Source organism: Gossypium arboreum, chromosome 2 (genome assembly GCF_025698485.1).
Source record: "Gossypium arboreum isolate Shixiya-1 chromosome 2, ASM2569848v2, whole genome shotgun sequence".
Classification (NCBI taxonomy): Eukaryota; Viridiplantae; Streptophyta; class Magnoliopsida; order Malvales; family Malvaceae; genus Gossypium; species Gossypium arboreum.
The window spans coordinates 109689134-109761222 of record NC_069071.1 but is presented as its reverse complement, the minus strand read 5'-3'; the positions used below and the strand labels follow the sequence as shown (position 1 = coordinate 109761222).

At 35.0% G+C, this 72089-nt stretch overlaps 2 protein-coding genes and 1 non-coding gene across 3 annotated transcripts; 1 reads left to right on the top strand and 2 right to left on the bottom strand.

The window, feature by feature from the left end:
• Positions 1 to 4012: 4012 nt before the first annotated feature.
• LOC128290047 (small nucleolar RNA R71) lies at positions 4013 to 4119 on the bottom strand. The gene has a single exon (XR_008279688.1). It is a non-coding gene; the product is annotated as a small nucleolar RNA R71 (small nucleolar RNA).
• Positions 4120 to 53644: 49525 nt separating this feature from the next.
• On the bottom strand, positions 53645 to 55388 carry LOC108466061 (uncharacterized). The gene is made up of 4 exons (XM_017766433.1): positions 54743 to 55388; positions 54517 to 54684; positions 54173 to 54204; positions 53645 to 54067 (listed from the first exon to the last, which is right to left on the bottom strand). Exons 1-4 carry the CDS (start codon positions 55386 to 55388, stop codon positions 53645 to 53647), a joined length of 1269 nt encoding a protein of 422 aa, XP_017621922.1.
• Positions 55389 to 56195: 807 nt separating this feature from the next.
• LOC108466052 (G-type lectin S-receptor-like serine/threonine-protein kinase RKS1) lies at positions 56196 to 57233 on the top strand. Its single transcript, XM_017766425.1, has 4 exons — positions 56196 to 56328; positions 56419 to 56609; positions 56691 to 56901; positions 56995 to 57233. Exons 1-4 carry the CDS (start codon positions 56196 to 56198, stop codon positions 57231 to 57233), a joined length of 774 nt encoding a protein of 257 aa, XP_017621914.1.
• Positions 57234 to 72089: the final 14856 nt, after the last annotated feature.

Genomic DNA, 72089 nt, shown 5'->3' with positions numbered 1-72089 from the left:
TCATCAAATCATAAGACAGACAGTGGATGTGCTGTCAATCCATCGGATTTTCCTGTTTTTATTTCTAACTTTTTCTTCTTTCTTTTCTCTTTAATATGCAAAAACAGACAACAGCTTCTCTGTTTTTTTTTTTTTTTCTTTTTAACTTCATTTACTAGGAATATTTACTACCGCCCTAATAGTCTAATTCATAAAATTAAAACTGTTCATTTATGGCTGTTGTTTTCTAGTTGAATGTTGTAACCTTTCTCTGTGTGTATGTGCTAAGTCTGGTTTCACCAGCAGGGTTGGTCTCCTTACCCCCAAGCATTAATTGAGTACCCCGTTTACATATTCGTTCATGGCTGACACACTTCCCCATTTGCACCTAGGATTGCGAATGACTTGAATTTTTTATATACACGAATGACTCAAATTTGAATCAACAAATTTATGTTACATTTGTTTGTTTTATTGATGGCTTAAATTTTAGTATAAATTTTAAAATAATACATGCATTTTACTTTAATATGTGTAACACTTTAATTTTGATTGTGTTATTGTACACATTAAAATTTTATTTGATCCAATTTTTACAAGTTGTTAAATTGTTACTTATGTAATTTTATTATTACATATTGCATACATAAACAATTTGTCTATCTCAAGAGAAGAAAGCTCGTAACTTAATAAAAGAAATTGTCTTAGAGGGATTGAAGGCGGTGAGAACACCTATGAAAGTTAATGAGAAACTGAACTCATATGTAAGGTGGGTTTCAATTGACCATAGCAACTATTGATGCATGATTGATCTATTTTACCTCGCAACAAGTAGGCCAGAATTATGCTACAGTGTAGGTGTTTATACCAGTTACCAGTCTAATCTTGTCGAATTTCATTTAAAAGCTATTAAATATATTATTAGGTATATTAATGACAATTTTGATCTTGGAATTTGGCTATTGAGGGACACGAACATGAGCTTGGCAGGCTTTAGTGATGCGAATTAAGCATGAAATGTGAATGAAAAGAAGATCACCTTAATGGATGTTTCTATCTCAAGACAAATTTGGGTTCATGGTATAACAAGAAGAAATCTTCAATCTCTTCGTTAATAGTTGAGGGAGAGTGTATGACTATTGAAAGTTGTTGTATGCAACTTTTGTTGATGAGACAGATGCTAAAAGACTTTGGGGTTGCATCTCTAATTGCAATTGTTTATTTTGACAACTCCGGTGTCACCAACATCTCTAAGAATCTTATGTTTCATTCTTGAATGAAGCATATTGACATAAGGCATTATTTCATAAGGGATTTTGTAAAAGCTGGAACAATTGAATTGAAGCATGTTCCAATAGAGAATCAATTGAATAATCTTTTCACAAAGAGCTTGGACACATAACTATTTAACAAATTTAGGAATAATGTAGGTACTTTCCAAGTTTTACTTGGGTTGTAAGGCACAACATCAAAACCCTTTATTCAAGTAAATGCCCTTTGTGCCGCAAGATTTTAAGAACTTCCAAGAAACACCTCTCAAAACCTTCCTACTAAAGATGATGAATGGCTCATGTTAAATTGTCCTAAACGCCTAGCCTTTCTTCTTCGGGGAGTTTGAGATTAAGATCACATTCTCTATAACCTCTATAAAGAAGATAGAAAGGGAAAGGTGAAGGAACATTAACTAGCAATCCTTCAAAAGCTTCTCGAGTCAATCCTATTTTGCCTAAAATTGAAGAAGACCTTCAACTTCCTCAACCAAGGTAAATGAGACAAATAAGTTGTTTGAAAGTATAATTTTACAATCTTAAGAACCTAGGGTAGATAATTTTGTAGTCTTCAAGTTTTATCCTGCCTTTGAGCATAATATTGTTGATGAAATTGATAAGGCTAAAGATCAAGAGGTTGTTTTTTATGCTTTAGAAGCATTAAGAGAAAAGATTAAGAAAGAAATCGAAAAGGTTAGTGAGAAACCATAATTTATACATATTTTTACCCCATGTTTAACGCATTTTATGGATGATTTCCCATTAGAATTGGTGAATTTGATGCTCTTAATGCTTTAATTTCATGTTTTATACTTAGGAGAGCATAGGAGAGCGAAAGGAACAAGAAACGGGTCAAAAACGGAGAAAATGGGCCAAAGTACGATATCAACAGGCCTGAACTTCCTCACACGGGCAGCCCACACTGCCGTGTCAATCTGGCAGAATTGAAGCACGACTCACACGGGTGGAACACATGCCAGTGCCACTCTAACAGGCTCGAACACGGCCTAAAGTAATCGCACACGGGCGTGTCCCTGCCGAGCCCAAGTTGAGTCCAACTCGGAAAAGGCCACTTTTTAGGATTCATAGACATTCTAAAGCCTATAAATACACCCTGGAAGAGGAGAAAAAGGACACACAGAATAGGGAGTAAGGAATTAGTCCAAGGAAGCCGATTGATTCATCTCAGAAACCGGATTCATCATCAAGACTGAAGATCTCTCTTCAATTCCCCTTCAGGAGTTTTGGGTTTTTCTTTATGTTTTGTATTCTTTATTATTCTAAGATGTTTTCTTATTTAGTTATGAACTAAAATCCTTAAATACCTAAGGGGAATGAAACCTAAGACGAATCTTGTTATTATTTTCTGAATTGTATGATAAATATTTAACTTGTTCTTAATTATGTGTTCTTAATTCTTGTTTTGATTATCCTAGGATACTGATTCAAGATAAGCTATTATTTAGAGGAGGAATAGACCTTGTCTAAGAGTGCAGTTGTCATAATTAAGCGGAGTTAATTGCGCACCTAGACATAGGGTGACAAGATTTTCCAGATTAAGGTGAAACCTAATAAGGGGATCCATAGATCGAGTTAATGCAACCTTAGGGTGTTAATTAGAGAAAGGTCTCAATTATTCAATCTAGGGATTAGACTTTAATAGTCTTGAATAGGGATAATAACATAACTTAGGGATCTCTACGGAACAAGTTAAATGAATAAATTGTCCGATTCGGAGTCAGAATAACAAGTGCAGTCTAGGTGGATTTTTCCTTAGGTATTGTCTTAATTCAATCGATTTTCCCCAAAAGCAATTCCCCAATTCTATTCTCTGTGAGTTTTTAGTTTAGATAATTAGTTAGTTAAAATAAAACCCCATTATTCTTAGGCTAGATAATAAAAAGACAGTCATTACTAGTACTTTTAGTTCCTTTGGGTTCAACAATCCGGTCTTGCTAAAACTATACTATTGTTCGATAGGTACACTTGCCTACATCGCGATAATAGTTCGATTAATTATAAATATTTAAAACCTATCACGAAATCACGCGATCAAGTTTTTGGCGCCGTTGCTGGGGAACTAAGATAGTAGGAACACTCAATTTTTTATTACTTTAGCCATTTATTTTTCTTGCAAGTTAATTTTATTTTATTAATTTACTTTTTCTTTCTCTTGGTAGGTTTTTATGTTTATAACTAGAAAAAACTCGTTAGGGCCACTACTTTTTGACAAAGAAATCGATCGCACATTTCTCAAAAACCAAAGAAAAATAAGGCGAAGCTTAAAATACACGGAGAACGAGCAAGAGGATGATACTCAACCCCTAACCGAAGAGATGGCTGAAAACCAAGGCAATCAACTACCCCCTGCAATTGCAGTTAATCAAAATCCTGCTCCACGCACTATGTATGATTATGCTAAACCTTCTTTAACAGGAACTGAGTCGAGCATAATTAGACCTGCTGTAGCTGCAAATACTTTTAAACTGAAACCTAACACTATTCAAATGATACAGCAATTTGTTTAGTTTGATGGTTTGCAGGATGAAGATCCCAACGCTCACTTAGCAAGCTTTTTGGAACTATGCGATACATTTAAAATCAATGGCGTTTCTGATGATGCCATACATCTTCGGTTGTTTCCCTTTTTATTGAGAAACAAAGTTAAACAATGGTTGAACTCATTACCATGAGGGTCAATTACTACTTGGGAATAAATGACCGAAAAATTTTTACTAAAATATTTTCGGCCGGCTAAAACGGCTAAATTACGTAACGATATCTCTTCTTTTGTATAGATGGATTTAGAAACACTTTACGATGCATGAGAGAGATACAAAGACTTACTGAGAAGGTGCCCTCACCATGGGTTACTGCTTTGGCTTCAAGTACAAACATTCCACAATGGCCTGAATCCCTCGACTCGGCAAATGGTTGACGCAGCTGCTGGTGGAACTATCAATAATAAAACACCTGAAGATGCTTATGAGTTCATAGAGGAGATGTCTCTGAATAACTATCAGTGACAAGTCATGAGGACAAAGCCAACGAAAATAGCCGTGTTTATAACATCGATTTGGTTACCATGCTCTCTAATTAGGTAGAACTCTTGAATAAGAAAATTGATGGTTTTCTTAGTTCTTCACAGGTTCACCTAGTAATGCAGTGTGAAGCAAGTGGAGATGGAACAAGCCATTCGGAATACCAACCTTATGGCCACAACATGGATAACGAATAATGAAATTACACGGGTAGTAATCCTCGACCTCAAAACAACCCATATAGTAACACTTATAATGCAGGATGGAGGAACCACCCAAATTTCTCATGGGAGAGGCCAAGGAAATCAGCGATCACCTCCGGGCTACCAACAGCCACCCTATCAACATGAAAAGAAATCGAACCTTGAAGAGATGCTCACAAAGTTTATCTCGGTATCAGAAGCCTATTTTCAGAACACCTAAATGGCACTTAAAAATCAACAAGTGTTAATCCAAGGGCTCAAAACTCAGATAGGCGAGCTTTCTAAACTAATCGCTGAACGACCACAAGGTAGCTTGCCAAGTAATACTGAACCTAACCCAAGGGAAAAGCTCAACTCGAATAATGTTCAAAATGAAGAAGGATTTGTTGAGCCTGAGCCAGAACCGAGGCAAGAAACGGTGGTAAGCAAAGGTAAAGGTGAGGTAGATTATAATAAAAACAAACCAGTGACTGTCGAATATAAACCTCGTGTACTATGCCCCAACGCAACAAGCAAAGACCGCTTAGATGGACAATTTGGTAAATTCCTTAAACTCCTAAAAAAATTACATATTAACTTACCGTTTATTGAAGCTCTATCGCAGATGCCAAACGTAATGAATTTTTTAAAGGAGCTTTTAGCAAATAAGCAGAAGTTGGACGAGGCGTCGCATGTGGAGCTAAATACAGTTTGCTCATCTATTCTCCAGAATAAACTATCCAACAAACTAAAAGATCCAGGGAGTTTTACAATTCCTTGCTTAATTGGTAGTTTAGATGTTAATAATGCATTAGCTGATTTAGGGGCTAGTATCAATGTCATGCCTTACAAAATGTTTAAGCAACTAGGTCTCGGGAAACCCAAATAGACTAGGATGAGCATTCAATTAACAGATAAAACTATAAGATTCCCTAGGGGTATTATTGAAGATTTCCTAGCTAAAATCGATAAATTTATATTTCCTGTTGACTTCATTGTTCTAGACATAGAAGAGGATAGCAACACTCCTTTAATTCTAGGAATGACTTTTTTAGCAACTGCTAAAATGATCATTGATATTGGCACAGGTGAACTCACACTCCGGGTGGGAGACGAAACAATCACCCTTCAAGCTCGCAATTCTAGCAACACATCAAAAATTGAAGGTGATCGATTAACCCATTCTACTAAAACTAACAATATGGTGCAACCTACTTTGCAGGAAATGAGTCTGAAGGAAGCACATGAGTCATTCTCAAGCAATAGTAAAGGACCTACTCATGAAGAACGAAGACTGCAAATAGAGGAGCTAGATGAATGACGTACACATAAACCAAGAACACTTGATAAACCAAAACTGCTCCAGAACGAACTCGATACCTTTCCAAATCAACTTAAGGTTGGTGATAAAGTCTTATTAGATACCGCAGATCCTCACATTGTCACTGCCAGACCGGATGAAGAAATCCCTCTTACGGTACTTAGTTGGTACAGTTGAGATAAGTCACCCCAAGTTCGGCACTTTTAAGGTAAACAACACCCGTTTAAAATCTTATTTTGATGATATTGATAGCAGGAATGAGGAGTATAAACTCCTCAAACCACCATGACCATTCAATGGAGAGGTAAGTCGAGCTTAAACTATAAATAAGTGCTTCTCGGGAGGCAATCTGAGCACTAACAATATTAAGTTTTTTAAATTTTAGTTTTTAACACCTAACTTACTAATAGAAAACTTGAACACAGGTTTTTCCACAAAGACACGGCCAAGCACACGGGCGTGCTTAGGGCCGTGTAAAAACAGGGCAAAAGATTTCCCCAACATGAGCTACGATAAAATGCCACGGCCTTGCGACATGGCCGTGGTCGAACCTGCCAAAACAACACGAGCATGTGACACGCCCGTGTGGAAGAATCGTGGGTGAACCTGTTAAAATAGCACGGGCTTGCAACACCTATGTTTGCATGATTAAATACTCAACTTGGAGTGTTTGAAAATTTTATGTTCTTTTAGTTGAATTCTCAATGTATAATTACCTATGGATTATTTTGAGATATTATCGATAAAAATTATAAGTTGAGAAGAATTTATTTTGATTACGAGTTGAGAATTTTGCTTGAGGACAAGCAAATGCTTAAGTGTGGGGGTATTTGATAAACCGTAATTTATACATATTTTTACCCCATGTTTAACGCATTTTATGGATGATTTCTCATTAGAATTGGTGAATTCGATGCTCCTAATGCTTTAATTTCATGTTTTATACTTAGGAGAGCATAGGAGAGCGAAAGGAACAAGAAACAGGCCAAAAATGAAAAAAATAGGCCAAAGTACGAAATCAAGATGGCCTGGACTTCCTCACACAGATAGCCCATATGGCCGTGTCAATCTAGCAGAATCGAAGCATGACTCACATAGGTAGAACACACGCCCGTGCCATTATTGAAGTAATCACACACGGGCATGTCCCTACCGAGCACAAGTTGAGTCCAACTCGGAAAAGGCCACTTTTAAGGGTTCATAGGCATTCCAAAGCTTATAAATACAACCTAGAAGAGGAGAAAAAGGACACACAGAATAGGGAGTAAGGAACTAGTCCAAGAAAGCCGATTGATTCATCATCAAGACTGAAGATCTCTCCTCAATTCCCCTTCAGGGGTTTTGGGTTTTTCTTTATGTTTTGTATTCTTTATTATTCTGAGATGTTTTCTTATTTAGTTATGAACTAAAATCCTTAAATACCTAAGGGGAATGAAACCTAAGACGAATCTTGTTATTATTTTCTGAATTGTATAATAAATATTTAACTTGTTCTTAATTATGTGTTCTTAATTCTTGTTTTGATTATCCCAGGATACTGATTCAAGATAAGCTCTTATTTAGAGGAGGAATAGACCCTGTCTAAAAGTACAGTTGTCATAATTAAGTGGATTTGATTGCGCACCTAGACATAGGGTGACAAGATTTTGCCGGATTAGGGTGAAACCTAATAAGGGCATCATAGATCGAGTTAATGCAACCTTAGGGTGTTAATTAGAGAAAGGTCTCAATTATTTAATCTAGGGATTAGACGTTATTAGTCTTGAATAGGGATAATAACATAACTTAGGGATCTCTACGGAACAAGTTAAATGAATAAATTGTCCGATTCGAAGCCAGAATAACAAGTGCAGTCTAGGTGGATTTTTCCTTAGGTATTGTCTTAATTCAATTGATTTTCCCAAAAAGCAATTCCCCAGTTCTATTCTCTGTGAGTTCTTAGTTTAGATAATTAGTTAGTTAAAACAAAACCCCATTATTCTTAGGCTAGATAATAAAAAGACAGTCATTACTAGTACTTTTAGTTCCTTTGGGTTCGACAATCCGGTCTTGCTAAAACTATACTACTGTTCGATAGGTACACTTGCCTACATCACGATAATAGTTAGTTTCAAGAATGATTAATTATAATTATTTAAAACCTATCACGAAATCACGCGATCAGTTAGTAGGCTATTAAAGGAAGGACATCAAATAGTTCAAGACCAAGAAATAAATCAAATCATGAAGGGCCTATAGCAACGAAAAGATTATTTTGAGGTTAAAGCAAATGTATAAGAGTTTGTAGAAGAAGTGTCTTCAGCTGGCATTGAATAAGAACTAGACATTGATGTTTAACTAGAAAAAGAAGAAAAAAGTGGTTTAGGTAGTTGTAACCTCAATTGCTAATCAAGTTACAACACCAAGAGTAACTTGAGTTGCTACTAGAAAGGCAATAGAAGGGGTATATGTTTAGAAGAAAGATGCAAACATAGGTAAAGTACCATTGATTCTTGATACTCCAAAAAAGATGAGGAATAAGTGAAGGACACTTGTTGCTGCTGATGTACCATTGATGAACTTGATGCCTCAACCAACCAAAAAAATGATAAAAAGGCCTAGTGCCACATCCAAAAATTTGGCCTAGTAGTTTTGGATTAGTGAATTGGGTTTTCAATTTGGGCCTCGAGATTAGTTCTAGAAAATTAGAGCTCAAAATTAGGTTTGGGAATTCAGAATTATGTAACTGGAAAATATTTTCCTTAAAATGGATTTAAAAAAAAAGGTGAAAGTGTAACACCTCACACCTAGCCTAGACGTTGTGGCCAAATCTTGACGAATTACTTAAATCATTTTTAAACCTAGATTTTAAACTAGAAAACGTGTGTTTCGAAAATATTAATTTCTGCAAACATCTTTCCAGATTTTAGAAAGTTTGTGTTTGAAATTGTCCATTTTACAGAAAACCATTTGATTGATTACTTAGTTTTTCAGCAGAAATTTCAGAGTATTAAATTTTAAAAATCGTGACTCTAGTTTGTAAAAATATATAACTTCGCAGTTTTAAAATAATATTTAATAAATCCAACAAAAGCAAACCAAAACCTAAAAGAAAAGTCCCAAACAATTACACAGTCCAAAAAGTTCATAATCATTTAAAAACGTGAACTAACACATTTAACTAACTAAGAAACCAATCTGAGCTCCCGTAGGCCGCTCGGTCCTACGTTTGTTGATTACTTGAAACGATAAAAATATAGAGTGAACTAACAAGCTCAGTGTGTAACCCAACCCATAAAAACAGATCAGATAACAAATTTACACAAAAATAAAAAATTGGACAGATACGAAAGCATGACATATCTCGCGATGCAGTATGACAGACAAATCAGTTACATATACAAATGCATATACATATACAGATACAAATACAAATACAAATACAAATACAAATACAAATACAAATCCTACCCCCATCTGCTACACACCATCTCCGTTTATCCCTACACACCAGTTAGGGTAATAAATACCCATCCAACCCCACACACTAAGATAGTGAACGTATGTCACTTTTCAGAATAGTTTAGTCAAGCTGTTAGAAATAATGCGGTAATCTGCCAGAACCAGATAAGTAGGGCCAAACCACCAAAAAAGATATTTGGTTAGAACCACCAATTAAGGCATATCATTAAACTACCAACACTTCCTCCATCACATGATAATCTCACCCAATTCATATGCAATAACTATCCATATATCTAGATGCACACAAATCATACATGCTTTACACATAAAAACAAGCAAACATGCTTCCGGAAGTTACACATGGAGAAGCAGAATATCAGATTTCATATATATAAACTATACATGCACATAGAAAACCCTACGGGTTCGTTAACCTTGAATCGCAAATCATACATGGCCCTAACTAAATTTTATTGAAAATGGGCCCACACGCCCATGTGACCCACACGACTTATCTAGCCAACATGGCTTAGAACACGTCTGTGTGGCCCACACGGTCTACATAACCTAATTCTGTGTGGCCCACATGACCATGTGGCTTACATAGTTCGGTAGACGACCCTATGAAGTTGACAATATACTTTTCAACTGTAACAACTCATTTCTTTGTAGTGTTGAAACAGTGGTTTTGGGGCCACAAATCCAACTTATGAGTTCGTAAATATTATTATTTTAATATTTACGAGTAATTTGTTGTAATGGTAAAAATTTGATTTAATGATTTTTATGGAATTGAAGAACAATTAAATTCAAGTGGTATGACCCTCAAGTCAAGTGGTTTTAGAAAATGAGGTATCGAGACCTCGTTTTTATAAACCGAGTTGGAAATATTTTATTATATATTTATGGAGTGTTATTAAGGTTGTATTAAAGGTTTGTTAAGAAATTTTAATGTTTAAATGGATAATTAGTGAAAAGGACTAAATCGTAATAGTTGATAAAGTCAATTACTATTAGTTTGAAGGTGTTAATTTATTAAAGAAATATAATTGGATGGACTTAATGGATAAATTAACCATCATTAAGATAGTGAGACGGTTTGAGCTTTAATTTCTTTTAATTTTATAAGTTTTATATGTTATTTTCATTATTAAAATAAATTTATAATGTTAAAATAGGAAACATGAAAGCTATATTTTTATTTTCTCCTTTCTTCAACCGAACTATATTGTTAAAGATCTTGAAGTTTCGGTCTTGATTTGGGTTAATGTATGTAAGTCCATTCTTCATTTATTTCTTGTAATCTTTTATGTTTTTGAGATCGTTGCAACTAGGTCTAGCTAACCCATACCTCTTTTTTTGAAATTATCGAGTATTTTAGAATTTTTCCTCGATGAATTTGAGGTGTTTGTGAAATTTTATAATAAATTGTTAAGCTTTGTCATTAAATAGACATGTTTTATAAAGTAATTTTTGATAATTTTAATGTTTCAGGACTAAATGCGAAATTAGAAAAAGTACAAATACTTGCTGTGAAGTAATAACAAATATGGGTTGTAAAGGAGTTCCAAACCATTCAGCTAAGCTTAGAATTGAAAAAAAATGGTTAATTTGCATGTTTTAGGCTTAGGGACTAAATTGAATTAAGTAAAATATTGGAGGTAATTTTGTGAAATATCCAAAAAGGACTTAATTGCATAAAATGAATTTATTTTTGTCGTATGAAATAGTGAATTGAATGAATTTATTATTTTAGATCAAGAACGAGAGGAAAATCGAGGAGAAAAAAATACCAAATAGCCCCTGTAATTAGTCATTACTATAATTTAGCCAAGTAAGTTCGTAGGTATAGAATTGTGCATATATATTGTTACTATAGATTTATGAATGTATATATATATGTGAGTTGGAAATTGAAGTATTATAACTGAATATAAGGTGAGAAAGGATTTATTTGAAAACTATTAAATATTTATGAAATATGATATATATATATATATATATATATATGATAATGGAGTGATTATGATTTGTTACAGCATGTGTATTGAGAAATATGGAAGTGCCTCTGGTTCATGAAAATTATAGGTTAGTTAAAATGCTCGTTTAGACATAGTAAACGATTAGGATACTATTGGAATGCTAATAGGGTTAGTACGCGCGCTTGTACGGGATTTGCACTTTGGTGTCTCTGTTTGCACTTTGGTGCCCCTGTATACACTTCAGGATCCTTGTTTGCACATTTGTGCCCCTTTCTGCACTTCAGTTCCCCTGTCATGCATCTATGATGCCCTTGGTGTGGTGTAGTTGCCAGAGTATCCGAGTTAAGTTACTAGTTCATCGGGCTAAAGGTTAATGGAATTTACAAAATTATTTATGTGCTTAAAGGCTTACGTATAGTCAAGATAGTAGTAAATGTTAAATGTTCAATGATCTATTTGATCATATGTGAGTACAATTATATCGATGATTATATGGTTAAAGTTAGATATTTATATACATATATGAATGGGTTTGAATTGAATTATTATAGTACATGAAGCATACTATGTAACAACCCGTTTTTAGGTCAAATTAGAACAGTGGTTTCAAGACAATAAATCCGAAGTTAAAATATTTATTTTATTATTTTAATAAGTTTTACTACATGATAGATTAATTATGTGAAAGTTTCGTTAAGAAATTTTACTGTTTAAATGCTTAATTCGGTAAAAAAGGACTAAATCACGTAACGCTTAAAAGTTGCATTCTATTGTTTAAAACCATTAAATTGCTATGATTTAGTAAATCAAGGGTCCTTATAATGTTATTATACCATGATTAAGGTTAGTGGACAATTATGTCCATGGATTATATGATATTTGATAGTTTATAATAAGGTTATTAAAGTAATTTTGTATTAAACGTTTAATTAAATAAAAAAAAACCTATTTTCTATTGTCCATCTTCTTCACCACCGGTTTTAAGGATAGGAAAACACCATTTAAGAGTTTAAAGCATTCGGTTGAGTAATCCCTAGCATGTAAGTTCATTTTTACTCGGTTTTTGATGATTTTTACGTTTTTTGAGATCGTTGCTTTGCATTCTAGCTAGCCTGTGCTTTAATTTTTGAGTTTGTTCATGATTTGAAAAATTTCCATTATTGAATATTTGAGTTCTTTGATGTTTAATGATATTATGGAAGTTTGATGATAGTTTTACAAGTGTTGTTAAGTGATTTTTGACAAAAAAATGTCAAATGTGGATTAAATTGTGAAAATGTAAAATTATGTGGTTAAAAGTGCAAAATAATGAAAGAAATGGCTGCTAGAAGTCCCTATGAAATTTGGCTATTATGATTTATGGCCTAATTGTGCAATTTTACATTTTTATGTGTTAAGGACTAAACTGCAAGCAGTCAAAAGTTTAGGGGTAAAATTGTAAATTAGCCAAAATAAATGTTTTAGGCTAAATTGAATTGAATGGAAGTTTGAATGAGTTAATTTGATATTATATAGATCAAGATAAAAAAATACCAGAACTAGATAGGGGAAAAAGAAATGTTGTCGAATAGACGATAATTTTCATATGAGCAACTCAAGGTAAGTTCATATATTTAGAATCGAACTTTTATATATTTGTAATTATTGAAATGAATGTGTATAATGGAAATATTTGAAGTATAAATTCCTTATTGATGTAATGTATTTGTCACTGAGCCCTATTTGAACCATATGAATTCATTGGATATGAGTGACATGTTATTGGGATTACCGTTTTGGTCGAGCTCCTGCATTTGTTGCGGACTCACCACAGCTCGTAAGAGCTTACTATTTTCAGCTCATTGGAGCTTACTGTTTCAGCTCATTAGAGCTTACTGTTCATCAGCTGAGGAGGAGCTTATCGATCATGGCTTGAAAGAGCATATATGATAATGAATTGACGGATTACTGACATTTTTCACTCGAGTATCATTTGAAGTTCTAATAGGTTCAATGGGCTTAAATATTGCTATTACAGATAAGTTACTGATTACAAGTGTTATTGATGTTATATGTATGATATATGAATTTAGAGTGATACAAAGTATTGTATTAATGGATGGTTTCATGTATTATTACAATGACTAACATGTAATGAATACTTGTGATTAGGTGTTGGTTAATTGAATTGGTTACATTGTTAGCATTTTTTTGATTATGTATAAATTTTAAGTTTAATTCTTAATTATACGAGCTTACTAAGCTATAAAGCTTACTCAGTTTCTTTTTCTATGTTTTATAGAGGCTCGTTAGCTCGCGCGTTCTGGACAAGTCAGAGTTGCACATCACATTATCCAAATTTCGATTGGTACTTTTGATCTTGTGGATATTTGTAAATATGGCATGTATAGGCTAGTTTAAGATATGATAGTTTTGTCGCTTAATATCATGAATTTGGTACATTTTGTGTATAAGTTAAGCCATGTGATTTGGCTTATTTTGGTACTTTGATTTGGATGAATTATGTGTTCAATTATGGTATGCTTTGATAAAGAAATGATGAAATGAAATTATGAAAGTGAGTCTTGATACTTATATGTTAAATAAATGAATTATGCATGTTATTAAATAGGTATTTGGAAAAGTAATTGGTAAGTTTTGATATAGCTTATAATATGTTTTGAAATGGTTCTTTTAGCTGCCTATTGAGCTATGAAAATGTGGTTTATTATACTTGTGAATGCTTGTGTTTTTATAGTGGCAAAATGGTTTTACAAATAGCCTTTTTTTGTCCACACGGGCAGAGACACGGGCATTTGTCTCAGTCGTGTGCGACACGCGGTCATGCTACACGGCTGTGTGTCCCCTGGGGTACCCTTTCAAATTAAGTTAGTATACCCTACAGGTTTGACACGGCATGGACACATGGGCATGTCTACTGGCCGTGTGTGTCACACGGGCTCACACACAGGCGTGTGACTGACCGTGTGACATAAGTCAGTATACCCCCCTAAATGGCACATGGCCTAATACACAGGTGTGTGTAGTCATTTCGAAGGGCACACGGGCTAGACACATGGGCGTGTGGTTGGCCGTGTGACCCAAGTTAGTATACTCTCCAGTTTTCACACGGCCTGGCACACGGGAGTGTCCTTGGTCATGTGACACAAGTCAGTATGTATGCCCTGTTTCCACACAGTCTAAAACACGGGCATGTCTATCAGCCGTGTGAGGCACACGGCTTGTTCACATAGTTGTGTGATACTTGAAATGTTTAAATTTTTCTAAGTTTCTAAAATTTATATATGTTATCAATTTAGTCTCGATTGCATGATTAAAGCCTTGTATATTTGATTTAAGTACATATTGAATATATTTGAATGATAGTTACTGAAATGAAAGGACAGTTGATAAATGATTGCTTTAAATTGAGTTACAAGTATGGTAATGCCTCTTAACCTATTCCAGCGACGGTTAGGGGTTAGGGGTGTTACATACTATGAACCATTTTCAGTACTAATCCTATAAGTGCTTCGTGAATGAATAGCATGTATTATTAATCTATTTATTTAGTTTTCACATTGTTTAGTGAAAGTAATTGATTCCGGGATGATATGTTTATATGAAACTTTGAAACAGAAGATGAATTACAGAATGATTATATGTTAAATGTATAAGTATTATGGTAAGGAGAAACGTTTAAGTGAAATGATTATAGGAAATGCTTATAAGGAAAAATATATATACATGTATATGCAAGGCTACATCAAGTATCCATGAGAGGTGTATTGAATAGAAAATTAAAGTTAGCTTATGATATAATGAAAATTCATGCCTAGTTGTTTATTCTAATATGTTCAGTAGTTATGTTCCCTTTATACGAACTTACTAAGCATTATTGCTTACGTTAGTTGTTTTCTTTTGCTGTAGATCATCGGAAAGCTAGATTTGGTTGGAAGCTCGTTAGAAATCTATCACACTATCCAACAGTCAATTTGGTAGTTTTGAGCACTTTTGGTCAAGTTTTATAATGGCATGTACAAGATGTTTTGTTATGGTATAGGATGATTTGTTAATATTTTGGTATATATAAATTATCTTGGTTAATGTCACTTGATGCTTTGATGGTTTGTGTTATTATGATATATCATGTTGCATGTTTTGGAAATGACTTATGTGATATGTTTTGTGGTAATTTGAATATGGTAAAGTTATGGCATGTATTGAAAGGCATTGATCTAGCAATTGATGATGGAAAGGTGACAAAATATGCAAGTTTAGGTAAGTTTGGATGTTTGAAATTGAGGTGCCTTGCATGTCATATTGGTTGATTGTTTTTGGATTATTTAATTGGTCGTTATATGTTGATACGTGATATTCATGACAGGTTTTAAAGATTTATAATTAATCACTCTTGAAACTAACTATTATCACGATGAAGGCAAGTGTACCTATCGAACAGTAGTATAGCTTTAGCAAGACCAGATTGTCGAACCCAAAGGAACCAAGAGTAATAGTAATTACTTTCTTTTTATTATCTAACCTAAAAAATTAAGGGATTTGTTTATCTAGACTAATTAACTAAACTAAGGGTGCATAGAGAGAAAATTGGGAAAAAGCTTTTGGGAAAACTCGATTGACTAAGACAATAACCAAGAAAAAATCCACCTAGACTTCACTTGTTATTTGACTCTGAATTAGACGATTTATTCATTTGACTTGATCCGTAAAAATCCCTAAGTTATATTATTATCTCTCTCGAGACTAATGACGTCTAACCCTAGGTTGATGAATTGAACTATCTTTCTAATTAATGGATTAGGTTTCACCCTAATCCGGCAAAATCTTATCACCCTATCTTTAGGTGTGTAATCGACTCCGCTTAATTATGACAAATTTACTCTTAGACAGGGTCTATTCCTCCTCTGAATAAGAGCATTAACTTGAATCAATATCCTGAAATATTAAAACAAAAATTAAGAACAAGTCAAATATTTATCATACAATTCAGATAATAATAAAAAAGATCCATTCTTAGGTTTCATTTCCCTTAGGTATTTAGGGAGTTTAGTTCATGATTATAAAAGAAAATATCTCAGAAGAATAATAAATACAAACATAAAGAAAACCCAAAACCCCTGAATGGAAATTGAAGGGAGATATCTAATCTTGACGATGAAGCTGGCTTCTGAAATGGATCAATCGGCTTCCCTTAAGTAATTCCTTGCCTCCTACTCCGTGTGTCTGTTCTAAGTGCCTTCTCCAGTGTTTAAATAGGCTTTAGAATGCCTAAGAGCCCTCAAAAGTGGCCTTTTCTGAATAGGACTATACTTAGGCTCAGCAGGGACACACCCGTGTGCGATTACTCCAGCCCGTGGTCAAGGCTGTGGAATAGGCACGGATGTGTAGTCTACTCGTGTAAGTCGTGCTTCGATCCTACCAAATGGAAACGGCCGTGTGACACGCCCTATAAGGAAGTCCAGGCCGTGTTGATTTCCCATGTGGGTTCATTTTCTTTGATTTCGGCCAATTTCTCGCTCATTTTACTCTCCTATGCTCATGTAAGTATAAAACATGAAATTAAAGAATTAGGAGCATCGAATTCACCAAATCTAAGGATAATTCATCCATAAATGTGCTAAGTATGGGATAAAAATATGTATAAATTACGGTTTATCATATGTAAGTTTTGGTCATGATGTGATGTCTTGATTATGTGTACAAAAGGGCTTTAGGTGTGTGTATGACTTGATTTTGGGCAAATTCATATCCACACAGCTTGTGACACGAGTGTGTGACTCAGTCGTGTGTGACACAGGGTCTGGGACATGGTTGGCCGTTTGTCCCTAATTTGATTGTTACACAGCCTGAGACACGAGCTTGTGTCTCAGCCGTGTGAAGCACATGGCTGTGTGACCTCTATTTTGTAAAATTTGCATGTATTCCCTAAGCTTTCCAAATTGTTTCAAATTGGTCCCGACTTGTTTCTAATATATTTTTTAAGCCATCAAGGGCTTGATTTAGGGACGACATGTATACGTATGATTATTATATGATATGTTATATGTTCATAAATGCTATGTTTGTTTAAATGTTCTCTTTGTTCAGTAATGCTCCGTAACCATAATTTGACGACGGATACGAGTTAGGCGGTGGTACATCTGCTTCGTGCCGTTCACTATCATTTGGGACACCTAGTCATTTTCTGATGCTGACACAATAGTTGGAATTCTAGTGTAACACCCCTAACCTGAATTCGAACGCCGGATTAAGGCTAAGAGGTATTACCGAACTAAACATTTAATTATCTCATTCACAGTGTCAATAAACATAAACAGAGATCAAGTGAAATACATCTCGATATTTAAGTTATCGCCATTTTCGTATGGCCAAAATATTTATAATTTGAAACATAGTTATCATCACCTAACTTTGTACATGCCATATCGAGTCCAAAATATAACTATACCAAAAAGATTGATAGTGTGATGAATCACGACGATCCCCAGAGTCGGTGGCCAAAATCAACAATCTATACAACAGAGAAATAAAGAACAGAGTAAGCTTTCAAAGCTTAGTAAGTTTTAAGCATCACAAACAATTAAAGACTTATCGAAAATTGAAACATTCATTCACACTTAAGTATCATTCTTTAATACTAATAATTCACAAAAATCATTGGTGAATGTACATGAGTACATAAAGAAATTTTTAACATATAATTCATATACAAATATACCATGACCGATTAAATCATTCTCATATTCACAAATATAACCATGAATCATATTTATATATATATATTCTTCTTTGATGCTAATGATTCACTTCGAAATCAATTCACCGATGAGTAAGTAATACGTACCTGAACATTTTAGATGTATAGTACTTACTCGACGATGGTTTACTGCGAACATTCAATATCGTAATCTTACTTAACTTACTGCCATTAAGCCTGTTAGGTCTTAGGACTTGAAACCAATTATCAGCACAAGCCTACGGGAATTTACACCCGGTATAATACTAGCTCGAAGCCTGCGGGACTTTAGCCCGGAGATATTTCCAGCACGTAGCCTGTGGACCTTAAGTCCGGATATAATTCCGGCACATAGCCTGCGGACCCTAAGTCCGGATATACATCACTGAATGTCATGCATACTTATTCGCAAGAAAATTCAATTCACATAACATCTCACAATCATATTTCATTTATTCCATTCGAATAATAGCATAACATGGGCACCATTCATATAACTTTCGGCTCAATAACATACATAAGAATATATGTCCATTTACTTTCCAAGCTTAACTTCAAATGTTTATTCAAAATAGAATCAATCGATCGCAGTACAGTTATCATACACATATCAAGACATTATCAATTACGTACTAAATGTGACTATTCAAAACTTACTTTGGATATACTTGAACGGTTGCGAAAAGGCTACTCAATTACTTTCTCTTTTCCCCTATCCAACTTCGACCCTCTTTGCTCTTGAGCTTAAATTGAAAAATTTTAAACTAGTCATTATTCGACTATTCAAGCATTTCTTCAGAAATATAAAATATATATTCGACTTTCACACACATAGATCATAGTAAGTTTATAAGAAAACACTAAGCAACTCCTTAACAAATTTTTATCAATGATTACCTCATAATCACAAATTCACAATAAGCTATCTTCCTGAGCCACAGTCACTAAATTATTTATAACTGGAGCTACGAAACTCCAAATCAATTGCCGTAAAATTTCCCTGAAAATAGACTCATATATATTTTATCCATAAAATTTTCAGAATTTTTAGTTTGGCCAATCAATACCAGATTTTTCTTAAAGTTTCCCCTGTTTCACTGCTTGACTAGTCTGACCACCCTTTACTACGAATCAAATTTCTAATTGTACAGAAGTCAAAATATGTTCTCGTTGATTTGATTAGAAACTAGACTCATTAAGCTTTAATTTCATAATTTAGTCATCTTCTAACTCCACTCCCACAATTTATGGTGATTTTCTAAATTCACATTACAGCTGCTGTCCCAAGCAGATTTACTACAATTTACTCTTTCACAACTCTTTGCATTCATATTATTAAAACATGTATATCACCAATCAATTTCATCACAATTCTATAATTTCACTTAAGCATAATCTCAATACAATACATCGTGTTCAAATCATTATTCAAGTTCAAATTGCTAGCACACATATACATACTAGCAACTAAGTATTAACATTGCATTTCATACTATAACCGAATGTATAGCTCATCAAAATATATTTATTCATGTTCCCTTAACACATATTGGTCAACTAGATCATGCATTATTCTTTGGCACATTTGGTCATTAAAGCAATCACCTATTTAGCTTTCAAGTATTTTTATACTAACATTTCTCCCAAGGTCAAATTCATATACAACTTTTAATACTCATACAATGTTTATATTTCAAATAATTTATGCACACACCATTAACCTACTAATTAACTAAACAATTTAAAAATTTTCTTTAACTAAACATATATTCCGCAATGACCACAACAATTTAACAAACCTTAAAAACAATCTATAACAATTAAATTCATCTTAAATCCCCCATGACCGAATGTGCATATATATAAAAACTCAAATAACAACAAAATTTTCTTTCCAAAATGCATATATATACATATGGCAATTTCAATTCATACCTCTCAACAATGAATTCAACTTATTCAACCATCATTTAAGCTACTTTAACATCTAAATAACACCTTCCAAAAACTTATCAAAATAACACAAATTTAGCAACTTGCCAAATGCATATATATTCAATGATTCATGAATTTAAACCATGGGTTAACTATACTAAGCACTTACCAATTTAATTTCATAAACAATTACATAAAAATCACATTAACATACCTTATTTCAAGCTCAAAGTGACCGAATGCTATTTCCTCCCTTTTCTTTCTCTAATATTCGGCTACTAAGGAAGAAGATGATACAAGCCTTTTGTTTTTCTAATATCTTTTAATTTACTAATTTTTTATTCCATAAATTAAGCCATTACCATTTTATAATATTATTACATAACACATATTGCTTATCATCATTATCATGGCCGGCCACTACTATTAAAGTGGGGAATTTGACATGCAAGTCCACCTTTTTGATTACATGCCTTAATAGACCATTTTAAAATTAACCTATCACATTTCAAAATTTTCTCACATAAGTCCTATTTAATAATTTCACATACAATTGACCAAATTAAAACATGAAATTTTCACATGTGCATGTACACATACAGTAAGCATAGATTATAACGGTTAATTATTTTTATGACTCGGTTTTGTGGTCCTGAAACCACTTTCCGACTAGGGCCAAATTAGGGCTGTCACATCTAGCACCTAAAAATGACATTCAGAATGAACTAAATAGAAAATCTCGTACTAAATTTGACCACTAAATCGAACGCAAACAATTGATTATTATGAACTAAACCAAACTAGCCCTTAAATGGAACTTCCATCCACTTACCCTTGCAAATAATAGTAGTCGTAAATCGCACTTAGATCGTTGGAAGAGTTGATGTTTCACAATCTTCACCTAAAAAACCCCAAAATGATTAATGACGAGGATTTATTTAGAACACCTATGTAACACCCCAAACCTAGCCTGGACATTATGGCTGAATTAGACGATCTCACATTGAAGTATTTTTTGTAAAACGTGAAAACGTTTGAAAAGCCCAATGTTTAATTAGCCTCTTTGGGTGAACTGGAAAATGATTTTAAAATATGAGTCACTATAAAAAATTATTCACTTTAAAACTTATTAATTCAAAAATCTCGTTTATAGTGGAAGCTTCTGAAACGATTTTGCGTATTCGTGGTATTTTGGTAAATCATGCATATCTTTTGAAAACCCGCATCCTACTACTAGCAGATATAAATAAAAAATAAATCAACCCCAAAACTTAAAAATTATAGAGGCCTTATTACATAATGAAACCTAAAATAAAATCTTAATTATAATATTAAAAGGATCTTTGTCGAATGGCCACTTCTGAGTCCTCCGTTGCCTCGATCCGTCTAACCTTGGGGATTTCCTGCACAATTAATAGATGGGTGAGTTTACGAAAACTCAGTGTGTGAAATCCCATAAAAGCATACAATCAGAGTAAACACAATTTGGGCCTAAGCCCTCAATTTCAGTTAAAGGCCTTAGCCCCTTTTTCAATAGCAAGAATGATGCGGGCTGAGCCCATTTCAAGATGTCGATGGCGCCTGGGCCTTAGCCCATTTCAGTACAGTATGCAAACACAGAATCCTACCTAATCCATCCGCTATACACCATCTCCGTACTAGCCTTACAGGTCATGTGGGGATAAAATCGACCCACCCAACCCTACACACCAAGTCGTACCGGTTATGACACTAAAACAGTAAACAGTAGTCGACTTATAGCCTTTCAGTACACTTCCTCCAAAATCATATATCCCACCACATGCAATGCAACATGATATAAATGTACATATAGTAAAAATGGCATGCTTAAATAGTCATACATCACATGGGGGTAAGATAGTCATCTTACTAAAAATAAGGGTCCAAGAACACTTACCGGCCCAACAGTAGTTCTACAGTCGTCTTGGGCGACCCGTACAACCTTAACAGTCAATCGATGATAATGGGCTCACAACCCATATTGCGGGCCCATGTGGACTAACATGCTCGTATGACCCACATAGCCCAAATTGGCCTTAGTCGTGTGGTTTACATAGCCTAGCCCAATAGTAACCACACTTTTATGTGATTGATTTCGTGTGGGACCCACAGGCCCATTAGGCCTACATGGCCCAGTTCGGCCCAAAATGGCCCAGTATCGTTTCAGCCTTTCAACTTTTCGGCTTTTCAGCCTTTGCAATTTCACATCCAATGGCAGTGTTGCATACACCTATTATGAAGTTGTAACCGAAATGCTTCCGGGATCAACGCACCAAACTAACAATCTCAGATCCTTACTGACTTAACACCCACGTACCACTCCAAAACTTCGACCCCAAAAGTGAATAGACTGCTTGTAATGAGAAGAATAATCGGCTGAACTTCCATATTAGAATCCACACTCCTTTATGAATAACTTAAATGAGTTTCGGCAATAGTCAATCAAGGAGATTCGGCCAAAGCAAGAAGAACAAAATGATTTGAGAGAGAGAAGAAAAAATGTATTCGACCAAAAAGGTGATCAATTAAGTCAGAAAGAAGAATGAGATATTCAATCAAGACTAAGGCTAAAAACTGAAAGGGTCAGACAGAGAAAAGAAAGGAGGTTATTCGACTACAAAAGGTATCAAAGAGAAGAACAACAACTGAGATAGTCCCAAAATAAAAGTACCCGAAAGCACAAGCCAGAAACAAATGATACCGAAAGACTTCCTAACACAAATTGGCTTCAAAAAATAAAGAGTGAGCAAAACCACAATTTGGTGAAATCTCGAAATGAAATGACCAATTACCAATACATAACCGAATTTTACCCCAAACGAACTCCTCAATTTTGTTCAGCCTTTCACACACTAAACACCTCGCCCAACATCCCTACACAACCGAAACACTAAGTGCCAGAGTTCAAACCTGGCAAAACTCTTCTCAAAATTCGAACTTGCTTGATTTTATCCTAAATTTCCTCCCATCTATCTCTTCAAATTCGTCTAACAACAACCCATTCAAATCTGTTCAAACTCTTGGCATTTCGGTCAAACACAACTTCCTTCCAAGGCCACCAGAAAAAATAATCTCTATTTGCACAAGTAGGGATTCAAACCTCAGACCATTAGCACACTCCACATGCCACTATCCACTAGACTAGCAGGCCCATTCTGTCATGTTTTTACCAAAATAAACTTATAACCTTACTGGCCAAAGATAGGGGTTTTATCCTTAAAAAGCAAAATTTTGTGGAAGCCAAGGCTTGAACTCAGGACTTCTCGGACATTTCCCAAAGCACTTAACCACTGAAACAAACATGTATTTATGTCACTTTCATGCACAACTAAATATTTATATGCAGTCTCCTAATTGCACCCACACTCAAGACCTAAGACTTCTAGGCCCAAACTTTGGGGCGTTACAACCTACCTTTTCTCGAAACTAAAAGATAAATACACACTATGGAAAAAGGGAAGCACAATGACACTTACACAATGGCGAACCTGCTAAATTCTTGTCCAAAACGCACAACACATGGAATAGAAAAAATGATTGATGTCACGGCAGAGGTAGAATCGACAAAAGAAAGGAGTAGTGGAAAATGTTTTAAAGTTATGAACACAACAAAAAGAAGATAGGAAAAATCGAGAAGATGAATGACAAAAAGAGAGTTCCAATAGCTAAATGGGAAAATAGAAAAATAGAAAGAGTGGCACGATAGATTGAAGGAGAAATTTTATGGGATTATTCTCTTAGTTTTTTTTAAAAAATCTGCCCACTAAATTTGTTTGTTATTTATATCAAATTTCCCAAAATTTGAGTTTAACTCAAATTCTAGCCATATGGACGACACAGTATAAGGGAATAAAAATATTTCCCGCTTTGCACACACAGGATTTAAACACAAGACTTTACAAAAGGAATCGAGAAAATCTTTTAAGTAGAAAAAATAAGTGGGGCAAGGTTTGGAGTTGCCCACAAGCAATTTGACCAAAAATTAAAAGATTTGAGATTTGACAAAACTCTTAATCGTAAACCAATTTCATTTTCTTTTCTTCCAAACACCAGTGTAACACCCCTAACTTGGCCTAAACATTATGGCTGAATCTAGGTGTGTTACGAAGAGGGTTTTAAAATATATCTTTTAAGTTAAAACATATCGTTTATTAGCTTACCAATCGAAGTCTTAATATCCGAAAAAACTTGAGTTTATAATCTTATTTGAGACCCTTTTAACAAGAATTTACAACGAAAATTTGAAAAATCGTTTTATTGAAGCCAAGTTCGTGTTTCCAAAAACCAATTGTTAAAAACTGTTTGTTTGCATAAAGTGTTTTTGTCAACATTGCGGAAAAGAAAGCAAAACAAAATCCAAATCCAAATGTTAAAACCATACAGTCCTGAGAGTCTAAACAATTACAAGCTTTCAGAAAAACCAGATTTTAAAATAAAAACAATATTACTAAATAAAAATAGTTCTCTGTCGAGTGGTCACCGTTGAGCCTCTGTCGTATCGACCTGCCTAAGTCTGAGTCTGTAGATTACATGAACAGAACAGACAAACAGATGAGAGTTTTTGTAAACTCAACGTGTAACCCAACAGAAATGGTCATGCAACATACATAGAATTTCACATACAATCAGATACAGATTAGGACCTAAGTCCATACAGATACATATATCAGAATTAGATAAACAGTACAAATATACAGAATCCTACCCCCATCCTCTACACACTATCTCTGAATATCCCATCACACCATGTTAGGTTGAAAACACTCACCTATCTCAACACACCATATAGTGTCAATGCGACCCATAACAGAATAATAAGCAGTCAAGCTATAAGAATATAGGCGAAAGGTCATCGTACAGATCACTTCTTCTACATATGCAAATCCCACCCCAACACAGATACAGAATACAAAATTAATAGAATTAACATGCTTAACATGCTCGTATACAGATCACATATATGCTCAAATAGAACAGTCAGACATACACATCAGTGTTCTACTCAGATTAAACTATCAGAATATTAGATCACATGAATTAGGGTTTGATTAGCACTTACCGACCCTACGGCAAGCCTACAGTAAATTGAAACGACCTGTGCGGCCCTAGGGAAAATTTTAGAATCTTGAGCGCAGGTGCCAAGATTGGCCTTGCCCGTGTGGCCCACATGACCACACTTACACCAGCACAAGGCAGTGTCAAACACAAGGCCATAGCTTCGTCAGTCACATGGTCGTGTCTCACACATGGTTGGCCACACGGCCGCTCACACGTTCATGTAGCGTCGACAGACCTAATTTTTTACTTTCACTGAACCCCATTTTCTCGCATTAGAGGTACACACCTAGTTCATTTTTGACCCGTAAGCATTTCCGAGCCCTTCAAACCTAAAAAAACACCATTCAGTCGATTAATTCCAAGTACCGAAACACCAATCTATCATAACCCCAATCAATATACTTGAAAATTTTACTCAATTGAAAGGCTCGATAACTTACCAAAACAGTTACGATAGCCCAAACACACTACACAATAGAAGATGAATGTTGATCCCCTTGATTAACACCTACACAAGAATTCACCACATTTACACACCCAAAAATGATTCCCAATTGCACAAAACTTCAAGAATACTTACCTGCCACTGTCCGAGCAGAGATTATGAAACCCAAAAGACAGTGATTGAATGACATATAGTGAACAAAAATCAAAGAAAGAAGAAATCAAAAGGAAAATGTTTGGAAAAGAAATTTGGAGAAGAAACATCAAAACGTATTTGGGAAGAGAGAAAAAATAAAAATAAGAAAAAAATAAAATTTAATAATTTGAACACAATCCCACTACACCCACTAACAATCCCAACCAACTTAGAATTTCAAGTCCATCCAAACTCTCTCAGCCAACCAAAACAAAAATTATCACCCTTGCTCACGCAGGGATTCGATCATAGGACCTCCAGCATACTAACTCCTTAGCACTTGAACTAGTGAGATCGTTCTGACATGAGTTTACAAACAATGTTATGTAAGCCCACCTAACAGGGATAAGGCTTGAATCTAAAATAATAAAATTTCTTAATGTAGGACTTGAACCCAAGATCTTATACACACACCCAGAACAATTAGCCACTGAAGCAAATGCACATTTGTGTTAAGATTTACAAAAGTAGAAATAAATTATTTAGGGTGCTACAACTCTACCCTCTAAAAGAAATTTCAACGTTGAAATTTACGTAACTCGAACATTTGAGGATACTGCTGACGTATCGAGTCCTCAAGATCCCATGTGCCTTCCTTAGTGCCATGGTTCCTCCATAGAACCTTAACCAACGGTATAGACTACCTCCTCAAAACCTTAATATCTCGATCCAAAAATCTAAATTGACTCCTCCTCAAATGTTACGTTCGGTCTAAACTTGATCTCCACAACAGAGACAACGTGAGATGGATCAGACTGATACCGGCTCAACATCGAGACTTGAAACACATCATGGATACTGTCCAACTCTAGATGTAGCTCTAACTGATAAGCAGTCAGTCCTACACGCTTCAGAATCTGATACAGCCCAATAAACTTGGGGCTTAACTTGCCCTTATGACGGAACCGTAAAACTTTTTTCTACGGAGATACTTTAAGGAATACGAAGTCACCCATAGCGTACTCGATATCCCTCATTTTTAGATCCGCATAAGACTTCTGTCTGTCATAAGCCGCCTTTAGATGATTCTAAATCAGTTTAACCTTATCTTCAGTCTCGAAAACCAATGTAGGACCCAAGACTTGACACTCACCCATTTTAATCCAACATAGTGGAGTACGACACTTATGACCATACAGTGCCTCGTAAGGTGCCATCTGGATGCTAGACTGGAAATTGAATTTATAGGTGAACTCAGGTAACGACAGAAAATTCTCTCAAATACCTCGAAAGTTAACTGCACAGCTCCGAAGCATATCTTCTAGTATTTGAATCACCTTCTCAGATTGACCATCGGTCTGAGAATGGAACGTAGTACTAAAGTCCAATCTCGAACCCAGAGCTTCATGAAGTTTCTTTCAGAACCAAGAAGTGAAGAGAGAATCCCTATCAGAGATTATCAAAACTGGAACCCCAAGCAGTCTTACAATCTTAGAAATGTAGAGCTTCGCTAACGTTTGCAGAGAGTAGTCTGTCCGAACTAGAATAAAATGGGCAGACTTGGTCAATCGATCTATGATGACCTAAATAGAATTTTTCTTAGTAGGTGTCAAGGGCAACCCACTAACGAACTCTATCGTCACTTGTTCCCATTTGCATAAGGGAATCTTAACAGATTGAAGCAAACCCGAAGGCAATTGGTGCTCAAGCTTAACTTGCTGGCACGTTAGATAATGAACAACAAAATACTTTACCTGTCATTTCAAACCCGACCACCAGTACAGCTCACGATGATTCCGATACATTTTATTACCATCAACATACATAGCATAAGGGCTACTATACGCTTCCATCAGAATCGAATATCTTAGATTAGAATCGTTCTGTACACAAACCCATCATCAGAAACACATAACTCCATATTTATTCAGTTCAAAATCAGAAGTACTGTCACTCTCAACCTGACGAAATCACAGACTTAGAGACTCATCCCCTAACTGCTTTTCTCGAATTTACCCAATCCAAGTCAGCTTAACTTGCAACTCAACTAACAAACCCTTATCATCAAACAAACTGAGATGAGCGAACATCGCCTTCAAATCAGTCATCGCTCTACGACTGAGAGCATCGGCCACCAAATTGGCCTTACCAGGATAATCTTTGAGCAGCTCAATCCATCGACGCTGTCTAAGATTCAACTCCTTTTGACTAAGGTAGTACTTGAGACTGTTTTGATCAGTGTAGATGATACACCTCTCACTATACAGATAGTGCCTCCAAATCTTTAACGCAAACACCATAGTGGCTAACTCGAGGCTGTGCAGTAGATAATTTCCCTCGTGTAACTTAAGTTATCGAGATGTATAAGCCACAACCTTGCCGTCTTACATTAGAACACGTTTTAAATCGACGTGCGATGCATTACTATACACCACAAACTCCTTACCGGGTTCAGACTGTATCAGAACAGGAGCCTGAGTTAGTACAGACTTGAGCTTCTTGAAGATCAACTATTGCACATCAGTCCATACGAAAGGAACATTTTTGCGTAGAAGCTTAGTTAGAGGAGCTGCAATCAGTGAGAACCCCTCAACAAACCTTCAATAATAACCCACAAGACCTAGAAAACTACGGATCTCAGATACATTCCTAGGCTTTTTCCAATCAAGCTCATCCTCAATCTTTTTAAGATCAACTCGGATCCCCTTAGCAGAAACCACATGCCCTAGAAATGTTACCTCTCGCAACCAGAACTCATATTTAATCAACTTAGCGTAGATCTATTTCTCACGGAGCATCTGAAGCACTACTTTAAGATGTTCATCATGCTCATCTTTTGTCTTAGAGTATACAAAAATATCGTCGATGAAGACTACAACGAACTGATCCAGATACGACTGAAAAACTCGGTTAATAAGATCTATGAATACAACTAGAGTATTTGTCAAACCAAAAGGCATAATTAAGAACTTGTAGTGCCCATAATGAGTCCTAAACACCATTTTATAAATATCATCTTCCTTAACTCTAAGTTGATGATACCTGAAACAGAGATCTATTTTCGAGAATACCGTAGCCCTACAAAACTATTCAAACAGATCGTCGATCCTCGAAATTGGGTACTTATTCTTCACAGTCAATTTATTCAACTGCTGGTAATCGATGCACATCCTTATGGTACTTATTCTTCATAAATAAAACTAAGGCCCCTTACAGAGACCCACTAGGACGGATGAAACCACGATCCAAAAGCTCTTAAAGTTGAGCTTTAAGCTCTGTAAGCTCCTATAGTGCCATACGGTATAGAGCGACAGACACCGGAGCTGTACCAACTAGAACCTCAATGTCAAACTTAACTTCCCGATTTAGAGGTAAACTCGATAGCTTCTCAGGAAAGACGTCTAAGAATTCCTTCACCGTTCTGATATCGTCGATAGAAGAGTTACCAGATACTGAAACACTGCCGTATGCCAAATACACCTCTCACCCTTTCTGAACCAATTTCTCAGCCACTAAGGCAGAGATTACATTAAATAGGTAATCTCAACGCTCACCAATCACAACCACCTCCTTATCATCCTCGTTCCTCAGAAAAACCCTCTTAGTCGCACAGTCCAAACTAACTTGGTGTTCAACTAGCCATTCCATACCTGTAATTAAGTTAAACTCCCCAAACGGTAGCTCCATCAGATTTTCTGAAAACACAGCTTCTTGTACTTCTAACGGAACATTCCTATAAAGTCTATTTACCTGAACAGATTGTTCCAACAGACTCAGTACAGTAATCTCACTAGAAGTACATTCAACAGAAATTTTCAAGTTCTCTTAAACAGAACAAGCTACATAGGAGTATGTAGAAATTATGCCTATCAAAGCAATATATGGAGCATAAAAAAAGTATATACCCGTGATCATATCAGGGGCATCTTTGTCCTATCGGTGTCAAGCAGCATAAACCAGTATAGGCGGCCTCACCTAAATTTGATTAGTACATCTTCTTGGTGCTCTGTGTCCTCGACCCATACCTAGTTGGTCTACGGCCTCTAGGTGGCTACTATACTGCCCTCTAAGGCTAAACAAAACCCTGTCCCAAAGCTTGCATCTGATCATCACGATGTGCGTACTCTCTAACCCAGTAGTTTAATGACCCACACCACAGACAAGCCTCTAATCTTATCCAACACTTGCCCGAATGACGCCTACCATGATCACCACAAGACTGAATTCTAATAAGAGCGACAAGAATACCCACTGTAACAGGCTCATCAGGACTGGCCTGTTTCTTCGGCCTCTGAATAGAACTAGAGGGCTTTGAATCCCTCTTATTCTTGCCCCTCTCAAGGTCTTTATTATGGCGTTCCACACGCTTAACCTCTTCAGCAATCTTCGCCTTATCCACCAGAATAGCAAACTCACGCTCTTTTTGTGAAGCAATCAGAACTCTAAGACTATCTCTCAAACTGTCTTCAAAATGGATACATTTTTTATACTCGGTTGCCACCATTCCTTGAGCGTAATGGCTCAGTCTAAGAAACTTGGCCACAAATTTATCACCTTACATGAAATTCATGAACTCACACCTACGAGCATCTACATAGTTCGCCCTCACGTACTTCTCCTAGAAGGGTAGTCTTAAAGTAATCTCAGTTTAGACGATCCAGTTGAGTACCCTCTTCAACCAATATTAGTTTATAATCCTTTTGGTGACCTCCAACCAATACTCGACCACAGTAGGGGCAACTCTAGTGACATCCCTAAACAACATAGCTCCATTGGACCTGAGTCGTTCAGTTTTTGACCCACGACCTCCAGATCCAGCATGAGGTCCAGTGACCACCTTCTCCAAAACCCTCAACATAGCTTGGGACAGTGCGTCGTCCCCAGCCAATTAGCTTTGATACCCAATCTCAATAGCAGGTGAAACCGGTATCTCCTCGTATCTAAATTTGACATACTGTCTAGAGAGAAAGACTCAGCTTGAGCCCCCTACGACGCCCATGAATACCACGATCATGAGTTCCACGAGCGCTCATCGTATTTTCAGTTTTATCTACATTATAAAATTTTATGCATTAGTTCTAGTATTTATTAGTAGATATTTTATGCTCAAGTTATCAAAAGTTCAGAAGTATTTTAGAGGTTTTTATCTCTAACCAACTCAATATAGTTTCAAAAAGTACTAACTACAGTGTTTTCTAAATTCTGAGATACTTGCAGGATCGGTACTGGAGACTTAGTGTACGACATACTTACTCAAAATAATCCAAATTATTTGAAAACCAATTATTTTTTGAAACACAATTTTGGAACCCAAAATCCACAACCCTAGTTTTATAATCTGACATTGATACCACTAAATTTAACACTCCTAACCTGACCTAGACATTATGGCCGAATATGAGTGTGTTACGAAGAAGGGTTTTAAAATATATCTTTTAAGTTAAAACGTAACGTTTTATTAGCTTACCAATTGGATATTAATACCCATAAAAACTTGAACTTATAATCTTATTTGATACCATTTTATCAAGAATTTACAACGAAAGTTTAAAAAATCATTTTATTTGATGCCAAGCTCGTGTTTCCAAAAACCAATTGTTAAATACCATTTGTTTGCGTAAAGTGTTTTTGTCAATGTTGCGGAAAAGAAAGCAAAACAAAATCCAAATCCAAAAGTTAAAACTATATAGTCTAGAGAGTCTTATAAATTACAAACTCTCAAGAAAAACCAAATTTTAAAATAAAATCAATATTACTAAATAAAAACAGTCCTCTGTCGAGTGGTTACCACTGAGTCTTCGTCGCACTGACCCACCTAAGTTTGTGGATTACCTGAATAAAACAGACAAATAGATGTGAGTTTTCGCAAACTCAGCGTATAACCCAACATAAATAGTCATGCAACATGCACAGAATTTCATATATAGTCAGATATAGATTCGAACCTAAGTCCATATAGATACAGATATCAGAATCAAATAAATGGATTAGATATATGGAATCCTACCTCCATCCTCTACACACCATCTTGGACTATCCCATTACACCATATGGGGTTAAAAATACCCACCCATCTCAACACATTATTTAGTGTCGATGCCACACACAATAAAAGAATAAATGGTCAAGCTGTCAAAATATAAGCAAAAGGTCGCTGTACAGATCACTTCCTCCACATATGCAAATCTCGTCCTAACACAGATTCAGAATACAAAATTAACAGAATTAACATGCATAACATGCTCGTATACAGATCACATATATACTCAAACAAAATAGTCAGACATACATATTAGTGTCCTACCCAGACCAGACTATTAGAATATCAGATCACATGAATTAGGGTTTGGTTAGCCCTTATCGACCATACAGTAGGCCCACAGGCGATCGGAATGACCCGTGCGACCGTAAGGAAAATTTTAGAATCTTGGGCCCACATGCCCTTGTGGGCCCACACGGCCTGGCCCAAAATCCATACGCTCAACTTGGCCTAGCCCGTGTGGTCCACACGGCCGTGTCAAATGCACGACCGCATTTTCATCAGTCATACGGCAGTGTCTTGCACACGGCCAGTCACCAGCCTGTGTGGCATTGACAGACCCAATTTTTGACTTTCGTTGAACCTCATTTTCTCTCGTTAAGGGTACACACCTAGTTCATTTTTTACGCGTAAATAATCCCAAGCCTTTCAAACCTAAAAAAACACCATTCAATCAATTTATTCCAAGTACCGAAACACCAATCTATCAAAACCCCAATCGACATACTTGAAAATTTTACTCAATCGAAAGGCTCGACCACTTACCAAAACAGTTACGATAGCCCAAGAGTTCACCATATTAACACACCTGAAAACGATTCCCAATTGCACAAAACTTCAAGAATACTTACCTACCAGAGTTAGAGTAGGGATTACAAAACCCAAAGCATAGTGATTGAATGATAGTATAGCGAACATAAATCAAAGAACGAAGAAATAAAATAGAAAACGTTTGGAAGAGGAATTTAGAGAAGAAATGTCAAAAGCTATTTGGGAAGAAAGAAAAAATAAAAATAAGAAAATAATAAGACTGGTTAATTTGAACACAATCCCACTACATCTACTAACAACCCAACCAACTCAGAATTTCAAGTCTATGCAAACTCTCTCAGCCAACCGAAACAAAGATTATCACCCCTACTCACGCAAAGATTCAAACACAGGACCTCCAGCACACTAACTCCTTACTATCTGAACCACTAGGCTCATTCTAATATGAGTTTACAAACAATGTTATATAAGCCCACCCAACAGGGATAAGACTTGGATCTAAAATAATAAAATTTCCAAATGTAGGACTTGAACCGAAGACCTCGTACACACACCCAGAACACTTAACCACTAAAGCAGATACACATTTGTATCAGGATTTATAGAAACAAAAATAAATTATTCAGGGTGTTACAACCAATATCTCTCTCAATTTTGAAGAAAACCATCAAGAACATCACCAATTTCTTCATTCTTTTTCTATTGGATTTTCACGAAATTCAATCTCGAAGGTAAAATTCTATTTTTTGACTATGTGCTTATGTATCTTGTTTTTACAAATCAAGGTTTGATTCTCTAGAATGAGTTTTTATGAGTTTAATGTATTATGTCGAAGATTGAGATCAATAATGGTGAAATTTGGATTTCCAAACTAAACTTTGATTTCTAAGTGATTTTCAACTTATTTTGATTAGACTAAAAGGTTCCTAATATTACTTAAACAAATTGTTAAGAGATTTTAAAGATTTGATGATTTTTCCACAATGCGTTCTAAGATGATTTTTCAAAAAATTTAATTCTGACTTCCTAGGTGTTCTAAGTGGTTTAGATATAACCTAAAGTGATTAATTAGATATTTATAATTAATTTCAAGAAACGAAAATGAGATCTAATCAAGAATTTTTTTACTTAACTATTCGAATTATTCAGTTTAAGTGGAGCTAGATTGGATCTACTTTTTTGTTTGATTTTTTTTATAGTTTTTAATGATCTATATATGTTGTTTGTTTTATGTATGAGACATCTCGGATTTTTCGGAGCCTTCTACGAGCAAGGTGAAAGGTAAGACGATGCTTGTTTAAGCTTTCAGCTAGCAAGTGAAAACAAGAACAGTTTGTGTTCTAGAGTTACTACTGGTATGCATGATTCATTGTGTTAATCAGGAGCTTAGGTTAGCTTAAACACCTATCCTAAGTTTTGAGAGTAAGTCTTCCTACTCCATTTGCTTTGTTTTTGCAAAAACAATATCGAATAAGGTTAAATGTGATGTCGATGTGTCAAAATAGAATGTGATATGAGTTAAATTGAAGATATGGTATATAATTGATTGGTTGAATACATATACATGAGATCTAATGTGTTTGAGGCTCTTTGAGCATTGTGCTATCACTTGTGAGTGCCTTAATTATGAATATGGTAAGCATGCTATACGAATGTGTTATGAATGTGAATATGTTGGTTATGAATATACTAAATGTGCATAAATCAATAAAGAAACATGTGTATGTATGGATGTATTGGCCTTGCAACTTTTGAAACCATTGGATATAGTTGGCATGCCATAAGATTGTGAGTACGCACCTTTGTGTTTTGTGATTTGGGTGTTGAGGCCCCGGGATAGGCTGGAGAGTGTTTAGCTTAATGCTACACTTTTGGTACGTGTTAAGACTCTTTGAGTCATTATTATGATAGGGATCCGTTTATCCAATGCGTGAATGTGTGTGTATGTGTTTATATACATGTATGATTTATAGTCTCAAGATGCCAACATATCATTGATTGAAATATATGAGTTTGTTGGGTGAGTTTATATGTGGGAATAAGTACTATGTTTGTGAGATATTTGTAGCAAGAATATATCGACTTAGCTTGATGAAAATGAATTGTAAACGTGCCTATAGTATGCTTTTGATTAACTTTCGTAATTATGTATGCTTAGTAGTAATTTTGAGCATTCACTGACCTTGCATAAGCTCACACTCTTTACCAAAACATTGCATACTAGTAACACATCCAATGAGTGAAGAGTGGGCAAGTGTGGTGATCCATGCAAGGCATAACTCTTGAGTAGGTGATATTTGTTTCAAACTATGAACAAAGGCAATGTGGGGTTTCATTTGGGACTAGACCTTTTGAACTAGCATTTAGGATTTGGAACTTCCTTTTTTATTTACTTTTGTTATGGATGATGCATATTATGCTTGCTTGATACACTTATGTTAAAAGACTTTGTAAAGTGATTTAATTGAAAAAAAAGGTATACTACAGGTTTTAGCATGTTTCAGTTGACCAAATAGTTCATTTTGTGCATATAGGTTTTTTAGAAAGGCTTGATATGTTGCTTTGGTAAGTTGAGTACTTGCTTTTGAGCCTAATGATACATACGAAAGTGTATTTTTTACATAGAGAGTCAAAATATGCCATGATGTGTTATAGAGGTTGTGAGCATTTTTTAAATGTTGAAAGGGAGTAATATGACTTGTGTGGATTGAGTTTAGACCTTAAATACATGAAGAGGTAAGTGCCTAAATTTTGAATTGTTGAATTGCAGGTCTGTTTGCTACAAAAATGCAGGGGACGTCGAGATGACGTTCGAACGTTGTCGAGACGTGAAACTGGCGTCGAGACGTGAAACTGGCGTCAAGACGACGTTTGAATATTGTCAGGACATGAAACTGGCATCGAGATGCCCTATTCGTGGAGTCAAGGTGATGACCTATCATCTGGGCATGTTGCGATGTGCTTCTTTGTGTCATCCCGACGTGGAGCTATGTGCTTTTGAGGGTAGTTCACTCAACTTTGTAATTTAGTCCTAGGTTTTAAATAATGCAATAAGAGCTCTAAATGGTTACAAAACTCCTTGAAAACGCATACATAGGCAATCTGGATGTTTAATTTCATAACTTCATAGATAAATTTTGTAATACGTTTAATTTGATAATTTGTCATCCTTACCATTTAGTTCTTAAAACTCTAGTTTCTAAATTGGCTAAAAATTACAATTCGGATTAAGTCAAATTGTTCAATAATATGGTTAGTAACATATTAGAGCTACAATGTATTCTATAATTATTGTTAACTAAATGTTTTATTTTATGTTGCATGTATTGTGCCTGTGTTAAAATGGGATGTGTTTTTGGTCATTTCGATGACTAATGTGGCATTCCAGGTTTGGTTCAGATCGTCTTGGCCTGATTTGAGGTGCCACACCTAGTGTTTATTAAATAAAGAAAAAAATAAAAGGTTTAAAAGTTATTGGACCTACTTATACTTATGCTAACTATATAAAAGAATTTAGGTTTAAGTATGTCAGGGGTCCCTGTACTCTTTTGAAAATTAAAATTTAGTCCCTATACTTTAATTTTGAGACATTAGTCCTATACTTTTGTTGATTTTAAAATCTTGGTCATTAAGCTAACTTTCACCCAACTTTGCCAATAATTTAACTATAGAAAAAGGTTGAGTGACTTTTATAGCTCTTAATGTTTATATTTTTCGTCAATTTAGTCCTTACTCTTAAAAATACATAAAAAAATTTTAAAAAACTTAAAAAATTTCAATTTTCAATTAAAAGTAATGAAAGACATGATATTATAGTAGATGGACAATAGTAGAAATTACCTAACATTTTAACACAAGGATTTGTACAAAATTTACCTTGGTAAGTGGAGTATGTCTTCATTTTAATTGGATTCAGGGGAACTAAACCTTTAATTGCTAGAGAGAAAAGAAAATTAAAAAGATGAAAAATTGAAAGGGTGGAATAATAGTAAGAATGAAAATATAATTTTTCTTTCCATAGGTGTGCTTGGTAGGAAATGTGGAAAACTAAAATAAAAAATAAATTTATTTTCATCCATTGCTTAGTAGAGTTGAAAAATGAAATGAAAGAAAATAAAACATTTAAAAAATACATAATTTTGAACTAACATACACACCTCTCTTATTTTATCTTCTCTTATCATTCTAATTTGGAAGATTTTTTTATGCATTAGGATGGAAAATAATAGTCTCTCCTACTTTCTTTCCTTTTATTTTTCTTCATACCAAGCACAATCAAAATTTATTTTCTTTCGATTTTTTCACTCGTTCCTTCTATCATTCTATTTTTCCATTCAACCAAGTACACCCTCAAGGTGAAATTGTATTAATCGAAAAAGGGGCTTGTTTTTGAATGGATGATCCCATCGAACTTGATATGCATGAATACGAGTAGAAAAATTAAGCTATGACAATAATTAAATTAAAAGCCTTTAGGGTGCACTTGGTTGGGTGGAAAAGTGGAGGGATGATAGGAGGGAGCGGAAAAGTGGAAAGAAAATAAAATTTTGAGTGTGTTTGGTTGGGAAGCAAAGTGAGAGGAAAGAAAATAAGAGGGATGATAATTTTTCATCCTAATGCATCAAAATCAATCCTTTCAAATTGAAATGATGATATGAGAGAAAAATTATAGAAATGTGTATGGAGCAGTGGGTCTATAGAACGTAAAGGATTAGTCACTGTACTCGCTCCAGTGGATACCTTGAGAAACCAAAAAAAAAAAAAAATATACATTCTTCAAATGTTTTATTTTCTTTCATTTCCTTTATCAACTCTATCAAGCAACAAACGGCAAGAACAAGTATTTTCTTTTTATTTTTTTCATCTTTTCTACCAAGCACTCCTATAGAAAGAAAAATTATGTTTTTCATCCTTTTAGTTTTCTATTTATTCAATTTTCCATCCTTACAATTTTCTTTCCACTCTACCAAGCAAAGCCTTAATAAGTGTCACCAAGGATGTTTTTGGCAATTAAACCATTGTCACATGTCGTTAGCATATGGTTAAAAAGGAATGATTAACAAGCTTAGTTAATAGAATTATAAGACACTTTTGTCAGATGACAAGTTGGCATTAGAAGGTGGAAATCTAAGAAGCTATGTGGCATTGTGGAAACATGTCAAAGCATTCCATTATGCATGGGATGAGTGTGGTATATTGAGAAGGCGGGTGCACCGAATTTGCTTTCTGCTAGGATAGAAGGGTGCACATAGTTGTGGCGTATTGGATATAAGTCACTCGAATATGCTACTAGGGAGAAGAGAAAAATGTGAAGAAGAATACGAGAGTTTTGGTTTAAATGAGGACTTAACTTACTGCTGAAGATGCTTATAAATCCTCTACTAATATTCGGTTATTCAAGATGGATTGTTGCTGTTGCTCAATTTTTCTTGCTATCACTCACTGCCTATAACGACAGCTTCCATTTCTCTAAAGCTTCTGCTCAATTCAAGGAGTTTCAAACTATGTTGCGGTCTAAAATGATGCTACCCATGTCTTCAAGATGTTGCAAACTACTGCTGATCTAAATTTTCTATTGATGTTAAAATATCTAAGGCTATAGCAAGCTGATATAAATTGTCCCGGTAACCTATCGCTACGTGCTGTGCATGCAGATATCATTAACTTTAATTTATGTGGATAATTGCTTCAATTATTTACTGCCTAAAGGTCCTAATTTATGCTAATATACATCTGTGTTGTTATTTTTTTCTGATTGGTACTCCTTTGCTTGGCAGAACTACTGCCCCTTGGACAGGTTGACTTTTATTTCAAGTTAGGGGCTAAATATACTGCATATAGCAGTTGGTAGTTGCTGCATTTACCGACCACAGCAGCTGCCGCTGCCGCTGCTCTGTGTTTGTGTTTCTTTTGCAGCCATGAAGAGAGAAGGAGCTTGCGCCATCGTCATTAAGTTGCTGTCCACCGTCCATACCAATCACTCACTCTTGAATTATCTTTTAGTTCATCAATTCTTCATGTGATTTTTCTTCTTTCACATCGAATGCACCATTAGCAGCATCATGTACATGATTTGGCTGTGATTTTCTCACCATTGTTCTATTAATTGCATTATTTGGCTGTTGCCATGTACCGCCTGTCTTAATTGATATTCAACCAAGTGAGCCGTCATATATCCTCAATAAAGGAGCTGCTAATCATCACTTGGAAACGGTTGCAAGTAGCCTTGATATCGGCTGACAAATGTTCCACAAATTTCATTGTTTACCATAAATGTTAGTTGATATTGATTCTGTTAGAATTAAGTGACCCAAATTCTTATTTAAATAAAATACGATGGAAAATAAAATAAAAGTAAAATCCATATAGAACTAGACTTCTTTTATTTTATTTTAGAATAAGTTTTAAACCTTATTAAACTCCATCTATTTTATATTGATTAGATAAGGTGTTTCAATCCTACTAGAATATGGCTTTGCAAGCCTATAAATAGACATAGTCTATTCCTCTTGTATTTGAGTAAAAATTTTTCGACATAGTGAATTTTCTTCTCCTCTGCCCGTGGTTTTTTTCCCGAAAGGGTTTCCACGTAAAATTTATGTGTTCTTTATTTTTATTTATTTTATTCTATTTTATTTTTCACAAATTGGTATCAGAGCTTCCGGGTTATTCATCTCGATCACGGTAATGGCGTCTTTGAAGTATGAAATTCCGCTGTTGGATCGCAACACCAGATTTGCGTTGTGGCAAATTAAGATGCAAGCGTTCTTGCAGATGGATCTAGAGGATGCCCGCTAGGATAGATAAGATGCCTTCGACATTAACAGATGAAGAGAAGAAGCGTAAGGATCGAAGGCATTAACACAATTACATCGCATTTGTCCAACGAAATTTTGCAGGATGTGATGAAAGAGAAAAATGCATTGCATTATGGAAGAGGCTAGAACAAATATGTATGTCGAAAACTCTAACAAGCAAGTTGCATATGAAGCGGCGTCTTTATGCTCATCGTTTGGAGGAAGGTGCGTCATACCGAACACTTAACAAAGTGTTTAAAGAAATTCTCTCAAACTTGGAGGCCATAGAGGTTCGAGATGATAAGGAAGATCTAGGGTTGATTCTACTTTGTTCGTTGCCCCGTCTTATTCAACCTTTAGAGACACGATTTTATATAGCATGAGTCTCTCACGGTTGATGAGGTTTATGATTCTTTAACCTCGTATGATAAGATGAAGCATCTTGTGGTTAAACCCAACTCTCGGGAGAGGGTCTCATTGTTCGTGGGAGACAAGACCGGAATGTTGATGATGATCGTGGTAGAACACGAGAACGGAATCCTCGTGGTAAATCTAAGGGTAGATCGAATTCTTCAAACAGAGGTAAAACTTGCAACTTCGCAAGAAGAAAGGGCACATTAAATCTGAGTGCTATAAGCTACAAAATAAGATTAAAAGGAGGCTGCGAATCAAAAGGAAAACAGCCGGAAAATTCGGTGAAGTCGATGTTGTAGAAGACTACAGCGATGGTGAACTTCTAGTTGCTTCATCAATGATTCTAAAGTAAGCGAGAGTGGATACTTGATTCAGCTGCACCTTCCACATGAGTCCCAATCGGGATTGGTTTACAACTTATGAAACAAGATTCGAAGGTGTTGTTTTGATGGGAAATAATGCTTCATGTAAAATCGCGGTGTTGGAACAATTAAAGTTAAGATGTTTGATGAAGTTGTCGAACACTTAGTGACGTGCGGCATGTTCCGAATTGAAAAGAAATTTAATTTCGTTGAGTACTCTTGATTCAAAAGGGCATGATACAATTTGAAAGTGGGGTTTTAAAGATTTCAAAGGGTCCTTGTTGTGATGAAAGGGCAAAGAAAGATTGCCAAGTTATATGTTTCTGAGGTTCTATCATTATTGGTGATGCAATTGTCGCTTCCTCTTCCTTGTCGATGATGATATTACTAAACTTTGGCATATCGCCTAGGGCATATGAGTGAGAATGGCATGGCGAATTAAGCAAAAGAGGACTTCTTAATGGGCAAGGAATTTGCAAACCGAATTTCGTGAGCACCTTGTGTTTTGGGAAGCAAAGAGAGTTCGATTCACTAGAGGAATCCATAACACGAAGGAAACGTTGGAGTATATCCATTACGATCCGTGGGGGCCGTCGAGTGCCTTCGAGAGGTGGAGCTAATTATATGCTAACCTTTATTGATGATTTTTCCGAGAAAAGTTTGGGCGTTCTTCACGAAGCGTAAAAGCGATGTGTTTTCCACATTTAAGTCTTGGAAAATTATGATTGAAAAGCAGACGGAAAAGCAGATAAAATACCTCCGCATGCACAATGGCTTAGAGTTACGTTACGATGAGTTTAATAGATTGTGCAAGTCGAAGGGATCATGAGACACTTGATTCGTCATCATACTCACAAACAAAACGGCGTTGCGAAGCGAATGAACGAACGATCATGGAGAAGGTTCGATGTATGTTGTCAAATGCCAACTTACCAAGTCATTTTGGGCGAAGCGACCTCTACGGCATGTTTTTGATCAACCGATCTCCATCCGTTGCCATTGAGAAAAAGACTCCACAAGAGGTATGGTCCGTAATCCCGCTAATTATTACGATTTAAAGATTTTTGGGTGTCCTACGATGCTCATGTTGATAATGGAAAATTGGAACCGAGATCCATTAAATGCGTTTTCTTGGTTATAAAGTGGTGTAAAAGGCTATAAGTTATGGTGTCTGAAAATAGAAAAGTTGTGATTAGCGAGAGATGTTGTTTTTGATGAAACCGCTATGCTACCTAACTTATCTCTTAAAGACTCTTCCAATAAAGAAAACCAAAAGCGGTGGAGCATCGATTAATACGAATCAACTCCTCAAGCCGTACAAAAATTGAGAATAGAGTTGCTTCTTCACCGCAATACTCTATCGCCAAAAACAGGACAAGAAGGAAATTAAACCTCCAAAGAAGTATGCCGAGGTTGATCTAGTTGCTTATGCTTTAAATGTGGTGAAGATATAGATGCGAATCAAGAGCCATTTAATTATTCGAGGCGATTAGTGTGAAGACTCGAGAAAAGTGGATGTTTGCTATGCAAGAGGAGATGGAATCACTCCACAAAAAGCGAACATGGGATCTTGTAAAACTTCCTAAAGGTAAAAAGGTCATTCGTTGTAAATGGGTGTTTAAAAAGAAAGAAGGGACTCCAGGAGTTGAAGAACCCAGATATAAAGCAAGGCTTGTTGCAAAAGGTTACAGTCAAATTCCAAGAGTGGACTTCACAGATGTGTTCTCTCCAGTTGTTAAGCATAGTTCGATTCGAGCTTTGCTTGGTATTGTGGCCATGCATGATTTGGAGCTTGAGCAGTTAGATGTAAAAACTGCATTTTTGCATGGAGAACTTGAGGAAGATATTTACATGCAACAACCAGAGGGTTTTATAGTCTCAGAAAAAGAGGACTATGTTTGCTTGCTTTGAAAAAGTCCCTTTACGGTTTGAAACAATCACCAAGACAAGTGGTACAAGAGGTTTGATTCCTTTATGACTTCTCATGATTTCAAAAGAAGTAGTTTTGACAGTTGTGTCTACTTTAAGAAAAAAAGTGATGGTTCTTTTGTGTATCTACTTCTTTATGTTGATGACATGTTGATAGCGACAAAAGATAAAGAGAGATAAGAAAGGTTAAAGCCCAACTAAGTGAAGAATTTGAGATGAAAGATTTAGGACCAAACAAAGAAGATACTTGGTATGGAGATTCTCGAGATAGAAAAACAAGTAAATTGTACCTAAGTCGGAAGGGGTACATTGAGAAAGTTCTTTGCGGGTTCAATATGCAGAGTGCTAAGCTCGTTAGTACTCCTTTAGCGACCATTTCAGACTTTCATCGGCCTTATCTCCTCAATCGATAATGAGATTGAGTACATGTCACATGTTCCATACTCTAGTGCAGAGGATTTCTCATGTATGCTATGGTTTGTTCACGCCCGATTTATCATATGCGATCGGTCAAGGCAGTTAGCGAGATACATGGCGAATCTCGGTAAAGAACACCGGAAAGCGATTCAATGGATTTTAAGATACTTACGAGGCACTACTAATGTTTGCTTACGTTTGGAAGAACTAAAGATGGAGTTATAGGGTATGTTGATGCTGATTTTCTTTGGAGACCTTGATAGAAGAAGATCTCTCACGAGTTACGTCTTTACAATCGGAGGTTGTGCAATTAGTTGGAAAGCCACTTTGCAAACTACGATCGCTTTGTCTACCAATGAAGTGAGTACATGGCGATTCATCGAGGCTTGTAAAGAAGCTATTTGGTTGAAGGGACTATTTAGTGAACTCAATGAAGACCTTCAAATCAGCCACAAGATTTTGTGACGATCGAGTGCCATCTTTCTTACAAAAGATCAAATGTTTCATGAGAGAACAAAACACATTGATATTCGGTATCATTTTGTTCGTGATATTATTGCTCGTGGTGATATTGTTGTGAGCAAAATTAGCACTCTGAAAATCCTGCAGATATGATGACTAAGTCACTTCCTATAACCAAGTTTGAGCATTGCTTAGACTTGGTTGGTGTTCATTGTTGAAGTTAAACCCTTAAGGGGTTTTTGGAAGAGGTGAAGAACTTGTTTATTGAAAGTTCGCGATGAAGAACTTGTTCATTGAGAATTTGTGTCAAGGTGGAGATTGTTAGAATTAAGTGACCCAAATTCTTATTTAAATAAAATACGATGGAAAATAAAATAAAAGTAAAATCCATATAGAACTAGACTTCTTTTATTTTATTTTAGAATAAGGTTTTAAACCTTATTAAACTCCATCTATTTTATATTGATTAGGATAAGGTGTTTCAATCCTACTAGAATATGGCTTTGCAAGCCTATAAATAGACATAGTCTATTCCTCTTGTATTTGAGTAAAAATTTTTCGACATAGTGAATTTTCTTCTCCTCTGCCCGTGGCTTTTTTCCCGAAAGGGTTTCCACGTAAAATTTATGTGTTCTTTATTTTTATTTATTTTATTCTATTTTATTTTTCACAGATTCTATTTAATTGATGTTAATTGAACTGAACTTGTGCCGCTCCTAATTTGTGTTGTTTTCTTCTTAGATTGAAGCTAAATCAGGCATTAGAGATTGGTCTCTCCCGCTGGTCACAAAAGTGTCAAAAGAAATTTCGAATGAGCTGAAGTTTATTTTGCTGCTTCCAAAGAAATCAAAACGAAAGCAAAGTTTGTAAGTTGTCCATCACAGTCCTCGTTACTTTGAGAAATAATCTATTTAGCCAAATCATGCATAATTAAACCATGGAAAAGAGTGATGAATTTGAGATTAAAAATAAAATAGTAATTGGTTGCATAAGATAAGTAGTGCAAGCTTCTTTAAAAGCTTAAAGTATTAAACCAGATGAGGAAGTTGAAATATGGTACACTATGTTTAGGTAAAAATAAGTTAATATTTATAGTCAACAATTAAGGCAAATAATACTAGCACTGCAACAAAATAACCCTACAGCGACACTTTTTTGACCTAAAACGACGCAAAAAAGATTGGCATAGGTTTCGCGACGCTTCTTCCGACGCTTCCAAAAAGGTTGTAATATTGCAGATAGTAACGGTCGGCGACGCTTTTGAAAAAGTGTCAGTATAAGTCAACATAAGCCGACCTTTATTTAGGAGTTGTGAAAGGCTTAATCAATAACGACGCTTGAAAAGCGTTGGGATAGACCTAGTCAAGACCAACCTTTTCAAATGTTGTGAGACCCCTTGCTAAGGCAACATTAAAAAGGTTGCTATAGTTCTTATCTAAGGCAACTTTTAAAAACTGTTGGGATAGATCCGTCTAAGGCAACCTTAAAAAGGTTGGTATAGACCTTGTCTAAGACAACTTATAAAAAAAGGTTGGGATAGAGCCGTCTAAGGCAACCTTAAAAAGGTTGGTATAGACCTTGTCTAAGACAACTTATAAAAAAAGGTTGGGATAGACCTATCTAAGGCAACCTTAAATAGGTTGGGATAGACCATGTCTAAGGCAACCTTTAAAAAATGTTGGGATAGACCCATCTAAGGCAACATTAAAATGGTTGGGATGGACCTTGTCTAAGGCAACTTTTAAAAAAGGTTGGCATAGGTCCATTTAAAGCAACCTTGGAAAGGTTGGGATAAATATTGTGTAATGAAACCTTTAAAAAAGGTTGTGATAAACCCATCTAAGGTAACCTTAAAAAGGTTGAGATAATCTCATCTAAGGTAACTTTTAGAAAAGGTTGGTATTGACCTATCTAAGACAACGTTAAAAATGTTGGGATAGACCTATTTACAGCAACACTAAAAAAGGTTAGGATAGACCTTTTCTAATGTAACTTAAAAAAAGTTGGGATAAACCCGTCTAAAGCAACTTTTTTTTACAACGTTTTCCCTGATTTTTAAGAGCCTATTTTGGTGAAATATGAGCAAACTTGTATGCATTGGGTTTGGAAAAGTTTGAATCAATATTAATTGAACAATTAATTAACATAAAAGATCATATAAATAAAAATTATCATTGAATAATGTAATTTTATACAAAATCTAATAGTCAACAAGTTGAGAACATGTTGCCAACATATTTCACATGATATCAAAAAATTATACAACATCCTAATAGAAACAGTCAACACGTTGCAAACATGTTGTCAACTTGATTCCCATGATATCAAAAAATTATAAAAACATTTTGTCGACTTGATTCCCATGACACCAAAAAATTATGAGACAACTGCATTCATCAACCACTATAACATATATATGTAATGCATAATATGCAGCAAGCCTCATTCATCATCATCCGAACTGAAGGCTTTATCATCAAGTCGGCTACTTTGAAATTCAACTGCAAAAATAGCAATGTACATTTTGTATTTATACGAGTAAGATGAGAAACAACATGAAGACATAGGAAGAATATTTTAATATTAACCAAAGAACCATTAATTGAAGCTAAATAAAGAATATTCATCAATACATCTACTAATTATTAGTTGAGCAAGCAATGAAGACATCAAATAAAAACCCAGCATTCAATTACAACAATCAATGCCTATTAAACCATTAACAAACTTATTGACAATTTAGTTATAAAATAGTCACCTTACTATGCTTACTATGAAAAACCTTGTAACTTACTTGACATTCCCTTTGCCATAGACTCATTGATGAGAGCCTCATAATTTTTCTCACGAGCATCCAACATATCCATGAACTTTGCCTCTCGAATTTCAGTTAATTTCATAAATCTTTCTTCTGCCTCAGCTATCAAATGAGCTTCTCGCTCCGCAACCTCCGTACGAAATCGAGATTCTGCTTCCTCGAGTAGAGTTTTCTCTCGAACTGCTTGTTCGGCTTGAATTGTTTGTATTTGCTCGACATGCTTAGCATTCATCTCTTCTATTAATGTATTGATGGCCGATACAGATTGGCTTCCTCGAGTGACTAACCCATAGCCAAACAACCTGGATTTGGTCATCCCACGTCCATGTCCCAACATTTTTCCATTCTTGTCAGGGCCGAACACTTGTGTATAGACCTCGTTTTCTATTGCAACATTATCTTGAGGTGTGGAAGAACTCTCAGGTATTGGCATAGAGTCTTTAACCATCTTGCATGCTTCATCCTACAGTTCTCTTTAATTAGAAAAATGTATTTTGAGAAATAAAATTTTGACGTCAAAATTAATATAAATAAATAAATAATACACATTTGTTTCTTACATAAACTTGTTCTGCTGCATCACTACTGAAATTGCCACTCCCATCTTTGCGCAAATGTTGAAATCTAAACTTCTCCAAACGCGACGGTTCACGGCCTTCCTTCTCAGCCTATTATAGAACAAAACAATAGTTGTTAACAATATTCACCAATGAGTGCAGAATAATTAATATAAGTTACATATTGATTAATATGTAATACTTGCAAACTATGCATTGAGGGTCGCATATATTGTACGACCAGCAGTGTGTGCATAATGCACCTTTGTTCGGGATTCTTTCTCATTTTCTGATTGTGCCTATTGTTTAAATTAATGAGAAAAAATATAAGAGTAATAGGAAAGCTAAGTTTATTATGAATCATTCAACATATGCAGATTTATGCACCCCTACTTTTATCATATAGTAATTGGAAGCAAGCAAAATGGGACATTTAGTGTAATAAAAGTGCATACCGCAGCTTGTGGTGTTCCCCATCGGTTCACTAACCACTTCCATTGATCATCATGCACACCAAGAGGATTGTTTTCATATATTTCTTCAATCGATCGGCCTTCTTGGACCATCTCTTTGTAGTATCTAGTTTTCAAAGTTGATTTAAACTCCTTCCGGAGTTTTCCAACATGTGAGAGGATGTCAGAGTCCTCCATCTTACCTTGGAGATCAAACTTTTCCTACACATATAACAAAATAATGTAACAAGTACTCATTACATACAATTTCAAATAATGTAAAATTATTGCAATAAATTAAATTAGAAAATGATTATGTGCTACATACATGAACGATTCTCAATATGTTTTCCAACACATATTTAGAAAGATGTTTCCAATGTTTTGTATTCAAAGCACAGATAGAACCAGTCCTTGCAATTGTACCGAGAAATTCAGCCAATTTGGACGCTTCCATCCCAATAGGCTGGCCATATTGGTTCGCATCTACTACTATACAAGTTCCAGGTTGAAGATTCCATATATCTTTCATGTTTGTAGGCCCTCGCTTTCTCTTAGTACCCTTAGTAGTTTCTATCAAAAGTAACAATTATATTTTAGATATGAAAATCAAAAAAAAATTTATGTATCAATGTGAAAAAATAAATATAATGCAGGAGCAAATTATGAATATGGTAAAAAAAGAAAAAAAAATGCCAATATTATGTGATAAACCTTCTCTAGAATTAGATGAGAAGAAACAAGGGAGAATGTTATACTAAAATCATATCCAATTTGGAATCAAAGAATAGATTCTTGCCATTTTTGTTGCTGAAAATTAAGATGACAAGAAAATGATATTGTGGTGTGATTTTTACAAAAAGAATAATACTCGCACACCTAAAAGACTTGCTAAAAGATCCATACAAAACTGCCCAACTAGAAGACAGCTAGGCCTTTCAAATGACCAATGAGGAATGTGGGCAACAAGCTTCTCTGGAAACACTGCCACTCACTAAGGAGCAATTAGAGCTACTGCATAAGCTTCTCCAATCTCAACTCCAAACCAGTAAACCCAATCCATGTAATCCTACTAATTTTTTTGGAACATATTTAACAACCCATCATGTTGAAAAAGTATAGTACAGCAGAAGACAAACATGAATCTATGAAGGAAAGAAAACAAAATAAAAAATCCGTATAATAATGAAGTGCAAAAGAATAGCAGCGACAAATGGTAAAAAATAGAAAGATCAGTGGGGCAAAAAACCAAACACAAAGTACATTAGTTGAAAAAATACCAAAGAATAGTGCTGGTCAATTTAAAATTTATTTCTGAAATATTGCTTCATTCCCAAATTTAATATCTTAAACAACAAAATCTCATCAATCTTATTGAAAAAATTTCATTTATACTTGCACTGGATCCAGTGTACTTTGGTAAAGCTAATTATGGTTTTTACTATTCATATCGTCTATACTTTTAATTTTGTTAAACCAATTTACGTAATATTTTTAAAATACCACTTAGAATCTATGCCTAAAGTAAATAAAAAAAATCAGCTTTCTTTAAAGCAATTTTAAAAACGTTTTTATTTGCTTATTCCGTTTTTATTAGCAAATTCTAGCAGAGGAACTCAGTCACGCAATAAAGGATGGAAAAAGAAAAGCACTTGGGACTTTAGATTTAATTTTTCACATTAAAAAATGATTATAAGTGCGAAGAAAATTATTGTAACGTAAAACCAGACAGGTCCCTCTACAAAAGCCAACTTCATATTCTTTTTCTACTTTTGAAATAAATTAAACAAGGTTAATTATAATACTCATAATCAGAGAAAGAACAAGTACGAGAGAAAGAATAAATACCAACAGAAGGTAATAAACTAGTTTAAAAGCAGATAAATAATAAGTGAGAATGCAATAGAGGTACCAGCAGGAGTTGTAGGTACTTCTTCTGCTGATTGAGTTGGAGTTCCATCTCCTGTGCTTTGACTATCGGTAGCAGTACTTCCCAAGGTGTTTGAACCTGTCGAAGAACCCCTCATAGAGAACCGTACACCTTTTAATGTTCGCTTTCTGCGAATCATTTTCCTAGAAAACAAAGTGGTAATGGTTAACAATGAAGCACCCAGCAAAGCACTGAAAAAGTCATGGGTTTTGAGAAGAAGGAAAAACCGGGAAAAATCTGAATTTTCAACTTCCTTTTTCCTGGAAGCTTGAAACCTACCGAGAATTTGGAGCAAGGTTTGCTTCTTTATTGACTTACCTTTTTTTTTTTAACTTTTAGGGTTTGGCAGACAAATTCAAAGTAAAAAAAGATGGAGAATGTCCACTCTATTGGTTTTTATATACTATTGAAAATAATCACTCCAATTTATTAAAAGCAGGGCCTAAACAAACCTAATAAACCAAAAAAACATAAAGCAAAATAAACAAGAAGACCAAATCAAGCCCAAAAAACAAAACAAATAAAAACAGGCTAAGGAAATAAATAAAAAGACCAAATCAGGCCCAAAAAAAAAACAAAACAATAAGGGAGTATCCTTACCAAAAATTTTATCACTGCACTCATGAAAATCATATGCAAAAAGATACTCTTGTATTCACAGCATTTACAACATAGGCAAACTATACCATACTGCAATTAATAAATAATTTATCTAATCAGGAAGACGTGCTTACACTTGCAGCCACCCATGTTCATATATCAGTTACATTCAGATAGACCACAACCATAATTGCCATTGTTCGGATAACAATGTAGAAAGGCAGCTCTGCTAGTGTCAATTACAGCAATACTCTCCTTTGGAGCGGATGATACTAAAATGCCATATCCCAGATTTCCCTCTCTCAGAACCTGTTTTTAAACCAATGAACTTGTTTCTGTTAATTTTTTTTGAACGCATACACAACTCTAAAGAGTGTTAATGGTGTTGTGATTTATATCTTACCTTAAATGCATCTTCGTCTGTCCGGTCATTTCCAACATAAATGGGAAGTACATCATCATGATTACTAAGCCTTAAAGCATTTGATTTTGTTCACTATTAACTCATTATTATGCATGAAAAACAACATATGCCATGATAGTGAAAATAATAAATAATAAGAAGACAGTCTAGAAAACATACTTACCAAGTGATTCAAGTAGAAATGTGAGAGCTTTCCCCTTATCCCAGTCGATCACAGGCCGTACCTCTAAAACCTAATTGCATAAATTTTAAAAAAATAAAGGAATAATATTATAAAATAACAAAAACATAAATCACAACATACATATCTAGCACAAGCCACAAGCAGAAAATTAGTCAAAAATAGGAGAATCATATTATCTTTAAAGATCACCTTCCGACCATGAGACAATCGCAGACGATGGTAGTTTCTGATGACATCATGAACACATTCTGCAACTGTTTTCCAATTCTGGAAACAAATATAATAATGTGTTAATAAAGTGCGCAAGGAAAATGGACATGCCACTGAGCATCACTTCCAAAAGATAAAATATTTCTTATACCAAGGAAAGTATCTACCTTCCCGTCTACATTACGGTAATGGACAGAGACACAGAACTTATTGTTTTCAACTTTTGCTCGTTTAATTTCTTTGGTGGTGTTAACAAGTGAGTTAAAAACCTGTGATGAATGAAACTCCACATTAGAACAAAGAGTAAAAGGTGAAGGGCTCAAAGTATGGCACTCGGGAGACATACATACCTCGTCAATCATAGGTAGGAATTCACTAGCAATCTAGAATAACTTTGCTCCTTTGCCCTGTGCATTAAAGAGAAACAATATTAAGATATAATTTAAGAGAGAATGCAGAGTCACAGGGAATAAAAAGATTAAGAGATTTGAAGCGCCTAACCTGCTTATCAGTAGATCTAATGCAGTTAGGAGGATCATCAGACGATTCCCTAACAGGACCCATGATGTCCATTCCATGACTTCCTGCGTAATAGAGATCTGTTAGTCCTACAAAATCATATACATGAATATACAAGGGCATAGAACAAGATATGGTCAAAACTAAAACCCAACAAAGAGGTAATCAAACACATAAAATAATCTAAATATATTGAAGGTGGCAGTTGGATAAGTACGTATGAAAAACAGTGGCAAGGAAGATGTCAGAATTACTAAAATACTTTTTGATCAAAAAATTATTAAAAAACATGATCCTTAAATCACCTTGTCATGGCTTCTTCCACTAATTATTGCTATTGGGAAGTATTTTGCCACTTTTCTCAAAGATCTTGATCTGAATAAAAGGCTTTGGTTAGTCTATCATGAGCAACCAAAAGAGAGGAATTTTGACTAAAAGATTTTATATATGGTTTTGTCAGGCAAACCATTTATTCTTACATCAATAGACATAAAGGCAAAATCTGGGTTGTCCACAATTGGTGAAAGAGTCCCATCATAATCCAAAAATAATGCTATTCTCTTGCCTTTGGAAAAATTTGTAATTTGCTCAAAAGATGATAGTGCAGAGGGATACTTAGCCTGTAAAATCAGAGAGTAAAGTACATAGAGCAGATCAATAGCTCATCCACTTGTGTTAAAATTAAACTCGGGTAGAAGTAAAAGAGAAACAATACCATCCATGTGCGATACGCAACATCTGTATTAGCTGATACAATCTCATGGTTGTAATCCCTCGTGCTTGTATGACGAGAGGATGAGGATTTCATAGCATCCAGCCAGCTGCTGGTACGAACATCATCAAGAATTCCACTACTTCCACAACAAAATTAGTACATCACCAGCAAGCATATCTAATATTCAACTAATGCTATTAAGTAAAGAATTAATGGTTAGTTGGCTTCCGAGAATGCTATCGAGGCTCAGGGTTATGAAAAAGTTCAGTAATCTTGAACAAAACCAACTGACATCTTTCCCAATGAAATCGACACCCTCAATTAGAACTTTATCGTGTATTATTAAACAAAAAGAAGAAAATTACAAATATCAACAAAATTAATAGAGATTATAATTTGCTTTTGAGGTTGCTTTCATTTTCGGGAATCCAAATATTTTTCGATTTATGAGTATTTGAGACCCCTACCATGCTGAATGCATTTTAGACCTACATAATTTAACATATGCAAAAATCTTCAATGTTTAAACAAAAAATAGCTCCTTCTATCCCTTTCCATTAAAAGTTTTCATATGTAAGAAATGAACAATGCATGGTACACCAAAATGGCTATATCAAGCCAGCAAATACAATACAAAATGCAACAGTACAAGAAAACAAATCATTCTACTATACTGCAATCAAAATGTCAATTACACTAAATCTTTACACTTCAAAACATCGTTCTTGTTCAAATTAAAACTAAAATTATTAAGTTATAATATGATAATCACACTGCGGATATTCATCATCTTCTACAGGGGTTTCAACACTTAAATTGAACAAATCTCTTGGCTTTATTCCGATAACATGGAGCCATCTTTCATTCTTGTCATCCTCGACATAAAATACTTGTTTCGCTTGGGAAGCCAGTATGTATGGATCGTCTGAATCACGACTCCCTGTATGGATAAGCTCAGAAAATTTCACCATAATAAAACCATTTGCATCCTTCTTCATACTCCTAGGAGATTTAATATTCACCCAATCACATCTAAGTATGATAACCCAAAACCTTTCATAATAGTTTAGCTCGATAATTTCAATGCATTTGCCATAATAGTTTCTCCCGTCAGCAAAAACCATCATGCCACTATTTTGAGTCATACGATGCTGCTCAAGTTTTTTAGTATGGACCCTAAAACCATTAATTGTAAGTCCATCATATGTGGAAACCACCTTATGCGGTCCTCGAGAAAGAGTAATTACATCAGCATCAACTTGTTCAACTTCCATCTTTGGAATCTAACCATATAGTAGGAAATCAATTAATTTTTATTCTATGATCAAATTTCTACAATGTTCCCTTATTACATAAATAATACAATAATTTATTTTAATAGTGACAATTTACCTATTTTGCAAGCCATGTTGAGAACTTTTCAACCAGCCATTTGTCCTCTGTGCGTTTACTAATTTGAATGCCACCATAAACAGCTCACTCAGTCTCCAAAAATTCCCTATAATATATTCAGTATTTTGCGAAAAATATTGTCAAATGTATACGCATTATGTGATAACTTTATTTGTTTATTGGTTAAGAAAAAGAATCGAATGACAAAATTTTCCTCCGGAAACTCACTGACGGTATGGTGATAACTTATCGCTATGCAATAGAACATAGTGGTTTGCTTGTGCAAGAGACCGCATGTCCAATATCTTTGTAGTCATGGTGCTAATTGGACGTCCGTCAGAAGAGAAAATGTATCGCTTTTGAATATTCCCATCATTCCTCGGAGGACAGGAAAATATAGTCTCAACATCAGAAAAATAACGGGAACAAAATGTAAGACATTCTGAAACTATGTACCCTTCAGCAATGGAACCTTTGGGATAAGCTCTATTTTGCACCGAAGCTTTCAATCCGATAAGATACCTACATCACATGCTTTTATTTTTACATACTTATTCTATACTATATTCAAATAATAAAAATATAATATTATGAAATATTATTGATATATTTCATATACCTTTCGATCGGGTACATCCACCTATATTGAACAGGTCCACCAAGCTTAGCCTCCGTCGGCAAATGAATAATCAAATGAATCATGATTGTGAAGAAACTTGGAGGAAATATTTTCTCTATTTCACAAAGTGTTAACATGACTTGTATTTGAAGTTGATCAACTTGTTATGGATCAAGACTTTTTGCACATAATCTCTTGAAAAAATATGATAGATTTGTAATAACACTTAGCCCATTCTTTTCTACAACTCCTCTTAAGCATATAGGAAACAAATCTTGCATGAGAATGTGATTGTCATGACTTTTAAGGTTGCTCAACTTGTGCTCTTTCAAATTCACGCATCGAGATATGTTTGATGTATAACCATCGAGTACCTTCAAGTTCTTTAAAATGGAAAGAAAAATATCTCTTTCCTTTGATGCAAGAGTGTAACACGCTTGCGGTATGTACTCTTTCCTGTTTCTCATTTTCTGATGAAGATCACTTCAGATGCCAATATCTTGTAGGTCCTTGCGTGCCTTGATATTATCTTTCCCACTGAGTGAGAGATTTAAAAGGGTGCCAATGACATTGTCACATACGTTTTTCTCGATGTGCATGACATCCAAGTTATGTCGAAGTAGATTGTAACGCCAATAAGGCAAGTCGAAAAATATGCTCCTCTTCTTCCATAAAGTCTCGTCTTGATTTATGAGATTTACTTCATCGACCAATTCTTCAAAGTTGTTAAACAAATCACACCCCTCGTCTACATCGAGTTCTGCCGACCCTTCATCTAGTTCTTCTCTATCCCTTTTTCGGCCTTTTCCATAAATGAAATTGACACCTTCAACTTCCCTTAAGATATCTTCCTCGGATCGTGGTGTAGGAGCTACCCCAGACTCTATAGTGCTATCAAATTCATGACTCTGTTTTCAAAATGGGTGTTCAGCTAATAACCATCGACGATGAGCCATATAGCAAAACTTTCGACCATACCGTAGCCATCGAGAATTAGTTTATTCAGCACATACTGGGCAAGCAACACGGCCTTTTGTACTCCACCCTGAAAGATTAGCGTAAGCTCAAAAATCATTGATTGTCCAAAGAAGACAAGCCCGTAAAATGAAAGATTCAGAAGCTGATGAATCAAAAGCATCAACTTCTACCCACAATTGCTTTAACTCTTTAATTAAAGGCTGCATTAGACATCAATGTCGTTGCCAGGTCCTTTTTCCAGGGATAACCATTGAGAGTATCATTGATGATCGTTTCATGCATGCCCAAGGTTCTAAATTATAAGGAATAAGAAGTACGGGCCATGTACTATGACTTGTACTCATCGTTCGGAATGGATTGAATCGATCGCTAGCCAAACCTAGCCTAACATTGCGAGGATCAGATGCAAAATCAGGAAACCTCTTATCAAATGCATCCCAGGCAAAACCATCGGATGGATGTCTCAATATACCATATTTGGTTCGTCCTTCTTTATGCCATCTCATAAATTGTGATGTCTTAGAGGATTGAAATAATCTTTTCAAGTCTAGGAATCAAAGGAAAGTACCGTAATAACTTCGCAAGCTTAGGACGGTGACAACTACCATCAACTTGTTCATCTACATCCAACTCATTAGAAGATTGCCACCTTGAGCTTTTACAGACATCACAACTGATCTTTTTACTAGCATCGCCCCAGTATAACATACAATCATTCAGGCATGCATCAATCTTCAAATACCCAAGATTTAGTGCAGAAATTTTTTTCTTTGCTTCATAGTATGTAGTCGGGATTGTGTTTCCATCTGGAAATGCCTCATTTAAAAACTCCAATAAACATGTCAAAGATTTTGCTGACCATCCATAAAGTGCTTTGAAGTGGTAAACCCGAAGTAAGAATGAGACGCATGAGAACTTGACACAACCGGGATAGAGCGGAATATCACAATCATCTAGAAGAGTAGTTTCTCTCTTAGCAGTCTTTTGGGCCTTATTAACATCATACTCTCGACCATTATTCTGAAACTCACTTGAAAATCCATCAAAACTCTCATTAAGAGTTGGGATGTTGATACCTAGAGCATCCGTTATGAGGTCTCTTAAATCGGCTTCGTTGTCACAAGTAGAAATTGACGGAGAAGTTCTCACTGTTTGGTCGGTTTGCACCGATGTTCTTTCAATAGATTCTCCATGAAAAATCCATTGCTTGTATTCTTTTATTATACCATGTAGACGAAGATGCTTACCCATAATATGTGGTTCATGCAATATCCTATTATTGCAATGATGGCACGGACAATAAATTTTTCCGTTAAAAAGTGATTTTTTAATTGCAAATGATAGAAATCTTTCTATTCCAGCTAGGTGATTGGTGCTAAATCTTAGAGCATCCATCCAACTTTTATCAACCATCTGTTAAAGTAATTAATATTAAAATAGAGTATCTACTAATGCCTAATCCTAAGATTCATGTGTGAAAAGAGATGAGCTTTCTGGTGAACTAACAGCAACCAAAACTACCTAATATTAATGGTATAAAACAAAATATATTTTATATGGATGACTAATTCATATTCAAAGTTAAATTTCCTTTGTCAAGTCCATTGGAGCATCATTTTGTTGAATGCTAACCAATGTTGACTATTCTAGATATATACCACATCAAATCCCATGCATACATATAAGAATGTTAAATTAGATTAACTGTAGAAGACAGATAGATAAAGCAGATTTTGAGAAATTAATTACAGATTGAATTCATGTTAGAGCTGGTTAGCTTTTTAGCCTCTTAAATTACATTGGGTTTAGTTTTTTCATTTAAATACGGTAACATATGCATATAACATGTGCCAATGTTCTGCATATATTTTGTGTACTATATTCTGGTTGAAATGAAAAATAGTTTCAGATTCTGAATATCTAATACATTCACAGATCATGCCCCAGCTTTTGGGTTTAATTCTATTTTGAAGATTTTTATTTACTCTCGTGGTGTTGTTTTTTTTTCTATGTTCTAATTTTTAATTGATTTCTTTCATATGCAATCATATGTGCAACATGTTAGCTTGGTATACAAAGAAAGGTCTACTTCACAACAGGGGAGTGCTTGCGATTATAATAGTTTCTTTGCCTGTAGTGTTTCTCATACGGATAGCCCTTTCGCGTTGCTTTCTAAGAAGGCAAAGAAGAGGTACGTCTCACATTTTTTCTGTACTAGCTTTTTTTTATTCAAATTTTAATTATTGCCATAGGATATAATTTGCAATTGAATTGGCAGCAGGAAGAGCAAGAAAAAGCAAAAATATCTTTAGCTTTACCTCATTCAAAGACTCTTTAGGTGAAAAAGAGATTGATGAGAGCAGAAGAAATGGAGATTTACCCTACTTTGATTTGGGCACCATAGCCGCTGCCACTAATAATTTCTCTTCTGATAATAAAATTGGGCAAGGTGGCTTTGGCCCTGTCTACGAAGTACTTTTTCTCTAAAAAAAACATGTGGGATGCAATAAAACTCCTTATCAGTACTTGAAGGAAAATTCTTTGTATTTGTAGGGTGTGCTCTTAAATGGAAAAGAAATAGTAGTGAAAAGACTATCAAATTCCTCAAGTCAGGGACTACAAGAGTTTAAGAATGAAATTGTGCTAATTGCAAAACTTCAGCATAGGAATCTCGTAAGGATACTAGGATGTTGCGTTGAGGGTGAAGAGAAGATGTTAATCTATGAATTTTTACCAAATAAAAGCTTAGACTTTATCATTTTTGGTATGTCTTCTTTCAAATTGTTGATTACTTATGCTAACAACTTTTGTTTTAAGTTATGCATAATTCCTTTTAAAATTTGACTTTTGATTTTAGATGACTCAAAAAGATCACTATTGGATTGGAAAAAGCATTTGGAAATTATCTGTGGGATTGCCCGAGGAATGTTGTATCTCCACCATGATTCTAGGTTAAGAGTCATTCATAGGGATTTGAAAGCGAGCAATGTATTACTAGATGATGCAATGAATCTAAAAATTTCTGATATCGGAATGGCTAGAATATTTGGAGGAGACCAAATGGAAGGGGATACCAGACATGTAGTTGGAACATAGTAAGAATTCAGTATGCAAAGTTTGGAGAAAACTGCTACAGGTTTCAAACTTGTTCTTACTATTTCATTTTTGTTGTATGATTTTAGTGGCTACATGTCTCCTGAATATGCAATGCATGGACACTTTTCAATGAAATTCGGTGTATATATTAACAATGTTTGAATTTTGAATGTCTCGAGGAAAAGAATGGGGGATTTGATTAAGTTGTTGATATTAACACACCATGATGACAACAGATTAATTTGCATGTATGAGAATGACAATTCGTGAAACTAAGTTCTGAATAGGGATTATACAAAAAGAGTATAAAACTTTTTTGGGTATTACTGGACTTTTCCTAGTTTAATTAAAGATCCGATTATATATTTGATCAAGCCATTGATGAATAAGTAAAGAGTGTGATTTCACAAGTATATGAAAGAAAAACTAGAAGAAAATAGGGATGGGTTCCTTACTTTATCATAGGAGACTCGTACAAGCCACGAAATAATTACCACTTTTTAGCAACTTGAGAGAAGGATGGGCATCGACTTTGGTCGCCCACCGATGTCTCATGACTACATTTCATCAAACAGATGATAGAACTATTAGAAGGAAGCAAACAATGCCCCAAAACACACAGAACCAAAGCAACAAATTCATGCATGCCTTAGAAAGAACCCTGTAATGGGTTCAGCTAAAAGGAAAACAAAAACAAAATTCCAAATTTATCAAACCGCACTTGTACAAGGAAAATGGCCTTAAATATATATCAACTATAGATTAAATGAAAACAGCCAAGGGTTCAAGTAATTGAAAACTATTGCCAGACCCTAAATATATATAAACTGTAAATTAAAGAAAATCAACCTCATTTATCATTTAACACAAAACCGAATCAACTATACATACCCATGAAGATTGAGACAAATCTCAACAAGTCGAAACCGATTCACCAGCTTCTACCACTGCAGGGTCAGGGATTTCAGGGAATCAGTAAGGAATGCTTTCAAAGAAGGTACCGTGAAATGCCAGTAGCTGGAGCAGGTGGTGGACGACAAATGCACCAGTGGGTGGATCAGGTGGTGAACGGCAGATGCACTAGTGCCTGGAGCAGGTTGTGGACGGCAAATGCAATTGGTTTTCTTTGCCCAACAGAGTTTGGAGTAAATGCTTTTTTGTGGGTAAGAAGAAAAATAAGTTTACCAATTGACCACTAATCCCATGCCATGTCAGCATCATTTTAGTCTTTTTTATACTAATTATTTATTCTTCAATTTTTTTACTTTCTTTAACTAAACTCTTTATTATTTAATATTATCATACTAATAAATTTAGTATTCAAACTTTAGAAAATTTTAATAATTTAGCTTTCATTTTTTAGTTAAATTTGATTCTCAATTTTTAAAAAGAGTAAATTTATTTTTATAACATAAAATGTTAACTAAAATAATAAATTGTTAATAATTTAAATTTTTATTCATTTATTATATATATCATATCAGTAAATATTTTAAAATTTTATTCATTAAATAAAAATAAAAATTCAAAAATTATACAAATAGTTAAGTAAAAATAATAATATGAATAACATGGATTAACATGCATAATTACCATGTTTAAAATTTTCACATTTTAATTAGTTTTTATTAAAATAATAATGATATTTAACTTTTTTGAAAAGGATAATAATTACATTTGAAATTTAAAAGATTAAGATCAATTGGATTTAATTAAAATAAATAGATGAAAGCCAAATTGATAAAAAAAGTTAAACATTAAGAACTAAAATTTTCATTATGACTTTAATATTTAACTCTTAATCTTCAAGTAAATATAAAAAAAATGCAATGTGTCAAGCTTGGCATTGTTGCTTCAAAGAGAAAGCATTTATCAAAAGCTCAGAATTTATCTAACAATTCGATCCTTTTTACAAAATTTCATTAATGCATTAACGTTTTATCCAAAGAGAATAAAAAAGATATTCTTCTTGCCCTAATTTTTTACCTTTTTAACCAAAGAAATGGATCAATATAATAACAATATTTAATTTTCCAATTTAATTAAGTGATGCCTTAGACATATTGGACAAAGCTAACTCTTAACCCTAAACCCTAACTAAACCCCACCCTAAACCCTAAACCCTAAACCCTAAACCCTAAACCATACACCCTAAACCCCTTATATATGCATACACCAACCCTTATACAAAGAGTTGGCCACAGTGTATGTTGGCAAGTCTATCCCAAAACTTAGGAAAGTGTCAGCCCAAAAGTGTACGTAGGGATAGTGTTGGATAAAGCCGGCTCTTATTTAAGTTTTGCCTTAAGCATACATATCCCAATCCTTATACAAAAAGTTGACCAAAGCGTATGTCGGAAAGTCTATCCCAACACTTAGGAATATATATATATCGTCTTAGGACTGGACAAATCCAACTATTATTTAAGCGTTGACTTAGGCATACATATACCAACCCTTATACAAAGAGTTGGCCAAAACATAAGTTGGCAAGTCTATCCCAACACTTAAGAAAGTGTCGCCACAATAGTGTTGTCTTAGGACTACACAAAAGCCAATTCTTATTCAAGCGTTTCCTTAGGCATACATATTCCAACCCTTAGACAAAGAGTTGCCTAAAGCGTATATTGGCATGTATATCCCAACACTTAAGAAAGTGTCGCCACAATAGTGTCATCTTAGGACTACACAAAAGCCAACTCTTATTTAAGCGTTGCCTTAGGCATACATATCCCAACCCTTATACAAGGAGTTGCCTAAAGCGTATATTGGCATGTCTGTCCCAACACATAAGAAAGTGTCGCCAAAACAGTGTCGTCTTAGGACTACACAAAAACCAACTCTTATTCAAGCGTTGCCTTAGGCATACATATCTCAACCCTTATACAAAGAGTTGCCTAAAGCGTATCTTGGCATGTCTATCGCAACACTTAAAAAAGAGTCGTCATAATAGTGTCGTCTTAGGGCTAGACAAAGCCAACTCTTATTTAAGCATTGCTTTAAGCATGCATATCCCAACCTTTATACAAAAAGTTGGCTAAAGCGTATGTTGGCCAGTCTATCCCAACACTTAAGAAAGTGTTGCCCCATAAGTGTCGTATTAGCACTGTTTTGTTGTAGTGTAGAGCTTAATAAAGTGAAAGTATCATTGGATGAACATGGAATAAACTAACATGTGGTAATAGAAGAATAAATTGATGCACATATATGAGTGTGTATATATATATGTGTGCATATATCAGCAGTAGTGTTGGAACATTTTTAATATATACATAATGTTTTATTAGCTATAAATGAAATGGTGTAAATAATTAATCAAGAGTTATCAATATTCATAGTGATCAGTAATGTATCTTAAACGCGAAGAGTTATATCACTTAATTTTTTAGCAAAAGATTATAACTATTCATCCCAGTGGATTAATTCAGGTTTTAACCCGATTTTTTTAAGTTTAAAACACAATTTTTTACCTAAAACCTTATTTAATTAAGCTTCAACCTTTCTCAAACTTCAAATCTTCTCAAACACTCTTCTAAACCCCTAAACTCTAAAAATCTATTTTCCCCCTTTTCCTATTGTATTGCAATTTCTCTTGCTTTCTTTTGTGATTGTACTAGGTACAAAAACAAAAACATTGCGCTAATGAGGAAAGTGCACAAACTTTTTGCTAGGAACCACAAGCTCTTCTATAAGGCTAAGGGGTCCAACCCGAATTTTTACTATTCCATTGAATAGCTCCTATTTATCGTGAAATAAATTGTTTGATAGTTAGTTGTCTAGTTTGAAAATTTATTCAAAATACCCCCGAGAAAAACTAGAAGGGCTAATGAACTTAACCACCGATGGTTACAAGCCCCTCGAATTTTCCAAATCCAAATATTGGAAAATACTTTATAGAAATTTAGGGAAAACATTTATTCAAGAAAGGGGGTTTGAGCCGTCATTGATACTATGTAGGGATATATGGCCACTGGTTCAATATCATAGGTAGGAACACTTTTATGTTACCCCTAAAGACTCTGATGTGGTTATGGTAATATGGAAATTTTATGCATCTTTTACGGACCAAGAGTCTAGGAGGCTAGAAGGTGCCACGTGGGGAACGATACTCATACGAGGAAAAGAGGTAAGAGTTACCCATCGAGTTATTTGTGAATTTTAATGCTCTATATTGTGAAAATGATTTTGTAGAGGAAACTGATTTAGAATATTTTAGAGAGATTAATATGGATAACATTATAAATTATTTAACGATGTGTAAAGAGTTTTTCTGAAAAGCACGCCAGTGCTACGAACCTGACTTAATAAAGACTGGACTTTTAATAATGAGCGTTTTTCTCTAAATAACAAAGATAATTGCAGTTTTATTAAAAAGAGAGTGCATTTAAGGTTTTCAACCATCGATAAGGTAGAATCGTAGTTTAGGTGTCCCATGTGACTTTTACGATTCGGCCATAACGTCTAGGCCGAGTTTGGTGGGTAACATTGAAGTTCAACTTAAGATTTATAAACTTTAAATTTATCAAGGGATTCATCTTTTGAATGCAATAATTATACACAGCAATATCTTGAACAATTATCATTAAAAGTAACAAAATATTTCTTTCCATCTAATGTAGGAGTATTATGCATGTGACATAAATCACTATGTATCAAATCAAGTATTTTTGTTTTCCTTTTAACCTTAGGGAAAGAGTTTTTAGTAATTTCAATCAGCATACATGTATTGCATTTTTCAATATTATTATTAAAAACAAGAATTAAATCTAATTTGTGCATGTCGTTTAATTTTTATAATTTAAATGACCTAATCTATAATGTCATAAACAATAAGATTCAACCATATAAGCAGAAACAATATGTTTATTCTTATTAATAATATTGAGTTTGAACATACCCTCATACATATACCCTTTCCCTACAAAAACTGCTCCTTTAGATAGAATAAACTTATATGCCTCAAAATCAAGTTTGAAACCAAACTTATTCAACAGACATCCAAACACTAAATTCTTCCCAACTTTTGGCATATAGTATACACCATTCAACCTTAAAACCTTTTCAGAAGTGAATTGTAGTTCGACAGACCATTTGCCTTTGATTGTTGCGGTGGAAGAATTTCTCATGTACAAGTTATTGCCATATTCGCATTGTGTGAACTTTGTGAAAATGTTTTTACCTTTGCAAACATGTTTGGCTGCTCTAGTATTAATCCACCATGCATTATCATCTTGTGCCATATTAATTTCAAAAATCATTGCAACAAACTTTTCATTATTATCAGCCTCAGAAGAAGATTTCTTCTTGAAAAATCGACATTCATTCTTGAAATGTCCTAACTTACCACAATGGTAGCATGAACCCTTTTGTTTCTTTTTGAACTTAGGTGCTCTATTAGTCTGTTCGAACTTTCTTTTGGAACATTTAGTAGTCTGTACTTCCTTCATAATATGCACTTTGACATTTTCAAAATCTAGGTTTTGATCTTACTTTCAATATTCTTCTTCAATACGAAGATGATTTGCTAATGCCTTAAGAGATATTTCCTCTTTCTTATGTTTTAGACTTTGTTTAAAGTCTTTCTAAGATGGAGGAAATTTGTCTATAATAGAGAGTACAACAATCATTTCATATTTCTTGAATTAATTCAACATTTTTTCAAACAAAACAACCATCAATTTCTTACAAGTAATATTGCTTGTATAGTTATAATTTTTGTGAAAAATCAAGTGATATAACTCTTGATCAATAACTAAAAGATATTACACCCTTTCATTTATAGTTATTGGAACACTATAAATATTTGAAAATGCAATTTATCTAATTAATTAATTAATTATTAAATCAATGCCTATGATTTAATATTATATTTGATAACGTCTAATTTAACTCTACTACCATTATTCAATTAATAATTCTTCTTTTCTAAAAAATTTAACATTTACATTACCAAAATAAAATCTTTAATGGCATTGAGATTTTCGAGGTGTTACAAAACAAGTACTAAACATTACACAATTAGCATTTTACTCATAGATAAAGAAATATATCATTTATTTATTATAAAAACTAGAAAAAAATGTATACATCCAAATACTATTTAGTGTTTACAAGAAAAACATGATTAGGTTATAGGCTTACACTAGCATTGATGATGTTGACCTCTTTGGTTGGATGTATAAAACTTTTCACTTGTTGTATCTCATATTTTAGATATGGCAAAAGTGACTGACTATATCTGCAATAGAATCTAAATCTTCTACGCTTGGTTTATTTCGTTTCCTTGCTTTATTGTTTTAATTAAAATTTTATTTTAGATGTTAATTCATATTCCAACAATTCTTTGTGTGAATGGCACAAAAGTGGATGATAAAAAGGTGAAAGGCATCAAGGATTGACCAATGCATAATTTTTTTGACTAGGTTGCGGAGCTTTCATAGCTTAGCCGACTTTCACAAACATTTTTCAACATGATTTTAGTACTCTAGTTGCTCTTTGAAATGATTTACTTAAGAAAATTGTAAGTTTGAAGTAGGGCAAAACTTTAAAATGCACTTACCATGATTAAAAATAAGCTTTTCTATGTAAAATTTTTATTATTGCTTGATCTCTTTGATATTTTTTTAGATCAAATGTCATGCTTTTAGGATTATTATTAGAACCATATTGATGTATGAAAATGTCTTAATGCTTTGCTTAGTGAAAAGTTAAATGTAGAAGCACTAAACTATTTTGATGCATGTGCTATGTTTGATCACTTTTCATCATTTAATTATGCTTTTTGGTATCATAAAGTGCCGCTTAGTGATTTTAACATTCAAGCATTTTTGCATCATGCCATTAGGTTGTCTATATACATTAGGGCATTATATATTTATTAGAATACATTGTATATGATTTAGGAATACTTGTATAAGAGTTTAGGCATGTTAATATTGATAAACGCCAAATTATACATAGTCTTACCCCAAATACTTAGCATATTTATGGATGTTTACTACTAGATTTGTGGATTTTGGTGCTCTTAATCCGAGTATTTCATGTTTTGTACTCAAGAGAGCACCGAGAGTCAAAAAGAGCCAAAAACGAGCTAAAAAGGGATAAAACGGACCAAATGGAGAAGATCACACGGCCTAAGGCTTACCACACAGGCTGCTCACACGCCCGTGTCCTTCGAGGGTATCGACCAAGGCTCTCACGATTCACATGGCCTGGCCATTGACCCACACGATCGTGTGCAATTTAACGGATCGAACACGGCCTGGCAAACACGTCACATGGCCGTGGCACACGGGCGTGTCCCTTTTTCAAAGAGTTGTATTTTACACGGAAAAGGGTACTTAGGGAGGAAGAAAGCCAATCCAAAGCCTATATAAACACCCTAAGTATGACCTAGAAAGGGGGCCTCTTCCAGAACTTTTCTAGAATACAGAACCACACGCCAAGAATTACTTGAAAGAAGCCAGACGATCCATCCCAAAAGCCGAAGCTACTCCAAGACTGAAGATCTCTCTCAGAATTCCTTCAGGGGTTTTAGAGTTTTCTTCATGTTTTATTATTTTTATACTTTTGAGATGTACTCTTATTTTATTATGAACTAAACCCTTTAAATACCTAAGGGGGATAAAACCTATGATGGATCTTGTTATTATTATCTGAACTGTATGATAAATACTTGATTTGTTCTTAATTATGTGTTCTTAATGCTTGAGTTAATATTCTGGGTTTAATTCATGATTTGATGTGCTTATGCAGAGGAGGAATAAACCCTGCCTAAGTGTAGATTTGGCATAATTAAGCGGAGTTGATCGAACACCTAGAAATAGGGTTATGAGATTTGTGAAAAATAAAATAGAATAAAATAAATAAAAATAAAGAACACATAAATTTTACGTGGAAACCCTTTCGGGAAAAAAAATCACGGGCAAAGGAGAAGAAAATTCACTATGTCGAAAAATTTTTACTCAAATACAAGAGGAATAGACTATGTCTATTTATAGGCTTGCAAAGCCATATTCTAGTAGGATTGAAACACCTTATCCTAATCAATATAAAATAGATGGAGTTTAATAAGGTTTAAAACCTTATTCTAAAATAAAATAAAAGAAGTCTAGTTCTATATGGATTTTACTTTTATTTTATTTTCCATCGTATTTTATTTAAATAAGAATTTGGGTCACTTAATTCTAACAATCTCCACCTTGACACAAATTCTCAATGAACAAGTTCTTCATCGCGAACTTTCAATAAACAAGTTCTTCACCTCTTCCAAAAACCCTTAAGGGTTTAACTTCAACAATGAACACCAACCAAGTCTAAGCAATGCTCAAACTTGGTTATAGGAAGTGACTTAGTCATCATATCTGCAGGATTTTCATGAGTGCTAATTTTGCTCACAACAATATCACCACGAGCAATAATATCACGAACAAAATGATACCGAATATCAATGTGTTTTGTTCTCTCATGAAACATTTGATCTTTTGTAAGAAAGATGGCACTGACCGTCACAAAATCGTGTCTGATTTGAAGGTCTTCATTGAGTTCACTAAATAGTCCCTTCAACCAAATAGCTTCTTTACAAGCCTCAAGAATCGCCATGTACTCGACTTCATTGGTAGACAAAGCGATCGTAGTTTGCAAAGTGGCTTTCCAACTAATTGCACAACCTCCGATTGTAAAGACGTAACTCGTGAGAGATCTTCTTCTATCAAGGTCTCCAGCAAAATCAGCATCAACATACCCTATAACTCCATCTTTAGTTCTTCCAAAGCTGTAAGCAAACATTAGTAGTGCCTCGTAAGTATCTTAAAATCCATCGAATCGCTTTCCGGTGTTCTTTACCGAGATTCGCCATGTATCGCTAAGCGCACCGATGTTGCATATGATAAATCTGGACGTGAACAAACCATAGCATACATGAGAGATCCTCTTGCACTAGAGTATGGAACATGTGACATGTACTCAATCTCATTATCGATTGAGGAGATAAGGCCGATGAAAGTCCGAAATGGTCGCTAAAGGAGTACTAAACAGCTTAGCACTCTGCATATTGAACCCGCAAAGAACTTTCTCAATGTACCCCTTCCGACTTAGGTACAATTTACTTGCTTTTCTATCTCGAGAATCTCCATACCAAGTATCTTCTTTCTTTGGTCCTAAATCTTTCATCTCAAATTCTTCACTTAGTTGGGCTTTAACCTTTCTTATCTCTCTTTTATCTTTTGTTGCTATCAACATGTCATCAACATAAAGAAGTAGATACACAAAAGAACCATCACATTTTTCTTAAAGTAGACACAACTGTCAAAACTACTTCTTTTGAAATCATGAGAAGTCATAAAGGAATCAAACCTCTTGTACCAATTGTCTTGGTGATTTGTTTCAAACCGTAAAGGGACTTTTTGACAAGCAAACATAGTCCTCTTTTTCGAGACTATAAAACCCTCCGGTTGTTGCATGTAAATATCTTCCTCAAGTTCTCCATGCAAAATGCGTTTTACATCTAACCGCTCAAGCTCCAAATCATGCATGGCCACAATACCAAGCAAAGCTCGAATCGAACTATGCTTAACAACCGGAGAGAACACATCTGTGAAGTCCACTCCGAATTTGATCAGAACCTTTTGCAACAAGCCTTGCTTTATATCCGGGTTCTTCAACTCTGGAGTCCCTTCTTTCTTTTTAAACACCCATTTACAACGAATGCCTTTTTACCTTTAGGAAGTTTTACAAGATCCCATGTTACTTTTTTGTGGAGTGATTCCATCTCCTCTTGCATAGCAAACATCCACTTTTTCGAGTCTTCACAGCTAATCGCCTCGAATAATTAAATGGCTCTTGATTCGCATCTATATCTTTAGCCACATTTAAAGCATAAGCAACTAGATCAACCTCGGCATACTTCTTTGGAGGTTTAATTTCCTTCTTGTCCTGTTTTTGGCGATAGAGTATTGCGGTGAAGAAGCAACTCTATTCTCAATTTTTGTTACGGCTTGAGGAGTTGATTACGTATTAATCGATGCTCCACCGCTTTTGGTTTTCTTTATTGGAAGAGTCTTTAAGAGATAAGTTAGGTAGCATAGCGGTTTCATCAAAAACAACATCTCTGCTAATCACAACTTTTCTATTTTCAGGACACCATAACTTATAGCCTTTTACACCACTTTATAACCAAGAAAACGCATTTAATGGATCTCGGTTCCAATTTTCCATTATCAACATGAGCATACGCAGGACACCCAAAAATCTTTAAATCGTAATAATTAGCGGGATTACCGGACCATACCTCTTGTGGAGTCTTTTCTCAATGGCAACGGATGGAGATCGGTTGATCAAAAACATGCAGAGAGGTCATACGCCCAAAATGACTTGGTAAGTTGGCATTTGACAACATACATCGAACCTTCTCCATGATCGTTCGTTCATTCGCTCGCAACGCCGCTTTTGTTGTGGAGTATGACGAATCGTCAAGTGTCTCATGATCCCTCCGACTTGCACAATCTATTAAACTCATCGAGCAGAACTCTAAGCCATTGTGCATGCACGGAGGTATTTTATCATTTTCCGTCTGTTTTTCAATCATAATTTTCCAAGACTTAAATGTGGAAAACACATCGCTTTTCGCTTCGGAAGAACGCCCAAACTTTTCGGAAAAATCATCAATAAAGGTTAGCATATAATTAGCTCCACCTCTCGAAGGCACTCGGACGGCCCCCACAGATCGTAATGGATATACTCCAAACGTTTCCTTCGTGTTATGGATTCCTCTAGTGAATCGAACTCTCTTTGCTTCCCAAAAACACGGTGCTCACAGAAATTCAGTTTGCAAATTCCTTGCCCATTAAGAAGTCCTCTTTGCTTAATTCGCCATGCCATTCTCACTCATATGCCCTAGGCGCATATGCCAAAGTTTAGTAATATCATCATCGACAAGGAAGAGGAAGCGACAATTGCATCACCGATATAATGAGAACCTCAGAAACATATAACTTGGCAATCTTTCTTTGCCCTTTCATCACAACAAGGGACCCTTTGGAAATCTTTAAAACCCCACTTTCAGCTGTGTATCTGTACCCTTTTGAATCAAGAGTACTCAAGGAAATTAAATTTCTTTTCAATTCTGGAACATGCCGCACGTCACTAAGTGTTCTGACAACTCCATCAAACATCTTAACTTTAATTTTTCCAACACTGCGATTTTACATGAAGCATTATTTCCCATCAAAACAACACCTTGAGATCTTTGTTTCATAAGTTGTAAACCAATCCCGATTGGGACTCATGTGGAAGGTGCAGCCTGAATCAAGTATCCACTCCTCGCTTACTTTAGAATCATTGACTGAAGCAACTAGAAGTTCACCATCGCTGTAGTCTTCTACAACATCAGCTTCACCGGAATTTTCTGGTTGTTTTTCCTTTTGATTCGCAGCCTCCCTTTTAATCTTATTTTGTAGCTTATAGCACTCAGATTTAATGTGCCCTTTCTTCTTGCGAAGTTGCAAGTTTTACCTCTGCTTGAAGATTTCGATCTACCCTTAGATTTACCACGAGGATTCCGTTCTCGTGTTCTACCACGATCATCATCAACATTCCGGTCTTGTCTCCCACGAACAATGAGACCCTCTCCCGAGAGTTGGGTTTAACCACAAGATGCTTCATCTTATCATACGAGGTTAAAGAATCATAAACCTCATCAACCGTGAGAGACTCATGGCTATATAAAATCGTGTCTCTAAAGGTTGAATAAGACGGGGCAACGAACAAAGTAGAATCAACCCTAGATCTTCCTTATCATCTTGAACCTCCATGGCCTCCAAGTTTGAGAGAATTTCTTTAAACAACGTTAAGTGTTCGTGTACTGACGCACCTTCCTCCAAACGATGAGCATAAAGACGCTGCTTCATATGCAACTTGCTTGTTAGAGTTTTCGACATACATATTTGTTCTAGCCTCTTCCATAATGCAGCGGCAGTTTTCTCTTTCATCACATCCTGCAAAATTTCGTTGGACAAATGCGATGTAATTGTGTTAATGCCTTTCGATCCTTACGCTTCTTCTCTTCATCTGTTAATGTCGAAGGCATCTTATCTATCCTAGCAGGGCATCCTCTAGATCCATCTGTACAAGAGCGCTTGCATCTTAATTTGCCACAACGCAAATCGGTGTTGCGATCCAACAATGAATTTCATACTTCAAAGACGCCATTACCGTGATCGAGATGAATAACCCGGAAGCTCTGATACCAATTTGTGAAAAATAAAATAGAATAAAATAAATAAAAATAAAGAACACATAAATTTTACGTGGAAACCCTTTCGGAAAAAAAATCACAGGCAAGAGGAGAAGAAAATTCACTATGTCGAAAAATTTTTACTCAAATACAAGAGGAATAGACTATGTCTATTTATAGGCTTGCAAAGCCATATTCTAGTAGGATTGAAACACCTTATCTAATCAATATAAAATAGATGGAGTTTAATAAGGTTTAAAACCTTATTCTAAAATAAAATAAAAGAAGTCTAGTTCTATATGGATTTTACTTTTATTTTATTTTCCATCGTATTTTATTTAAATAAGAAATTGGGTCACTTAATTCTAACAAGATTTTACCGGATTAGGGTAAAACCTAATATGGGAGTCTATAGAGTGATTTACTGCTTCCCTAGGGGTTTTAATTAAGAAAGAAATTTTGATTAATTCAACTGAGGGTTAGACGTTATTAGTCTCGAAAGGGATAATAACATAGGTTAGGGAATCTCACGGATCAAGTCAAGTGAATAAATCTTCTGGTTCAGAGTCAGATAACAAGTGAAATCTAGGTGGATTCCTTGGGTGTCGTCTTTATCAATTTCTTTTCTTCAAGTCTTTTTCCAAATTTTCTCTTTGCTTTAATTAAATTAGTTAATTATTTTGGATAATTAGTTTAATAAACAAACCCTTTTATCCTTAGGCTAGATAATAAAAAGATAGTTATTACTAGTACTTTTGGTTCCCTTGGGTACGATATCCCGATCTTGCCATTACTATACTATTGTTTGATAGGTACGCTTGCCTTTTCGTCGTGATAATAGTTAGTCTAGGTTTAATCTTCATTATAAATATTTATTACTTGTTATGAATCACGCGATCAAGTTTTTGGCGCCGTTGCCGGGGAATTCAAAATATTAGGAATGCTAAATTTTTATTACTTTAGCCATTTATTTTTCTTGCAATTTAATTTTAGTTTATTATTATTATTTATTAATTTACTTATCTCTTGGCAGGTTTTTATAGTTTATGACTAGAAGAAACCCGTTAGGACCGTTACTTTTTGACGAAGAAATCGATCGCACGGTTCGTAGAAATCAAAGAGAAATATGGCATAACTTACAATACACGGAGAACGAGCGAGAAGACGATACTCAACCCCCAACCGATGAGTTGGCTGAAAACCAAGGCAATCAACTACCTCCTGTAATTGCGGCTAATCAAAATCCTACTCCTCGTACTATGTATGATTATGCTAAACCTTCTTTAACAGGAACTGAATCTAGCATAGTTAGACTCTGTCAGAGTGCAAATACTTTTGAATTAAAACCTAACACTATTCAGATGATACAGCAGTTTGTTCAGTTTGATGGTTTGCAGGATAAAGATCCCAACGCTCACTTAGCGAACTTTCTGGAATTTTGCGATACATTTAAAATCAATGGCATTTTTGATGATGCCATACGTCTTTGGTTGTTTTCCTTTTCACTGAGAAACAATGCTAAACAGTGGTTGAACTCGTTACCACGAGGGTCTATCACTACTTGGGAACAAATGACCGAGAAATTTTTACTAAAATATTTTCTGCCGGCTAAAATGGCTAAATTACGTAACGGTATCTTTTCTTTTGTGCAGATGGATTTAGAAACACTTTACGATGCATAGGAGAGACAGAAGGACTTACTGAGAAGGTGCCCTCACCATGGGTTACTGCTTTGGCTTCAAGTACAAACATTCGACAATGGCCTGAATCCCTCGACTCGGCAAATGGCTGACGCAGCTGTTGATAGAACTATCAACAATAAAACACTGGAAGATGCCTATGAATTTATAGAGGAGATGTCACTGAATAACTATTAGTGGTAAGTTATGAGGACAAAGCCAATGAAAACAGCCGGCGTTTATAACATTGATTCAGTCACTATGCTCTCTAATCAGGTAGAACTTCTCAATAAAAAGATTGACGGTTTACTTGGTTCTACGCAGGTACATCCAGTAATGAGGTGTGACTCAAGTGGCGGAGGTGTGCATACAGAATACCAATCCTTCAATCCTACAACTGAAGAACAACAAGTCAACTAAATGGGTAACAATAACTTCCGATCTCAAAATAACCCATACAGTAATACTTATAATGCGGGTTGGAGGAACCACCCAAACTTCTCCTGGGGTGGTCAAGGGAATTAAAAGCCACAAAATCCTCAGGGTTTTCAACAGCCACCTTATCAACAAGAGAAGAAATCAAACCTTAAAGAGATACTTTCTAAATTCATCTCGGTGTCAGAAACCCGTTTCCAAATACCAAGACAGCACTTAAGAATCAACAAGCATCGATCCAAGGACTCGAAACTCAGATAGGCCAGCTATCCAAACTAATCTCCGAATGACCACAAGGTAGCTTACCAAGTAATACTGAACCTAATCCGAGGGAACACCTCAATGCAATTAGTACTCAAAATAAGGAAGGATTCATTGCACCTGAGCCAGAATTACAGCAAGACAACGCGATGAACAAAGGTTGAGAAGAGGTAAACGATGATGATCCTAAACAGGTAAGTACAAATTGTGAACCTCGTATTCCATATCCTAAAGCGATGATGAAAGACA

Excerpts from the sequence above, each read along its gene's own strand:
- LOC108466061 (XM_017766433.1), bottom strand. The coding sequence starts at position 55,388 with ATGGGTAAGCATCTTCGTCTACATGGTATAATAAAAGAATACAAGCAA. Across the intron at positions 54,205-54,516 it reads TCCTCGCAATGTTAGGCTAG|GGTGGAGTACAAAAGGCCGT; the intron begins GTTTGGCTAGCG and ends CTAATCTTTCAG. Across the intron at positions 54,068-54,172 it reads AAGGCCGTGTTGCTTGCCCA|AGTCATGAATTTGATAGCAC; the intron begins GTATGTGCTGAA and ends TTTTGAAAACAG.
- LOC108466052 (XM_017766425.1), top strand. The coding sequence starts at position 56,196 with ATGTTAGCTTGGTATACAAAGAAAGGTCTACTTCACAACAGGGGAGTG. Across the intron at positions 56,610-56,690 it reads GCTTTGGCCCTGTCTACGAA|GGTGTGCTCTTAAATGGAAA; the intron begins GTACTTTTTCTC and ends TTGTATTTGTAG. Across the intron at positions 56,902-56,994 it reads CTTAGACTTTATCATTTTTG|ATGACTCAAAAAGATCACTA; the intron begins GTATGTCTTCTT and ends TTTTGATTTTAG.